Source organism: Zea mays, chromosome 4, assembly GCF_902167145.1.
Source record: "Zea mays cultivar B73 chromosome 4, Zm-B73-REFERENCE-NAM-5.0, whole genome shotgun sequence".
NCBI lineage: Eukaryota > Viridiplantae > Streptophyta > Magnoliopsida > Poales > Poaceae > Zea > Zea mays.
Window position 1 is genome coordinate 116,601,584 of NC_050099.1, and position 72,089 is coordinate 116,673,672.

At 44.6% G+C, this 72,089-nt stretch overlaps 1 protein-coding gene and 2 pseudogenes across 1 annotated transcript; 1 reads left to right on the forward strand and 2 right to left on the reverse strand.

Annotated features, from left to right (window-relative positions):
- The first annotated feature begins 38,731 nt into the window (after positions 1-38,731).
- Positions 38,732-40,792, forward strand: LOC103653608 (U-box domain-containing protein 27). The gene has a single exon (XM_008680462.4). The coding sequence runs from the start codon at positions 39,191-39,193 to the stop codon at positions 40,478-40,480; it is 1,290 nt and encodes a 429-aa protein (XP_008678684.1). The 5' UTR covers positions 38,732-39,190; the 3' UTR covers positions 40,481-40,792.
- A 1,097-nt stretch (positions 40,793-41,889) lies between these two features.
- LOC109945786 (uncharacterized) lies at positions 41,890-42,842 on the reverse strand (annotated as a pseudogene).
- Positions 42,843-59,013: 16,171 nt separating this feature from the next.
- Positions 59,014-59,791, reverse strand: LOC103655462 (uncharacterized; annotated as a pseudogene).
- Positions 59,792-72,089: the final 12,298 nt, after the last annotated feature.

The following is a 72,089-nucleotide window of genomic DNA, read 5'->3' on the forward strand; positions in this document are numbered from 1 at the left end:
ATCGTCGTCGTCCACAAGAGAGTGAGATGGGGCTGGAGTTGTTGGTGGGGGATGAGCCTCTAGTATGTCCATGCGTGTAACAATTTCATCAACTCGTTGATCAAGGTGCTCATAGGATGTCGTCGCAGAGTCCTGGTATTTTTTAAAATCTTCAGTCATCGCGAGCATCATCTCCTTCAATTCCATCTGAGAGACACACTCATCGTCGTTAAGCTTAGGCCCCTTGTCCTTGTCCATTTGATTCTTTGGTCCTGTCATTGTTAGCACAAAATAGAGACAAAAAGGCAACAAACAATGTGAACCCTACAACTATCTCTCAGGGTGGTGGTGGAGGTGGTGGAATACAAATTATGAAGCGTCTTACCCCGCTCTTACAACGTTCTTACGAGCACTGCAGGTGGCAAACGGTGACCAGTGTGACTATCTAACGAGCGTGGGTGTGATTGCAAAGGAGTATCTGTTCTGCTCGAGAGAAAATTGGAGCTATGGGACCGCTGACTAAATATATATATATATGTGGCACACAAGTCAGTAACAGATACCAATGCTGAATAAGTGTTCCAAGTACTCGTCCTAGTTGCTGGCCTAGAAAATGTAATAGAACAGTTGGACCAAAGCACAAGAAAGGAGGTACAAGTATCTAGTGGGAATGGCAGTTCTGTAAATAGGGCAGATTTTTCAGCACTAGTAGAAATCAAAGCGCGTTTCAAAAGGAGTACCATCAAAAGAGCTCGAAATATTCTGAATATTTTTACCACTGATCCAAAAATACAAAGGATAGAAGCACACAAAATTTCACTTGATACAGAGTTGTATTGTGGCCTAGAGAAATTCACAAAGAATCTCTAAAATTCCTGAAAACACTTAAACAATTTTTTAAATTATTTCTCGATTTTTTTTTAAATTTTTTTGACTGAACCAAAAAGGTCGTAGGACAGTTTGGGTCACCCCAGAATGGAGTCAGGAATCTGCTGTAAAAATTTGAGCTCAAACAGAGCACCGAGCGAAAAGTTATGCCCGTTTTATGGAAGGTACCTCAAGTTATGGTTTTCAAAGGCACAAATCGGCAGGAACCGAAGCGGCGGCTATGGTGCACACGGTCAGTTTTAGAGATAGGATTTGTTTTCTGGATATGGTCGGTTTAGATATAGGATCTGTTTTGTGGATATGGTTGGTTTTATAGATAGAATCTATTTTGTGGATAGGGTCGGTTGTAGAGATAGGATCTATTTTGTGGATAGGATCGATTGTAGAGATAGGATCTGTTTTGTGGATAGGGTCGGTTGTAGAGATAGGATCTGTTTTGTAGATAGAGTCGGTTTTGTAGGATGGAAGCGGATGGACACAATCAAACTGAACCAAAACAAATCTAATCCAACAACCAAACTCAACAAGAACACGAACTCAGAACTGCGGACTCTAAAACTGAATTGTGCAAAGGCTAAGGCGATGGTTTTAGGTCGGAATAAACTGATCATAATTTTTTTTGGCTTTTCGTGGACTATGGGACGAAACAAAACTAATCTAAAGGTAGAATTATACCTCCCGGGCAACCTGGAAATCTGATACCAATTGATAGTAGACGCGGTCTGATCTTCCGTGAGATACGATAACTTGATTGAGTGGAGATCTCGACGTTGATGATCCAAGGCTCCAAGCGAACGGTTCCTCGCAATCACTACACCACGGCTCCGTTGGTTATCACCCGTGACACACGAATGACCTCACCACGAAGGCTTATCCCTGCAAGCGCAATCAAGAACACAAGCAAGAACAGGAAAGAAACGCAACCAAAATTGTATTGATTACGGGATGGGGTCTCATAAACCGATGACGACAATACTGTTCGATGACAAAATTGATCTAAGCAAAACCCAAACCTAAATGTGGCGGCGGCTACTGAATAAATAGAGTATTAGGGCGTGCGTGACCCCTGGACTCGCCCCTAATGGGCTCCGACGCGATACATGGCCCAACAGACGGTGTCGCAGCACCAAAATAGAATCTGAATGCTGACTTGTTTCGACGATTCCCGTTGACTCCGGATGAATTTTAGGGTGGAACCAGTTGGGTTGGTTAGATAATCTCGTTATCTTTCCAACCATATCCAGTCCGTCGCAATCGAAGTCCGGATTTATCTTGGGCGTCCATTTTAGTGCAGACTGGTCTTGGAACCCGAGATGGAGTCGCAACTGACTCGAACTTGATCTTCTTCCTGTTGTGGACGCCCTTGCTGCTCCTCCTCAACACCTAGGCATTTCCCAAGTCCTTTTTGGTCCTCTCCAAGGTTCCTAATCCTCAAACATCCATGGCCCCAAGCGTAAGCTCTGAAACACAATTGACTAGGGTAGAATGTACCTAGAGATTTAGCTGTCGTGCACGAGATCGTGTTATCGGTCCATTCATTGTATGTATAGAAGTGATGTCCTCATCACATTCATACCCTCCTTGCCCTTGTTTCAGTGGCCTTGGGTGCTATGGATGCTTAACGGCCCACCCAATTGAACTAGACCACGTTAGATCGCCGGGAACACCTCGGGTTGTCCTCAGTTTGCGCTATCACCGTGGACAGAGAGATTTTGAGCTAGAACTTCGCAATTGTTAGAAGGATTAAGGTCACCCAAGGTGGAATTCGATGTTGATCAAGTATGAAGCTTAGCCTTTGCGTATTCCAGCTGGTACAGGCTCGGCGGAGACTTGCTCGTCGCCGTCCACCGTCGTGGACCCGGCACTGTGAAGAAATAGAAATGGAGGGGTCAAACTGCGAATGTCAAAGACACATGGGAATAGTGCGAGGATCCTTAATTAGTTATTCAAACAGTCAGGGTCCTCTGTGCAAAGCTGACACTGCGGGCGCGTTTCCCTGTTCATGGGTCGGCTCGGGCTGGTTTGAGCCCGTTACTATTCATTATTTCTCTATTTCTTTTTCTACCAGGCTTAGGGAATTTGTAGAAAATTCTAGAAAATGATAAAAATATGAGACCAATTTTACTAGACTCCTAAATTCCTCTAATATTTAATAAAAATAGTTCCAAGATTTTTAGCCCCAACCATGAATTATTTAGTATTTAAAAAGGACTAAACCTAGACTTTTAGAATTTTAGAAATTATTTGATAACTCCAAAAATCATCCAACTTTTTGGGTAGGCTTAAGTTGATCATTAGAACCCTTGGGTGAGGTTTGACATGTATTGGACATTGTTTGATCCCAAAACCTTGAAACCCTAGTTTCTTAGAATAAAATTGCCTAACCTTACTAGGGTGTTGACCTAGAAAACTCTAGTAACTTAGATGTACCGTGAAGGAAAGTTGTATTCAAGATACAACTTTATATATCTCTATTATAATTGCATATTCACAGCATCACATGAGCATTCATGTATATGTATGGTTATGTATAGAAAACAAAGAAGAAGTAAGTGTCGAAGAAGAAGAGACTGCACCACCAACTAAAACCCCACCTGCCCGGAATTGTTTTTATTTTGATATCTGTGGAACAGATCCTGACTCCCCTACAACACAAGGCAAGCCCCGGTGCATTTACCTTTTTCCATGTGATTTTAAACTATTTATCACTTGAATGATGCATTAGGTTATAGGAGTTGGGTGCTAAACCAATTGATGCATTTCCTTCCTTGGAACTGTTTACCATTCCTTAATTACATGTTTTATTAAAAAGTTTTCTGATGCTTAGTCTTGCTTTACAAAATAAAAAGGTTTGTTTTAAACCAAAGATGATGCTTCAGATGGAATGGGATATTTTCAAAAATAAAACATGATGGTGGATCCATCATGGCCATGATGGGTTCAACATCGGATAAGGTGTACCTCTGCCAGGTACCAAACTTTGGGATTTAAAATGATAAAGCTGAGACCGGGCGGGTGACTTGCACGAGAAGAGAGTCTCGGTGTAGTGTCTCCGTCTGAGTCGATTAAGGACCGTGTCGATGTAGGTCTGATGATCAAGGACCCTTTAACTGGTCACATGCCTCGTCATGGGTAGAGCTTTGCCTCGGGCAAACTAATACTAGGAAGGCCAACACGCAATGGGAGTGGAGAGATGGCGAGAGTAGCGTGTACCCTCCGAGGCAAGAGGCTGGACGGTGGTGTATCTGTGCTCTCGGTTGGCGTGAACCCAGTTTGGTCTTAAGAAACTCGGTGGCGAGTTGACATATGCAAGGGTTAAGTGCTACATATGTCGTGTGATTGGAGATCCCCAGCTAGGTATTAATCGATTCGGATCGTCGTTACTTCTTGGATATGAAGACTTGGTCACTAACTTACACATAGCAATCCAGTAAAGTAAAAGGGTGATAAAAGATGGTTAGTGCAGATCAAGTGCTTGAACTAGGTTAGAAAGAACTCTAGCTACAGGTAATGACTTAACTTGATAATAAAACTGGATTTTTAAGGATCCTCTGTTAGTAAGCATTTCTGCAAACAGAGTCTTTGAATCTTGAATAGCCTTACCTTGACTCCCTCAAGCCAGCATATCCTTGAGAGTCTTTTCTTTTGTCGGGTAAGACTTGCGAAAGTACACTCCGTACTCAGGGTTTTCGAACCCATGTTGTTGTAGGTGAGGAAACAACAAACTTTTGTTGTTTTTGTTCAAAGGTGGTAACCAAGGATGAGCCCTAGCAGTGAAGTCAGTCGCGGGAGGATGTTGGCCTCCCACTTTTAAAACAATAATCTTTTGTGCGGGAGGGTGTTTTGCCTCCCGAGTCTGTAATAATAATAATACTTTATGCACTCATAATACCCTGGTATTGTAATAATAATAATACTCTCTCTATATATTGGATGAATGTAAATTAAGTTATTGTAATTTGCTTCCGCTTATTCTTTACTCCGATGTGATGTAATATCTTCGTGACGGGTGAAGCGCTCTTGGGAGAAACGATGAAGATATAGTACCAAACTTGTCGAGTGATTATGTGCATCTACAGGGTTGTCTAAGGTCCTTAGGACAATGACAACTGTAGGTGGGCCTAATACCTTGGGAGGTTCCGTCACAAACATCTTTCCTTGGCCACGAAATGTGAATTAAGACTATGAAGAAATATATATATTGATCTCGAACTTATAGTAGACATGGTCCTAACAATAATCAATTACAAGACAAGTTTATAATCTAGGGAGCTATTATTCTGCCTTGTCCATCATGACGTACCTAGGGCAATAATTTACGTGGGTGCTTCGCTCAATGTTCCTTATCTTGGTTGGATGGTCTATGAAAAGAGACATGTCGTTGAATTGGTTAAAATTCTCCATATCAGATACACCATCAACTCCTATAGCTTGTTGTTTTCTAGGAAAAACTACATGCTTCGATTTGTTGTTGCTTTTCTTCTCATTGTTAGAAATGATCTGTTTAGCATAGAAGACCTGTACAGCACGATTAGCAAGGATCCATGGGTCATCTTTGTAACCTACCTTACTTAGATCAAGAACTCTCACACCAAATGTCTATCGTGACATGTTAGTCTTCAACCCATTGACATCTTAAAACTGAGATATTAAATGTAGCATAGTCTAGTTCCCATATGTCCTCAATAAAGCCAAAATATGTAATAGTCTCACCAGTTTCATCGTCTATGGCCTCGCATCGAACACCGCTGTTTTGTGATATGCTCCTTTTGTCCTTGGACTTGGTACAAAATGTAAATCCACTAATGTCATAGGTTTGCCATGTCGTGACCTGGCGTGATGGTCCAGATGCCACCCCCTTGATGGTTTGTTCTTCTATTGTATCTCCGTGTGGAATGTCCTTCACAATTAGCCATGTGTTGAACCGCTGCTTATGTTGCTTCATTACCCAATCATCTGTTTGACCAGGATTTTGCTCGTGAAGCTCATTGATGTGTTATTGGATAAATGGCTCCATTATCGCTAGCTGATGTAGGATGTTGTGATGTGCCTCAAGTACTGTATTGTAATCCGGTGGGATGAAGGATTTCTGTCCCATCCTACCACTTCCATACAGTCTACCCTCGTGTCGTGACGGAGGAAAACCTATTCCAACCTGGTCTTTTAGGATACTATTGCAAAATGGACCTCCGGACTCAATGGCCTCTTCGGTACAGTACCCCTCTATCATGGATGCCTCGGGACGAGCACGACTTGATACATAGTCATTCAATATTGACATGAAACGCTCATACGTCCACATTTCATGCAAGTACATAGGACCCAATGCCTCTATTTGTGCTACCAAGTGCACCACAAGGTGCACCATAATATCAAAGAACAATGGAGGGAAACACATCTCAAACTATGATATTGTCTCCACTGTGAATTCCTAAAGAGATGCCAACTCATCACGGTCAATTACCTTTTGTGAAATTCTATTAAAAAAGTAGCACAACCGTGTGATTGTTATCTTTAAAAACAAAGGATTTATAGCCGTGATGGCAATAGGTAGGAATGTAGTCAACATGACATGACAATCATGTGAGTTGTAGTTGGTGACCGTCAGGTCTTTCATTGACACAATACTCCATATGCTAGAGCAGAATCTGGATGGGACTCTCAAATTCTTGAGCCAAACACACATAACATGTTTCTCATCTACGTTAAGATTGTAGCTTGCTGCCGGGAGATGGTACTTCCCATTTTCTTGAAGAACAAGATGTAGTTCCTTTTTTATGCCTAAATTTACCAAGTCCATGCGTGAATTGAGCCCTTCTTTTGTTTTGCCCTTTATGTCTAGCAAGGTGCCAATTATGCTTTGAAACACGTTCTTCTGAACGTCCATGTTGGGGACTTGTTCTCAAATGCTATGAGTTAAGAACAAGGCAACATACAAATATTAAATGTTATTGCCCTTCGTCCTTCGAAACATTATTTCCCTTAGGATATAATGATCTTTAGACGAAGGTCATGAAGGACATACCTTCATTATCGCGGTATATGTTAATAAATGGAGAAACATATGAAATATAAGAGATAACATGAACAATTATATAACATTATCAACTCATTCCCACTTTATTATCATGGAAAAATAGAAATGATAAGGAATTACAAAAGTACCTTCGGCTTGACAGAAGGTAAAAGTACAAGAGTGATGCACGAGCAAATACAGGTCAGCATGAACAGTACGGGGGTACTGTTCACCTATTTATAGGCACAGGACACAACCTATGAGAAATTACAGTCATGCCCTTTACATTTACTATTGGCTTATGGAAAAATCTATGAGGACTGGATAGCCTTTTCCCCTTTAAGTCGGTTCCTTTTCCCGCGATTAAGCTGAAGCTCCCTTGTGCATAGCTTCGAAGCAACGGCAACCTTCGTCACGATTATGCCCTTCTTATCGTATATGTCTTTAATCCTGAATCCGAAGGTACCTGTCTATAAACCATGCTTGGAAGACATTGTTATATTACGTTTTTGAGGACCTTCAGAGGACGAAGGCCCCCAACAGTAGCCCCTCGCAGTATTAATTTGTTTAAGATTAACGAATTCAGACTACGACATGGACGAAGGCCTTAAGCCGAAGGTCTGAAAAAACACCTTCCCTTTGCTAGATTAGCAACAGTCAATGACAGACAGGACCCTCCAATTCAGGGCGTGCCGAGCGTATAAATAAGGACTTGCACCAACCATATTTGATACGCTGCTTGTGCCATTTGCTTTGTTTTCTCAATTTTATAGCTCTTGCTCACCAACGCTTGCTAGTTTCTCAAGCTTTCTAAGCTTCGGTTTGAAGGACACGTTTTCATCATTTCCAAAGAAAAGATGTCTCAAGACAAGAAGGTTGTTGCTGAGATGAAGCTAACCGAAGAGGAGAAGCTCTTTGAACAGAAGAAGGCTGTGAATCCTTATATAGCTGGGTTTTTAGAATCAATGGCAAAATCAAATACAGAGAAGATTACGAAAGAGATATTGGAGGGCATGTCTGAAGATACTGGTGATAGTGACAACTATGATGCAGAAAGTGGGGGTGAAGATTCCGGAGATCGACCGTGGAGGCCAAGCCATACAATTTTCGGAAAGTCGACCATCAAGCAAAGTCACCTTGAGAGCATGGGGGGAGGTACTTTTGAGATATATCTATTGTGAGGGCTGGTGAAGATAATAACACTCCTGCGCCTGAGGAGAATGAAGTTGTGATCTTCCGAAGCTTCTTTAAAGCTGGGCTTCGGTTCCCACTGAGCAGGTTTGTAGTTGAAGTGTTGAAAACCTTCCAAATTTTCCTTCATCAACTGACCCCCAAAGCCATATTGAGGATGGGAGTCTTCGTCTGGGCAGCAAGGAGCCAAGGTATAGACCCAAGCGCAAAATGCTTCTGCAGCATGCACGAACTTATGTATGAAACAAAGGCCATAGGAAAAGAACAATATCACAACAACTTCGGTTGTTATGAATTTATCACCCGTCCCAACTCAAGCTACCCAGTGCCAACATTTCGGAAAAGATGGCCAGGAAATTGGATGGAGGAATGGTTTTATGTGAAGAACGACTTGGTAGCAAGGGAGGATGTTAAGGAGGTTATTATGCGTCCCATTTGGTCCCGCTTCGGCCTCTGAAGGCCGAAGGTTGAGATTGACGAAGCCGCCGAAGCATGCCAGAAGGCATTTGGTACTGTCTGCTTTTTCATTGGTACAAGCGATTTAATCCAAGAGCATATAGCCTTCAGAGTATGGCCACTTGTAGAGAACTGGGACATGCCGAAGGAAACTGTTGCCGAATCCAGCGAAGGTGAGCTGGTTCGGCTGAAGTACACCTTCAGATATGGGGATAAATTCGACGAACCAAACGATGACTGGTTAAAATGCATCAAAGTGACAAGTGATGAACTTCTTGGATCATATTCCAAGGCAAAAGATAATGCATTGTCCACAGCCTTCGGAGGTCGAGGAAAAAAGAGATTGAACAGAGTTTTGACGCTATTGGCTTCATATATCCCGACTAGCGTTACTCGCTATGGGGGCAAGGGAAGAAAAGGAAAGCCACTGCTGTGGCCGCCTTGGCCGAACCTATGCCGAAGGCTACAAGCAAAAAGATGAAGGTCCTTACCCACCGGCCACGCTATATTGAACCGGCCGTGGTGCCTGAGTTTGGCGGGGAGACTTCTTCAGCCACTGAACCAAAAGAGCCCAATCCTCCTACGCAGAAGGCTGAAGAGCCGGCTATAATGCCGAAGGTACCCTCAGCTGAGCTAGCTGAGTCAAAGACTGATAAAAATAAGGCTGAAGAGCCAATAATTGAGGGAACAAAAATGTTAGAAATTTTAAGCCCTTCGTCAGAAGTAACAGTGGCGAAGGCACAAAAAAGTTCTGCCGCAACTCCTAAGAGGAGAAGGATGGCAAATGTACAAGATGTGCTAGAAACAGTAAAGACTTTGAACTCGACTCCTTCAAAGAAATTTGTCGAAGCCTCGAAGGCGCAAACTGAAGTTGAAACAGAGCAGGCCGAAATTGAAGCTGCAGTAATCCAAGCCGGTACCAAAGCTGGGCCTTTGGAGCTCGCTGAGATAAAGCCTGCGGAAATTGAAGAAAAGGCAACGGAGGAAAAAACCACAGAGCAAATTTCGCCTGAAAAGGTTGCTACTCCTACTCCCGAAGCTTTGAAAGAGAGCATTGATTACATCATCCGCCATGCTTCGGGAAAGGTACTTTCTAAGAAAGAAGAACGAGAAGCTCAGCATTATGCCCAAAAACTGAAATACCCGAAGGGGGCATTAGTGTTTAATGGCAACGGGGAAGAAGACTTTTTGTACTGTCTCCCGGATAACAAAGAGATATCCGTCAGCCGGGAGATAGGAAGAAGCTTCGGATTTTCGAAGCTAGAAGATGGCCTCTCAGTATTGTCAAAGCATGAATTGGCTGACAGTTTAGCATATAATAGCATAAAGGAATGAAAATCAATTTTGTATTTGAAAACGAAATACTTCATTTGTTTATACTTAATTCTGTACTCCTCTTGCAGGGCTTGATCCTTAGCAATGCCCTCAGAGCACAGAAAAACATCGAAGATGAAGGGTGTACAATGGCTCTGAACAACCTTCGTTCAGAAGTGATTGAACTAAGGAACAAAGGCCTTGAAAAAGAGAAAATATTAATTTCATTGGTAAACAAAATAAAAGAAGACAAATCTAGTTCCAAAGCTCAAGCTGAGGCCCAAAAGAGTGAAATTGAAGACCTTCGGAGACAATTAGCTGAGGCCAAAGAAAAATGCGCTGTTGCTGAAGCTAATCGAGATGCCAGCGAATATTGGAACAATTATTTAGAAAAGACAGTTGCAGAGATTCGCGCGTCCAAGGAAAGATGTTTTGAAAAATCTGTGGGGTGCGTGAAAAAGATGAAGACTAGCTTCGCCAATGTGGGCGCCTATTCAAACGAAGACAACTTCATACGAGGCGACCCCGAGGGTGTTATCGAGTGGATCAGCGGAGAAGCCGAAGCTTTTGAGGAAATTTTAAGTGATCGTGGGGATGTCTGTGCATTCTCTGGTGCAAGAGGAGTTTCAGCTATCTTGGAGAAGGCGGGCTGCAATCATGTTAAAACCTTGGCTCAGGCCGAAGCTGCCTTCTCCGCGGATGACACAAATGATCCCTCGGCCGAAGCAAGTTTATTGGGCAGCAAATTTTTTACTGATATTTGGGAAAATGGCGGCCGAGAAATGGCTCATGAAATAATGAAGAAGAGCGAAAAAGATATTCATGACTCTCGAGAAGCAGTGAAAAAAGCTGAAAAAGCTGCAGAACTCGAGAGACGGATAGGTATCGTTTAATGGCTTTTAGCTTCGTTGTTTGTTTTCGTGGCTTCGAACAGATTGTTTTTTTCTATCGCAGCTGAATTGCCTCCTCCACCGAAGCCGTTCGACCCCTGGCCGATCCGGAGACAAAGAAAGCAATAGAAATTATCAACATAGCCGAATCTATCGTTGACGAAGTCGTCAACAAATTGCTTAACGAAGCTGCGGAGAAGGTTCTGAAGGAAGAGTAGTAGTTATTGTAAAAACGTTCTTAGATGATTAATGTAACGTTTATTGAACTAAGACTGTAACATTTGATGTGTATAGTTTTGAATTTAACATGTAAACTATTTTGCAATGCACTTCTTTGCGATGCATGAAACTTTTATATACATACCGTTTTTGAGCCTTCGGCGAAAAAACACCTTCCCTTCTTTTCATGCTTCATAAAGAAGAATTTTTATGCCTCGTAAGAATATCCACACTTCGTGAAGAATATCCAAATTTCGTAAAAACACCAATGCTTCGTAAACAATAGATCCCTTCTTCCACATCAGAACTGATGAAGCTGTAATTCTCAGCTTACTTTGTGCCTTAGCACCTTTTCATTTTTGTAAAGCATTCTCCGAAGATCGGCTTCGTTTCCCATTCATTGTCATTGATGTGATACGATGTATGATGTGATGCTATGTGATATGATGCGATGATATCATGCAGAGAATGATGCTAATGCCGAAGACACATACCCACGCTGAAACACAATCTCTGCGTCCCCTTAGGAACGATCAAAATCTCTTTGCCGTTTATTTTTCGGCTTCACCGCTTATTTTTTTGGTGTAAGTTCTGCATCCCCTTAGGAACGTCTTTTGAACTTCTTCACCTTCTATTTCGGTGGTATTCGCGTTGACTTTTTGCGCTTCGCCTTATATTTCGGCGGTATTTGGCTCTGCATTCCCTTTGGAACGACTTTTGAGCAGAAAACTTACACTGCGCTCCCTTAGGAACGACTTTTTGTAGCTTCGGCAAACTTACGCTGCGCTCCTTAGGAACGACTTTTTGTAGCTTTGGTGAAACTTGCAATGCGATTTTTAGCTCTGCATTCCCTTGAACGTCTTTTGAGCTTCAGCGATTTTTGAGCTTCATGAGCCTGTGGAGAAGATATATTTCACTCTGACAGTTACGAAGCTATTACAAGAAACTAAAACTAGGTTTACATTGATTGTTCCTTATTAAAAACAAAATGACAATGAACATAAAAATGTTTCAGAGGTAGGATATCTCTCAATAGATGTGTTTTGATTCTAGCACAGTACTGTTGACTGTGCGAGCTTCGGATTCCTCCCTGAATTCCCATTGCTGTTGAGAGTGCTGACGCCCTTCTGGCTGCTGGCTTCGGGAATAGGTCAGTTGTAGTGGTGGCGGAGGCGAGAGTTGTGGCCAGGAGGCCTGTGAATGGCTAGCCGAAGCGACAGAAGCTATAGGATGATTGTTCACATACTCTGGTATGTAAGGAGAGTGACACGAAGCAGTGTGTAGGACCTACTTCGGCTGGTTCTGTCGAGCTTCGGCTTCTGCTATTTCCTTTTGCTTCTAAATGGTGACATGGCACATTCTTGCAATGGCCCTTGTCCTCACCACAGAATATGCAATAAATCTTTCTAGGCTGATCCCCAAACCTTCCTCCGAAGCCCCTAGCGCCTCTGCCCCTTGGAGCTGGTGGCCTGAAGGAGCTTTGTTGTTGCCCCGAAGACTGTGAGGTATATTGTGACCTCTGAGACTGACTTCCTTTGGCATCACTTTGAGTGGAGTTGTGGATTGACCTGACGTGCCTCGGATCGACTCTTCCTCTGAAGCCCCTGGTCATTTCAGAGAATCTGTAAGCTTCCTCCCTTCTTTGGCGGAAGTCGTTGTCAGCTCGGATGTACTCATCCATCTTCTGAAGCAGCTTCTCCAGAGTTTGCGGGGGCTTCCTTATGAAGTACTGAGCCATAGGTCCTAGCCAAAGGCCCTTAATCATGGCCTCAATGACAATCTCATTGGGCACTATAGGCGCTTGTGCCCTTAGTCACAAGAACCTTCGTACATAGGCCTGAAGGTATTCTTCGTGGACTTGCGTACATTGGAACAGAGCCTGAGCTGTGACCAGCTTCGTTTGAAAGCCTTGGAAGCTGGTAACCAACATGTCCTTAAGCTTCTGCCATGACGTAATAATTCCTGGCTAAAGAGAAGAATACCATGCCAAGGGAGAAGCATCATCAAAAGTAAAGGCATCATGATTAAAATCATCATACCATGCATCCTCGTTGAATAGGCCTTCTTGACGAAGCTCCCTGTGTTGGGGCCTTCGATCTTGTTCATCTTGGACAAGATGACGCACTTCTTCAGTGGCTTCATCGATCTTCCTTTGAAGATCAGCCAACCGCGCCATCTTCTCCTTCTTCCTTTGTACTTGCTGATGGATTATCTCCATATCTCTGATCTCTTGGTCCAACTCCTCTTCCTGGAGTGTTGGACTGGTAGCTTTCCTCTTCTGGCTTCGAGCCTCTCGAAGACAAAGAGTTTCTTGGTTTGGGTCCAGCGGCTGCAGTGCAGCGGTTCCTGGTGCTGAAGCTTTCTTCGGCGGCATGACGAAGGTCAGTGCTTGCCGAAGGTGGTCGAAAAGGGTTCACCGGAGGTGGGCGCCAATGTTGGGGACTTGTTCTCAAATGCTATGATTTAAGAACAAGGCAACACAGAAATATTAAATGTTATTGCCCTTCGTCCTTCGAAACATTATTTCCCATAGGATATAATGATCTTCAGACGAAGGTCATGAAGGACATACCTTCATTATCGCAGTATATGTTAATAAAAGGAGAAACATATGAAATATAAGAGATAACATGAACAATTATATAACATTATCAACTCATTCCCACTTTATTATCATGGAAAAATAGAAATGATAAGGAATTACCAAAGTACCTTCGGCTTGACAGAAGGTAAAAGTACAAGAGTGACGCACGAGCAAATACAGGTCAGTGTGAATAGTACGGGGGTATTGTTCACCTATTTATAGGCACAGGATACAGCCTATGAGAAATTACAGTCATGCCCTTTACATTTACTATTGGCTTATGGAAAAATCTAAGAGGACTGGATAGCCTTTTCCCCTTTAAGTCGGTTCCTTTTCCCGCGATTGAGCCAAAGCTCCCTTGTGCATAGCTTCGAAGCAACGACAACCTTCGTCACGATCATGCCCTTCTTATCGTATATGTCTTTAATCCTGAATCCGAAGGTACCTGTCTATAAACCATGCTTGGAAGACATTGTTAAATTACGTTTTTGAGGACCTTCGGAGGATGAAGGCCCCCAACAGTCCATACCATCGATCGCATGCCGCACATCTAACTCTTTCCAGTAAGGCAAGTACTTGAAGAAAATAGACTTCTTTTTGAATATAGCCCCCAAAGCTGGTTGGGCATCCTTCATTGTTTTCGTGTCTTTTGTCTTCTTCCCGAAAACAAAGTTGATATTCCTGACTATTTCAAAAACTCTATGACCTCTATTGTTACCCGATGGAGGAGTAGAATGTAGTTCACCATTATTGTCAAAGTACTTATCCATCTTTCGCATGCGGTACCTGTGTCCTTCCAATAAAAAGCGTTTGTGCCTCATGTACACTATCTTCTTAGATGCAGTAAGGGACACGTAAGCAATTCCATCAATACATACTGTGCAACCAACCTTTCCCTTAAACTGGCCTCATAATGTGAAGAGAGCAGGGTAATCGTTGATCGTAACAAAAATAATTGCTCTTAGTGTGAACGAATCTTTATGATACTCATCCAACATTTGAGCACTTGTTTCCCACAATATTTCCATATCCTCCATTAAGGGCTTCAAAATACATACATGTTAACTCCAGGTTGTGTAGGTCCAGAAATAAGAATGGTTAGCAAAATGTACTTCCGTTTCTGCATCAACCATGGAGGAAGGTTTTATATGGTGAGGATCATCGGCCATGTGCCATGCTTGCTGCTCCTCTCAGCAAATGGATTCATTCCATCAGTACTCAGTGCGAGCCTAACATTTCTTGGTTCATCGGCAAAGTCTCGTTGGTTGTCATTGAAATCTTGCCACCGCTTCCCATCGGCTGGATGTCAAAGCTTCCCATCGTTTTTGTGGTCATCAGAAGCATGACAGCTCATAAGTTTGGCATCCTCAAGGTTAGCGAACAAACACCTCAATTGATCGACGATGGGGAGGTACCACATCATCAAAGCAGGAATCTTTTTGAGCGCATAATAGTCTACTTCTTCTTTATCTTTTCTCGTGGATTTTGAAGTCTTCTTTGGGGATTTCTTTCGCTTCTTCCCTTCAGACACGGATGCAACACACTCTTCCTCTCGATAGTCTTTATTCGTCTTGTACCTACTTGCATTGCACTTTGGGCAGCTCTTCAAGTCTTTATAATCATTGCCTCGATAAAGGATACAATGATTTCTACACGCGTGGATCTTCTCCACATCCATAGCGAGCGGACTGATTAGTTTCTTTGCATAGTACGTGTTAGCAGGCACTTTGTTCTCCTTTGGAAGCATGTCTGCGATGATACTCAAGAACGCATCAAAGCCAGCATCAGACATACCATATCTAGCTTTTAACATCAGCAGTTTTAACACAGACCGGAGCGTCGTGAACTCTTTGGTACAACCCTTAGACTCATCATACAAAGGCTCTTCTGCTGCCTTCTTCAGGGACTCCATACCTTTCTTGAAGAACATCGATGGATCCGTATGACGATGCAACATTTCCTCTAACAACTTTGCATCTTCCTCATCCATAACATTTGGCAGAACATGAGTTCTATCATGTTCATTTCCTCCACATTAACCATGATCAGTAACATTTGTCACTACATGTTCACTCTGTAGAAGAGGTTGGTGTGTCCCGTGAACAAACTGAAATTTGTCGTCCTCAGGGTTTCCAGTCGTATAAGGCGCGCTACCCTCTCCATGCTTTGTCCAAACTGTGTAATCCTTCACAAATCCTCGGCATACCAGATGAGATATGATTTGGTTTGTTTCATCAAATACAACAACATTTTTGCAATCCATGCATGGACAATATATGTGCTTTGTCTTTGTTCTCCAAGCATGTTTCGTTGCGACATCAATAAACCTATGGACCTCAGAAATGTATGACGGATCTAGCCTTGATAAGTTATACATCTAGGATGTCCTCTCCATCACTACCTATAAAAAGTAATATAAAACACACAAGAACACAAATTGGCAAGAGAAAAAACTAACATTTCCTATCAACTAAGGAACGAAACCTACCACTTGTATTTTGTGAAATATATCTGGCATTCCAATAAAAGTTGGCAAGATAAACATAAGCCAAACTTAATTTCCTAGCAAATAAAAATCTTAATACCCAATTAACATATCTCTAACAAAAATTGGCACTTCAAACATAATTAATAAACCAACCTCATAACAACTAAACTTAATACCCAATTAACATATCTATAAAAATAATTTGCAATTCAAACATAATTATAAACCAATTACCTCATAACAACTAATAAATTAAAAATAACCTGTAATTACCAAACATTTCTCCCTCTATCCCAAACATGGTGAAACCCTAGATACGAAACGTGGCTACACTACATCTCTCACATGGTAAAAGCCTAGATCCAAAATTTGGGTAAAATGAGAAATAATATGAACAAAAATTGACAAAGAAACATAAAACCAACCTTTCTTAGCAACCTTCCTCAAAAAAATGAAGATCAAACCTCCCCCCTTGTATTTTATGTAATCTAGACCTCCAAAATTGCCTCCAAAGGAAGTTGGCTGCGAGATTCCTGACGGGGGAGAAAGGGGCATTTATAATACAAAGTTCACAGGCAGGTTGCTTAAGAAACCGCCAGTGAAAATATCACTGGCGGTTGTCTTAAGGAACCACCAGTAGAAATGTTCTTTCCACTGGCGGCTCTCTTAACTCAGCCACTAGTGGAAACCATTTCATGTTGATCAATTGTGTCTTTTCAACTGTCCTTGTAGAATTGAAACGACAATTATCCTCGCCGAACACGAAGCGGCGACTTTGAACGACTCTTTGCTCCTCGAAGTTCGCGTAAATGTCAATCCAGTTCTCGATTTTTATCTATTTAAATGCTCATCGTCCACATTTCCACTATTCATCGCCTACAAACTCAGAAAAAACTATCTTGCTTCAGCTTTTCACCCATGGTGACATCACCGAGTGATTCCTCTGCTTCTTTTGTCTCCCATTCCTCTAGCCGTGAACCAACCCTAGAGTGGGATCCTATACCGGCATATGAGAAACAGGCCCATTTGCACTGAGATGGATGGGACTTTGAGGTTGAATTAGAATATGACGGTGACCTCACTGATGGGGACGACCTCCAGTTCCTCGTTGACGGGGAACTAGACTCCGACACTAGCACGGACTGGTCTTGGACGTACGATGGAGAATCGTTGGATGTGGAGTCCTTCGACAACAATGATGACCCGATGTCTGGACATTGGATGGGCATCGGCTCCTCAGATGACGATGACGAGAATGACAACGGCAGCAGTGACTACGGCAGCAGTGACGAGGACAACGACGGCAGTGGCAACGATGACAGCGATGATGATGGCGGGGCCTGCCAATGCAATGAGATGCCTCCTGTAACACCCAAGGTGTTACCGTATGCTTAACGGCGAATATGGACGACCGTCCAAAATAGTTCGTGAAGCTCGGACTTTAGTGACCTTCAAAAATGCCGAGTCTGGTGCTGTTTAGATTGGTTATGAGCATGAATGCGACTTCGGAAAAATAGCTCGAGTTTGGTGTTGTATTCATTTCCATAATCTAAATAGTTAAAAGGTTTTTTATGAACTTTTGGATTACCTAATCTTGTTTGCTGGCGAATTTGGAAATGTTCGGATCACGCTCGTAAGTGAAAATGAAAATCAGAAAACTTCTGATTTTATGTAAAATTTGGAGCCCCGTGTTATCCAAACAGAACGATGCGCCAGCTGATTAAGTGAATCGTTCCTCTTAGCAAGTTATCTTTGGCGTCAAATCAACTAATCGATAGCTGGTAAGGATCGTAAAAATTAGACGGGACTAAATACAGTCTAAAAATACCGAAGTCAATATTATTTTGGTTCGGTCCATTTGTTTCTCGCCTCGATCTAAATCTTGCAAAGTGAATTAACGGTACAGATTCATCTGACTTCAGGGTATTCGCCAAATCAAATTGTGTCCAAATATTGTTATCGATCTGGTTGATTCGATCCATTACCCATCGCTAAAAATCTCAATTCCAAATATCTGCAATTTTCATTAAAAAAAGAGAAAATGGAAAAAAAAGTCCAAAAAAACCTCCAACCCCTATCCCCTGCCGCCGTTGGCTGGAGATTTTTTTTCTCTCTCCCACCGTTTACCGCTGTCTCTCCGATTTTCTTTATCAACCGCCGCCCAGCCTCTATCCACTCCGTTGCTTCTCTATTGGGCGGCGCGCCGTGCTTAACTTTCATCCGTGTGTCGTCTTCCAAGTAGCGTGCAGCCGCGCTCCTCTATCTCCCATCGCACGCGCCTGCCCCCTGGCCGGTGTTCGGCTCCCACCTCGTCTTTGGTGCTCACCTAGCCCAGCGGCCCCTCCTCTCTCTCCCTCAGCTTGCCTCCCTCGAGCTCGCCGCGGTGCCCCTCTCCCTGCTTGCGCGTGCAGCTGTGCCCTCTGCTCGGATTTCACTTGGTCGCGCCCCATGGTGATTGAGGTCACCGAGTCCTCTCCCTGCTCGCCCCCTGCTTTTCTCTCTACTCCTCCATCCAAGGCGCGGCACTCCCTTTGGTCGCGCGCGTCCTCGCTTGCCATGGCCGCCGCAGCCCAGCTCGGCCGCTCCTTCTGTTCCCTGGCGCGCTCGCCCATGTCGCACGCTCTCTCTCCAACGCTCACCCCTAGCTCGACCCTGCTCCCTTGGCTGTGCTCAGCTCCAGCTTCGTGCCTTGTCCCTGGCTGCGCGCGCGTGCTCGCTGGTCATTCATGCGCGCGCTCCACCTCGTCCATGGCGTCGCGGCCTTCCTGCTCGCGGTCTCTACGTGTGTCTTCCTCATCATCTCGACACCGGAACTCCATCCTGTCTGTATGTGTGTGGAAGAACGGAGTCGATGAAGAAGAAAGTGAAGCCCGTGTGGTTCTTGCGTTCGTTTAGTGTGGAATGGAGTTGTGGATATTGGGGAAGAAATTCCGAGAAATTAGTGGACGATGATGGTGATGTTCGTGCGACACTCGTTAGATGCTCGACAAAAAGCCCAAATCGGGAGTGGCTGCTTAGTCTTCTTCGTCGAATGGGAATCGTCGTGCTGACACACCGATGTCGTCGATCACCATCCTCGTCTATGCCAAATTCCAAGCCGTGAAAACACTCTTGTGCTGGCCACGCGTCACCATCTCGACAAAATGATTCCTATGGGTATCTGGTCAAGAATAGAAATTGTGTGCATCACTCGCCAGATGTGTGTGGTCAAGGGCGTCAAGAGAAAACCATCGTCGTTTTTCCGACTATCGTGTTGGATTGGTCAGGGTAAGCCAATTTGTTATTCGTGTTAGTGGATTTATAAATGGTCTGACTAGGTATATTAATCATGATGATTCTGCGGTGAGTCAGATTGCTATTTCTATTATTAGTTCGATGAAGTTAAGTATGTATAAATTGGTTGTCATTTGCGACGAATGGTCAAGTTAGTAATGTAAAGGGCAGTGTAAGTATTTCTATCGTCTAGCCAGTAAACGTTAGTGATGCTTATATATATCACGATTTATGTATGATTGATTTGTGTTGATATCGTGTTTAGCTGATATGAGGTGTATAATAGTTTAGAGTAGTAATTCTACGTCATTTAAAATGCTACTGTCGGTTATTTTAAGTTATAGGTATATAGGGTTTACTTGTGAAATTTGTAATGCCTTGTGATTAAATATTTAATCCTCTTTAGTATAGCAATAATTATTTATGTGCTATTCCTTGGTATTCATACATGTGCATAATGCATCTCATTAGGTGCGCTAGTTGATCGCGTGATGCGGAAGACGACCCGAGTCGACCCCAAGATAATGCAGAGATTGGACATCTCCGCAAGACGACGTCGTCAGTCGGACCAACCTGAAGATGGATAATCTGAATGAGTGCCAACACAAAAGGCTGGTCGCCAAGTGGACGTCGTCTAACAACACTAACCTAGTGTTATTCCAAGCAAGCCCCGGTGCATTTGCCACCTCCTTGTTGTTTTAAAATCTTTATCACCTTGTTTGATGCATTAGGTGATAGGAGTTGTGTGCTAAACAATTGATGCATTTCCTTCCTTGGAAAATTGAATACCCTTCCTTGATACCCTTTTATGAAAAGGATTTTTATGATGCTTAGCTTTGCTTTATAAAAACAAAATGATTTGTTTTAAAACAAAAGGTGATGCTTCACAGTGGATGGGAATTTTTACAAAGAAAAGACTTATGATGGTGGATCCATCACGGCCATGATGGGTTCAACATCGAAAAAGATGTACCTCTGCCAAGTACCAAACTTTGGGTTTTAAATAATAAAGCTGAGACTGGGCGAGTGACTTGCACGAGAAGGAAGTCTCGGTGTAGTGTCTCCGTCTAAGTCGCTTAAGGACTGTGCTGATGTGGGCCTGATGTCCGAGGACCCTTTAATTGGTCACATGCCTCGTCATGGGTAAGTTTTGCCTCAGGCAGACAAATACTAGAAAGGCCAACACGCAATGGGAGTGGAGAGATGGCGAGAGTAGCGTGTACCCTCCATGGCAAGAGGCTGGACGGTGGTGTATCTGTGCTCTCGGTTGGCGTGAACCCGGTCTGGTCTTGAGAAACCCGGTGGCGAGTTGACATATGCAAGGGTTAAGTGCTACATATGTCATGTGGTTGGAGATCCCCAGCTGGGTATTAATCGATTCGGATCGCCGTTACTTGGTCACTGACTTACACGTAGCAATCCAGTGAACTAAAGGGATGATAAAAAGATGGCTAGTGTAGGCCAATTGCTTGAATGTAACACCCTGATTTTGGGGGTATAAAATTTCTTTTTAATTATCACCCAAAATCATGTGTTACTCTTCTTTTTCTCACTCTAGGCTTTCTCTCTCTCTAGATTCTTTCTCCCTTTTTCCTTTTGATTAGAAATAGCTTAAACTAGTGGAGGTTAATTATTTATTTTTGTCAAAATCTTATGAGTCATGACATGTTGCATCATGTTGAGCTTAAAATATTCTTTGAAGTGTTGCACAAGTTTGAATTTATTTGAATTTGAAACCTAGTTTGAAATTAGATTTGAAAACTCTATAGAAAAATAAATGGAAAAGGAATTAGGAAATCCAGAGAAAAAGAAAAGGATAAAGCAGCCCAGCCGGCCCAAGTCGGCCCAGCCAGGCCGCGCGCCCGCGCCGCCTGACAGGCGGACCCCGCCTGTCAGCGGCAGATCCCCTCTCCCGCGCGCGCTCTCTCTCTCGCTCTCTGCCCGTTGGGCCCAACCTGTCGGCGCCGGTTTTCTTCACCCGCGCGCCCCCTCTCTCTCTGTCTCGTGGGCCTGGATCGCCAGTCGCCGAGCCGTTGCCCTGCGTGCCCCTTTCTTCTTTCTCTGTGCCATGGGCCTGCCCTATCAGTTCGGCCCCCTCCGCGCTCGCCATGGACCGGCGTGTGCGCACTTGCGCACGTCGCCGGATTTCTCGGCGACGACGCCCGCCCACGCGCCCAGCTCCCTTCTTAGAGCCCCGCCAGTGCCCCGTGCACACCCCTTGCCTCATTTCGGTCAGCTTCACCCTCTCTCGCGCTCTGCCCACGTCGCCAGCCGCCGCCAAAGACCCGCGCCTGCGTTCCCGGCCATCTAGCTCACTGGAGACCGGTCCAAGCCTCCCCGAGCTCCGCCCCAAGGTGAGACACCTGTCCCTGTGCCCAATTTCCCCTATTGCGCCCTATGTTCGGCCAATTTCACCTTTGCCGGTGCTCGGCCACGGCTGTCCGCCGTGCTCGCGCAGTGGCCGGCCGATTTAGCCCGGTCTAGTTCACCGGAGTAGGTCCCTGTGTCACCCCTGCCTCTGTTGAAGTTAGCCCAGGCCTTAGCGCGCCTTAAGTCCCCTCCCCGTGCCCGGAATGGCTCACCGAAGTTACTCCGGCCCGCCCGAGACCTTCTCACCACCGTTCTCCCCTCTCTGCCCGTGGATTCATGGCCTCTTCCCCGCCATTGAGTTTGTCGTGGCACCCTCTCCCTCTCTGCCCAACTCCGGCGACCCCGGAGCCACCCTAGCTCGCGCCAGCCTCAACTCCGGCGACCTCATCGCCGCGGAGAGGAGCGGCGCTGCCTGCAGCCGTCTGTTTTCCCCTGGTCTGATCTCCTCCGTCCGATTCAGATCAAACGGCTCAGATCACGGATAACGCTTCGTGCACGCACGCCCTGACACTCCCTGGCCCGCTTGTCAGCGCCCAAACCCTCTGGTGCTGGTCCCGCTCGGTCAGCGCGCTCTTCCCCTCTGTCGCTGACACTCCCTAGCTCGCCTGTTAGCGCTCGCCCGCTCGCGCGCGCGCCCTCGGCCGAAGATCTAATCTCAGCCGTTGGTTTTAGATCTGACGGTTAGATTTACCCGATACCCCTTCGTGTGGTTGTTTTGTTAAAGAGACCCTCGGTTTATTGGAAATCTACCCACCATCCCTGGTTTTCACGCGCAGGCCCCTGTAATCTTGCAGATGTAGCCCTGGACTTTTAAATATTCACAGAATTAGCCCTAATTTCATATTTTGAATTCCCAAACTTGTTTATTTCATAACTTTTGCATATGAACTCCAAATTTAGTGATTCAAATCGAAAAATGTTCATAGAATTATTCTCTGTTTAAATAAAATAGTTTCATTTACTGTCTGCACACTCTAATTTTTAGGATTGAATATGAACTAATGTAGATGTATGTTTTATTTATTTAATAAAATAAATAAAAGGAGAATCTTAGAGATTTAAACATGTGTAAGCTTGTGAGATTAATAATGTGTATTACATAAGTTCACCTCTGTTCTAAATTCTAGGTCACAATAAAATAAATTGATCTATGTTTATGTACTTGTAAGTAACACTTAGAGAAATAATAATCTATTTCCAAATAAAGTAAATGTATGTTATAGTTTATGATTATACTTTGAATTCATTATCCCTTATGTAGTATTGTGTCCTTTTAAGATGTGTTCCAATGTTTGTACATGTTTGGTGTGATGTTCACTTGTACTTTCCAAATGTATTGAATGCATGCTCGCTTTATTTAGACAACGAGCAGTCCGAGGTTCCTGAGTGTGTTGTTGGAGACCTCCCTGAGCAACAACCTGGTGAAGGCAAGTGTCCTCTGACCCATTATGTCCTATCTACTTATAATTCATTGTCCCGCATTACTTTATGAAACCTAAGGATTGACTAGTTTGTATTCACTTATCCTTGTTTACCTTTTTGGGTTATCATGGTTAGCATTTTGCTATTGCCTTAACTTAATCAATGAACATGATGTGAACATTTATGATACGATACTGTTATCCTAATTATGTGGATGATCTTGTGATACCTTAAGGGGCTCAGGCCTTTTATCTGAGTACCTCTCCGTAAGGACCTGTTCATGGAGTGACCACCCGGGATAACAGTACAACCATGAGGGTGGAATGGGACGCCCTTAGCTGATTAATTTGATGAATCTAGGGGTGTAGTTGGCTTTGCCAGAGGGCCATCAATGGGGGTCGGGGCGTAGTGCTCGCTCGGCCAAGGTTGGGGTGCAGAGGTTCTTTCGATTTGGTTTTGTTAGTCACCCACCTTGGGGAGGTGTACTACGTTTGTACAACTGACGAAACCTAACGAGCAGCTATGCACCAGGGGAGTCTTTGTAAAGGCTACGTAGTGTATCCCTGGCCATTCACCTTGGTAGTGAAGATTGGGTCTATACAACCCAGGCTGGAAAGGGATCACGACCTGTGGGTAAAGTGTACAACCTCTGCAGAGTGTTAAAAACTGGTATATCAGCCGAGCTCACGGTTAAGAGCAACCATGGGATCCTCTATGATTAGAAGAACTTTGGATACTTTTATGATGATGGTCAACAATGATGTTATAAATCTGATCTGGTATTTCCTCTTTTGAGGGAGTACTTTTGGGTAATAACTGGGTTTATTACTAAAACTTGGCTCTACCAATAATAATAAACACTTGACCAACTAAAAGCAACTGCTTAACTTCAACCCCACATATAGCTAGTCCACTTCAGTCAAACGGGACATTTCCTGAGTACGTTGATGTGTACTCACCCTTGCTTTACACACCACCCCCACCCCAGGTTGCCCTCATTGTACTCAGTGCTCAGGAGGTGATGCTGGCAACTCCGATGACTTCGAGGAGTTCCAGGAATATAACGAGTTCTAGTTCTTTCTTAGTGGCAAACCCCCAGTCAGCTGCCAGTGTAAGCTTAGCATCTATGTTTCATATTTCCGCACTTTGATGATTATGTTGAACAATGGTTATGTAATAGACTCTGTGGATGTCTTGGACATCTTGATGCAATTATGTACCTTTCCGTTATTTAATTCGAGCATTGTGTGATGATGTCCAATTATGTAATCGTTGTGTACGTGAGTTTCTGATCTTAGCACGTACATGGTTCGCATTCGGTTTGCCTTCCAAAACCGGGTGTGACATAAGTGGTACAAAAGCCTTGCTGACTGTAGGACCGCTAACCTAGACTAGAATGGTCACCTTAAGGACTATAGACCCTTACTCTTACCTTGACCTTAGAGTCTTTTTCAAAAGATGGTCATCTTGACCAACTCTATGTTATTTACTTATCTCAAAAGTTTTGTCTCACTTTTCTTTCTGTTTACTTTCTGGTCTAATAGTTCTACTCTTACTCTTGTGCTTACGATGTCTTCTGTAGATGGCTCGTCTTAGGTGCACTGCACGTAAGTCTGTGATTCCCTTTTTGCCTTCTCGCCTGGCGGAGCGTCCACTGCGTCGCACGGTGCCAGGTCAGTCCAGTCACCTGGAGAGACTCCATCGTCGCCTGCACGAGGAGCAGGAGCACCGACGCCAGGAGCAGGAGCAGGAGCAGTAGGACTCTTCCCCCTCGCCTCAGCGGGAGGTGGAGTCTGGGAGGCCGCCTTCCCCTGCACCTCAGCCAGAGATGCCCCCTACACCACCACAAGGCATCCCGGCTGCTGGAGGAGACTCTGACAGAGATGGAGATGATGACGACGACGCTGGCGGCAGTTCGAGCCACGGCACAGAGCTCTCGGAGGAGCTAGAGCCGGAGGGATGGATCGCTAAACCCACCACTCGTGACGCCGCTCATGGGTGTCACTTCCATGACGCTCTCGATACCCAGTTGCGTCAGGCTTTTGACCGACACACATGGTCTATCGAGTACCGTTGTGTAGTCTAACAGCATCATCGCGGGCTATACCCGAACCAGTGGGAGGCTACTTGCTTGGTGCGCCATCTGGATGATGATCTCTGGGTGCAGAAGCCTTCTTAGAGCACTATTCTATTACTGAGAGGGATACTGCCGAGGCATCCATGCAAGATGCAGCACGACAGGCACTTTCTCAGTATTGCTCGTTGTTCAGCGGGGTAGCTGATGGTCTCGACCTAAAGTACTACCCTCGTCGTTCGACCGGCAGTGCTGGAGGTGTGATTGCCTCGCCAGTTGGTGAGGGCAATCCCAGGCTGAATAACATGGTCAACTTGGCCGCCGTGCTCAACACAGAGTTGGACCACGCCCTTAACGAGTTGGGCAAGGTTCGGGCAGAGGTTGCAGAATTGCGTGCTGAGTGCGCAGCACGCCACTATCTAGATGGTGGTTCTCCCGCCCCTGTCATGATTCAGCACCCTTACCGTTCACCGCCCCATGGTCGCTTCAACTGTGGTACCCCAGACTGTAGACCCAGATAGATTTGGATCCCTAGATCGACAGAGTCGGAGTCTGTAATAATGCTTAGTTCAGTATCCTAGTCTAGTCAGTCTTAGTTAGAGTTAGTTTGCTTATTTTATGTTGGATGCTTGTTATGATGGACATGTACTGAAGTTGGATCTTTGTAATGATTTTCACCAAGGTGTGGGTATCCCCTGCAACTTGGTGTAGTTATTAATAAAGTCAGTTATTTAGTTGGGCAATCCATTCGTTTCCACTTTCCTCTTTATCTGAGAAGTTGTCAGTGAAGATGGTTAATTGTTCAGTTCTATGGAGATCTTCTATACATCTTTTCTTATGTTGAAAGACTGTAGAGTCAGATTTGATTTATGAGTGTGATTTCTACAGATGTCTGAGAACAGGCGCAGAGGTGCGAGGCGTGCTCAGCCAGAACAGCAGGCACCCCAAGAGGAAGCAGCCCCGTAGCAGCATTTGCCACTGCCACCACCGATGACCATCGAGCAGATGTTCTTGATGCAGACCCAAGCAGTCTAGGCAATTGGTCAGACATTAGCAGCCATGCAGCAGGTGCAGCAGCAGCCACCACCACCTCAGCCTCCAGTGCAAGTCCAGATGCCACAAGTGCCCAGAGACAAGCAGGCAGAGTTCATGAGGGCCCATCCCATAGTCTTTGCCCATTCTGCTGATCCCATGGACGCTGAAGATTGGCTGTGTACCGTGGAGCATGAGTTGCACACTGCCTAGTGCAACGATCGTGAGAAGGTGTTGTACGGTCCCCGACAGCTAAGGGGAGCAGCACAGTCTTGGTGGGAGTTCTACCTCGCCACCCATGCCAACCCTGAAGCTGTCACTTGGGAGGAGTTCAGGGACAACTTCCGTCGCTACCATGTGCCCAAGGGACTGATGATAGTGAGGAAGGAGGAGTTTCTCGCCCTGAAGCAAGGTCTCCTGTCCGTCAGCGAGTATAGGGACAAGTTTTTGCAGCTGTCGCGTTATGCCCCAGAGGATGTCAACATGGATGCCAAGAGACAGTACCGCTTCTTGAGAGGATTGGTCGATCCCCTCCACTATCAGCTGATGAACCACACCTTCCCTACCTTCCAGCATCTGATAGACAGAGCAACCATGACAGAAAGGAAGCGTCGAGAGATGGAGGACAAGAAACGCAAGATTGGTGGACCTCACGTTGGGAGTAGCAGCCATCCTTGCTACTCAGGCAACCCACCTCAGCCATTCAAGCAAGGTCACCAGCACCAGCATCAGCATCAAAACCAACAGCAGCAGTACCAGAGGCAGTTTCCTCAGCAGCAGCAGTACCATCAGAATAACCAGCAAGGAGGAAATCAATACCAGCATCAGAACAACGAGGCAGCCCGTCTTCCTGCCCTAGCAACCAACTAGAACAATCAAGCAGCGCCAGCTCAAGGAGGAAGTTGTGCATGTTTCCACGGTGGGTAACAAGGCCATTGGGCAAATCATTGCCCAAAGAAAGCAGCTCAGCAGCAGCCAGCTCCTAATGCCCCAGTCAGGTAGAATGCAATGCAGCCAGGAGGCAACAACCATGGGCAACCTCGTGCCCAGTATGGAAAGGTGAACCACTTGGAGGCCGACATAGTCCAGGAGACTCTAGGAGTGGCACTAGGTACGTTTTAAGTCGAGTACCATTCTGCAAATGTCTTCTTTGATACTAGAGCAATGCATTCTTTTGTGACTGTATCATGGGTAGAATCACATAATATACCAGTAGCACCCATGTATTCACCTATGAGAGTTAGTTCAGTTGGTGGATGAACCCAAACGGATAAATTTTTCCCTAGTGCAAAGGTTCAAATAAGGAGGATAGAGTTCCCCGCTGATTTAATAGTTATGGGTTACCAGGATACAACCATAGATGTCATCCTAGGGATGAATTGGTTAACCAAGTACCAAGCCAGTCTTAGCTGTGACAAGAGAATGGTGAAGTTAGTGTCCTTATCAGGAGAAGAAGTGTTAGTAGAGTTGGTCTTGTCTGGACCAAGGGAAGGGAGTTGTCACCAAGTCACCGCTCGTATAAAGGAGATTAAACCATCAGAGGCTATCAAGGTAGTGTCAGATTTCCCAGATGTGTTTCCCGAAGAGTTACCAGGTATGCCACCTGAAAGGAAGGTTGAATTTGCCATAGAGCTTATACAAGGCACCGCCCCTATTTCCAAGAGAGCCTATCGAGTGTCTGGCCCAGAGTTGGTGGAACTCAAGAAGCAAATTGATGAGTTGTTAGAGAAAGGTTATATCAGACTGAGTACCTCACCTTGGGCAGCCCCAGTGCTATTTGTGGAGAAGGATGGAACAAAGAGGATGTGCATTGACTACAGATCCTTGAATGAGGTTACTATCAAGAACAAGTACCCCCTGCCCGAAATTGAAGATTTATTCGATCAGTTGAGAGGAGCCAGTGTGTTCTCAAAGATAGAACTGAGGTCAGGCTAGCATCAGCTCAGAATCCAACCCTCAGATATACCGAAGACAGCATTCATCACCAAGTATGGACTGTATGAGTTCACGGTTATGTCATTCGGTTTGATGAATGCGCCAGCCTACTTCATGTACTTGATGAACAGTGTGTTCATGGATTACCTTGATAGGTTCGTAGTGGTGTTCATTGATGACATTCTTATATATTCCCAGCATGAGGAGCATTTGAGGAAGGTACTTCAGAGGCTACGAGATTGTCAGTTGTATGCCAAGCTTAGCAAGTGCGAGTTCTAGATCAGAGAAGTCCTATTCATGGGTCACATTATAAATCGAGATGGATTGGTTGTAGATCTGAAGAAGGTAACATCTATCTTGGACTAGAAAGCACCAAAAGATGTCCGAGGAATCAAGAGTTTCATCGGAATGGCCGGTTATTATCGACGTTTCATTGAGGGATTCTCCAAGATTGCTAGGCCAATGACAGCCTTGTTGGGAAAGAAGGTTGAGTTCAAGTGGACCCCAGCATGCCAGAAGTCCTTTGAGACATTGAAGGAGAAGTTGACAATGGCACCAGTACTGATTCTGCCAGATGTTCACAAGCCATTCTCAGTGTATTGTGATGCTTCGTATACCGGACTGGGATGTGTGTTAATGCAGGAAGGGAGAGTAGTGGCATACTCGTCTCGACAATTGAAGATTCATGAGAAGAATTATCCTACTCATGATCTAGAATTAGCAGCCGTGGTTCATGCATTGAAGACCTGGAGGCATTATTTTATGGGCAGAAGTGTGATATCTACACGGACCACAAGAGTCTCAAATACATATTCACTCAGTCAGAGCTAAACATGAGACAACGTAGATGGCTAGTTTTGATCAAAGATTATGAGCTGGAGATTCATTATCACCCAGGCAAAGCAAATGTGGTTGCAGATGCTCTGAGTAGAAAGAGTCAAGTCAATATGTTGGCCGCTTACCCGATGTCGTATGAGCTAGCGAAGGAGTTCGATAGATTGAGTCTCAGATTTCTGAACAACACTCAAGGAGTGACAATTGAGTTGGAACCTACTCTAGAGAAAGACATCAGGAAAGGTCAGAAGGATGATGAGAAAATCAACGAGATCCGGTAGCTGATCATAGATGGAAAAGGCAAGGATTTCCGTGGAGATGCAGAAGGAGTGGTATGGTTCAAGGACAGACTGTGTGTTCCCGACATCAAATCGATCTGGGAACTGATTCTCAAGGAAGCCCATGAGACAACATACTCTATACACCCTGGTAGTGAGAAGATGTACCAAGACCTGAAGAAAAGATTCTAGTGGTACGGTATGAAAAGGGAGATAGCAGAGTATGTGGTTGTGTGTGACAGTTGTCAGAGGATTAAAGCAGAACATGAGAGACCTGCAGGTTTGTTAAAACCGTTGCAGATTCCTCAGTGGAAATGGGATGAGATCGGAATGGATTTCATAGTTGGTTTGCCCCACACTCGTACTGGTTATGACTCCATCTAGGTAGTAGTGGACCGTTTAACAATGGCGGCCCATTTCATACCATTCAAGACCACCTACAACAGTGCGGTGTTGGCCAAACTATACATGGCTCATATTGTGTGCTTGCATGGTGTTCTGAAGAAGATAGTATCAGATAGAGGCACCCAGTTCACCTCTCATTTTTGGTAGCAGTTGCATGAAGCCTTGGGCACCCACTTGAAGTTCAGTTTAGCTTATCACCCACAGACAGATGGTCAAACAGAGAGAACAAATCAAATTTTGGAGGACATGTTGAGGGCTTGTGCTTTGCAAGACAAGATAGGTTGGGACAAGAGATTACCATATGCAGAATTCTCTTACAACAACAGCTACCAAGCCAGTCTGAAGATGTCACCGTTTGAAGCGCTTTATGGAAGGAATTGCAGAACTCCATTGCATTGGGATCAACCTGGTGAAAGACAGGTGTTCGGTCCTGATATTTTGCTTGAAGCCGAAGAGAACATCAGAATGGTCCGAGAGAATTTAAAGGCAGCACAGTCTAGACAGCGAAGCTATGCTGACACCAGAAGAAGGGAACTTAGTTTTGAAGTGGGAGACTATGTCTATTTGAAGGTGTCACCCATCAGAGGAACCAAAAGGTTTGGAGTCAAAGGAAAGTTAGCACCTCGATATATTGGACCATATCAGATTCAAGCAAGACGTGGAGAAGTGGCTTATCAACTCAGTTTACCGGAGAACCTGTCTGTTGTGCACGATGTGTTCCATGTGTCTCAGTTGAAGAAATGCCTGAGAGTGGTAGAGGAGCAGTTGCCAGCAGAGGATCTTGAAGTTCAAGAGGATCTAACTAATATTGAGAAGCCAACTCAAATTCTGGAGACAACAGATCAGGTCACTCGGAGAAGTACCATCCGGATGTGCAAAGTCAAATGGGGTCATCACTAAGAAGAAGAAGCAACCTGGGAAAGAGAAGATGATTTGAAAGCCAAGTACCCTGAGCTCTTTTCTAACCAGCCCTGAATCTCGAGGGCGAGATTCTTTTAAGGGGGATAGGTCTGTAACACCCTGATTTTGGGGGTATAAAATTTCTTTCTAATTATCACCCAAAATCATGTGTTACTCTTCTTTTTCTCACTCTAGGCTTTCTCTCTCTAGATTCTTTCTCCCTTTTTCCTTTTTGATTAGAAATAGCTTAAACTAGTGGAGGTTAATTATTTATTTTTGTCAAAACCTTATGAGTCATGACATGTTGCATCATGCTGAGCTTAAAATATTCTTTAAAGTGTTGCACAAGTTTGAATTTATTTGAATTTGAAACCTAGTTTGAAATTGGATTTAAAAACTCTATAGAAAAAGAAATGGAAAAAGAATTAGAAAATCCAGAGAAAAAGAAAAGGATAAAGCAGCCCAGCCGGCCCAAGTCGGTCCAGCCAGGCCGCGCGCCCGCGTGCCCGCGCTGCCTAATAGGCGGACCCCGCCTGTCAGCGGCAGATCCTCTCTCCCGCGCGCGCTCTCTCTCGCGCGCTCTACCCGCTGGGGCCAACCTGTCGGCACCGGTTTTCTTCACCCGCGCGCTCCCTCTCTCTCTGTCTCACGGGCCCAGATCGCCAGTCGCCGAGCCATTGCCCCGCGCGCCCCTTTCTTCTCTCTCTGCGCTGTGGGCCTGCCCTGTCAGTTTCGCCCCCTCCACGCTCGCCGTGGACCGGCGCGTGCGCACTCACGCACGTCGCCGGATTTCTCGGCCACGACGCCCGCCCACGTGCCCAGCTCCCTTCTTAGAGCCCCGCCAGTGCCCCGCGCACACCCCTCGACTCATTTCGCTCAGCTTCACCATCTCTCGCGCTCTGCCCACGCCGCCAGCCGCCGCCGGAAACCCGCGCCTGCGTTCCCGGCCATCCAGCTCGCCGGAGACCACTCCAAGCCTCCCCGAGCTCCGCCCTGAGGTGAGACACCCGTCCTCGTGCCCAATTTCCCCTATTACGCCCTGTGTTCGGCCAATTTCACCTTCGCCAGTGCTCGGCAGCGGCAGTCCGCCGTGCTCGCGCGGTAGCCGGCCGATTTAGCCCAGTCTAGTTCACCGGAGTAGGTCCCTGTGTCACCCCTGCCTCTGCTGAAGTTAGCCCAGGCCTTAGCACGCCTTAAGTCCCCTCCCTGTGGCCAGAATGGCTCACCGGAGTTACTCCGGCCCGCCCGAGACGTTCTCACTGCCATTCTCCCCTCTCTGCCTGTGGATTCATGACCTCTTCCCTGCCATTGAGTTCGTCGTGGCGCCCTCTCCCTCTCTGCCCAACTCCGGCGACCCCGGAGCCACTCTAGCTCGCGCCAGCCTCAACTCCGGCGACCTCACCGCCGTGGAGAGGAGCGACGCCGCCTGCAGCCGTCTGTTTTCCCCCTGGTCTGATCCCCTCCGTTCGATTTAGATCGAACGGCTCAGATCACGGATAACGCTTCGCGCATGCACGCCCTGACACTCCCTGACCCGCCTGTTAGCGCCCAAACCCTCTGGCGCTGGGCCCGCTCGGTCAGCGCGCTCTCCCCCTGTGTCGTTGACACTCCCTGGCCCGCCTGTCAACGCTCGCTCGCTCGCGTGCGCGCGCCCTCGGTCGCAGATCTATTCTCAGCCGTTGGTTTTAGATCTGACGGTTAGATTTACCCGATACCCCTTTGCGTGGCTGTTTTGTTAAAGAGACCCTTGGTTTATTGGAAATCAACCCGCCGTCCCTGGTTTTCGCGCGCAGGCCCCTGTAATCTTGCAAATTTAGCCCTGGACTTTAAAATATTCACAGAATTAGACCTAATTTCATATTTTGAATTCCCAAACTTGTTTATTTAATAACTTTTGCATATGAACTCCAAATTTAGTGATTCAAATTGCAAAATGTTCATAGAATTATTCTCTGTTTAAATAAAATAGTTTCACTTACTGTCTGCACACTCTAATTTTTAGGATTGAATATGAACTAATGTAGATGTATGTTTTATTTATTTAATAAAATAAATAAAAGAAGAACCTTAGAGATTTAAACATGTGTAAGCTTGTGAGATTAATAATGTGTATTACATAAGTTCACCTCTGTTTTAAATTTTAGGTCACAATAAAATAAATTGATCTATGTTTATGTACTTGTAAGTAACACTTAGGGAAATAATAATCTATTTCCAAATAAAGAAAATGTATGTTATAGTTTATGATTATACTTTGAATTCATTATCCCTTATGTAGTATTGTGTCCTTTTAAGATGTGTTCCAATGTTTGTACATGTTTGGTGTGATGTTCACTTGTACTTTCCAAATGTATTGAATGCATGCTCGCTTTATTTAGACAACGAGCAGTCCGAGGTTTCTGAGTGTGTTGTTGGAGACCTCCCTGAGCAACAACCTGGTGAAGGCAAGTGTCCTCTGACCCATTATGTTCTATCTACTTATAATTCACTATCTCGCATTACTTTATGAAACCTAAGGATTGACTAGTTTGTATTCACTTATCCTTGTTTACCTTTTTGGGTTATCATGGTTAGCATTTTGCTATTGCCTTAACTTAATCAATGAACATGATGTGAACATTTATGATATGATACTGTTATCCTGATTATGTGGATGGTCTTGTGATATCTTAGGGGGCTCAGGCCTTTTTCCTGAGTACCTCTCCGTAAGGACCAGTTCGTGGAGTGACCACCCGGGATAACAGTACAACCATGAGGGTGGAATGGGACACCCTTAGCTGATTAATTTGATGAATCTAGGGGTGTAGTTGGCTTTGCCGGAGGGCCATCAATGGGGGCAGGGGCATAGTGCTCGCTCTGCCAAGGTTGGGGTGTAGAGATTCTTTCGATTTGGTTTTGTTAGTCACCCACCTTGGGGAGGTGTACTGCGTTTGTACGACTGGCGAAATCTAACGAGCAGCTATGCACCAGGGGAGTCTTTGTAAAGGCTACGTAGTGTATCCCTGGCCATTCACCTTGGTAGTGAAGATCGGGTCTGTACAACCCAGGCCGGAAAGGGATCATGACTTGTGGGTAAAGTGTACAACCTCTGCAGAGTGTTAAAAACTGGTATATCAGCCGAGCTCACGGTTAAGAGCAACCTTGGGATCCTCTTTGATCAGATAAACTTTGGATACTTTTATGATGATGGTTAACAATGATGTTATAAATCTGATCTCTGGTATTTCCTCTTTTGAGGGAGTACTTTTAGGTAATAACTGGGTTTATTACTAAAACTTGGCTCTACCAATAATAATAAACACTTGACCAACTAAAAGCAACTGCTTAACTTCAACCCCACATACAACTTGTCCACTTTAGCCAAACGGGACATTTGCTGAGTACGTTGATGTTTACTCACCCTTGCTTTACACACCACCCCCACCCCAGGTTGCCCCCATTGTACTCAGTGCTCAGGAGGTGATGCTGGCAACACGGATGACTTTGAGGAGTTACAGGAATATGATGAGTTCTAGTTCTTTCTTAGTGGCAAACCCCCAGTCAGCTGCCTGTGTAGGCTTAGCATCTATGTTTCATATTTTCACACTTTGATGATTATGTTGAACAATGGTTATGTAATAGACTCTATAGATGTCTTGGACATCTTGATGTAATTAAGTACCTTTCCGTTATTTAATTTGAGCATTGTGTGATGATGTCCAATTATGTAATCGATGTGTATGTGAGTTTCTGATCCTGGCACGTACATGGTTCGCATTTGGGTTGCCTTCCAAAACCGGGTGTGACATTGAACTAGGATAGAAAGAACTTTAGATGCAGGTAACTTTACTTAATCTGATAATAAAACTATATTATTAAGGATCCACTACTAGTAAGCATTTCTGCAAAACAGAGTCTTTGAATCTTGTTAAACCATACCTTGATTCCCAAAAGCCAGCATATCCTTGAGAGTCTTTTTCCTTTAGACGGGTAAGACTTGCGAAAGTACACTTCGTACTTAGGGTTTTCGAACCCATGTTGTTGCAGGTACTAGTATTGTGCTGTTGTGGATGGTGTTAAGCGTCGGTGGGCATAGCCTTCTTATAAGTCTAACTAACTCTTCTATACTTCTTATTGAGGATGGTCACTTAAGCTAGCATATATTTCAAACTTATAAATAATTTTATAACATTTCAAAGTTTATTGCTTTGAATCACTTTGTAACCACTCCGATAAATATAATGTAAATTTGTTGTAACTTGTAACTTTTTGGTAATAATATTTCCGCTGCAAAAGTGTTGGTGTGTGATTTGTGTTTACTTAATCTTGCGATCCTGGTGGTAAGTGGTTTATCCGGGGTCCTTGGGACACTCGGACGGATCCTATTAAATTATCAGGTGCACATGCAAAGCCGTCTGAGGTCTTTGAGACAAGGGCAGGTGCATGTGGGCCCAATAACTTGGGAGGTTTTGCCACATCTAGTATCGGAGCAGGATTAAGTATAATACGGTCACATACGTATTTTCAAAAAAAAGTTTTGGTTTTGGAAAACCTATTTTCATCTAAACACATTGTTTGGTTTTGAAAAACATATTTGAAAAACTATAATGCTAGCGACATCCTCTGTTAAGCCCTAAATTAAGGACTATCAGGTGGCTTAGATAAAAACACTAACCCACAACTGGGAGATATTGCATACATGTGTATTGTTATTTTTGAGGCCATTCAATTTTGAATGGATCGACGCTCAGGTAAGGTGAGATGTGAGAGCATGATTGAACAAACGTCGATCTAGAGGAGAGTATAAAAAGCGCTTGATTATATACATGTTTTACATATGTATATATGAAGGCTGCGATGTGGAGTAATTACTTTTCCGGGAATTCGGTACCCCATGTGTGTGTATGGGTATACAGACATGGGAATACTGAAAAGTGTAATGTATTTGCAACAACGCACCTACGCTCAGGTAAGAAGGTGAGTTACCATAATGAGTTGCCCTATGGTTAAAGTGTGGCAACGGCGCCTATGCATGGCTCGGCGCTTAATGATGAGCTAGCCTCTATATAGAAATATATGGAGTATAAACTGTGATAAACTGTCATGTGTGGATTTTGCATCATGGGCAATTGGGCTGTGATGGAATTTTCTACAGGTACACTAACCTCGAAAACGTATGTGTAGCTGACGACTAGCAAAATACCGAGAGAGTCGTAAGTATGCCACCGATATAGAACGCTATTACCACATTATGTTGGCAAAATCAGTGAGGACGAATAAGATGGGCATGCATCCTGATTGTTGCATCATGTTTGTCACCTATACATCCAAAATGCTTCTCTCATCTTTATTCTAGTAATCGGTGATTGTAAATAATGTGGTGCCTTAGAGGTATGTGTTTAGATGGCTTCTAGCTTTTCTTGATATGACTATTAGTGTGAATTGTGTTTGCTCTTGTACTTGATGTGCCGATAGAAGGTTGGTGACATGTCTGCCTAAACCCAAAACTATTGATGGTGTGACTTGGCCTTCCACCCTACCACCGGGTTGGACGGTCGAGTCGAATGCTGCCTCGACAGAAGAGGACCAGGAGGAGTAGTGGGCTAGGCCTTGCCCTATTCCTCAGTATCGACGTTATCAATTATCCGCTGCATTTAATTAAGAACTTGTTATCTTTTATTAAACTTCGATTTATGTAATAACTCCAGTACTTTAATCTGTGGTTTCATGTTTATTGTATTCTCTCTAGGCCTCACCATCGTGTGAGCTAATGGTATTCGATCCTTAGTAAGTGGCTTTATCGGACTAGATCCGAGGGACTGACGTGTTATTCCGATTTAAGTGTGTTGCTGCCTTCTAGGCGTGACTCGGGCACTTAAGCTGGAATAATTCGGGCGGTTCTGCCACACTAGCTACAATGTATTAGGTATAGTGGACATGGATATGCAGTTCACTTTTGTTGGTGCTGGATTGCCTGGTTCTTGCCATGGCATGGCAGTGCTCAGGAGTTGTATGGAAGAAGCGAACTATCCACACCCACCAGCAGGTATGGTGGCATGCATGTTATGTTGGCGCCATTGCATACATTGTATTCATGCATTACGATCTAGTAAATCTTTTTCTGAGTTTATTTGTTTGTGTACAGGGAGGTATTATCTAGTGGATGCTGGTTACTCAATTCGCGAAGGTTACTTGCCACCATATCGGAATCAGAGACATCACTTAGAAGATTTTAATCAAATAGGAGTAGAGACTGTGCAGGAAAAGTTTAATTTCCACCACTCGAGTCTATGAAATGTAGTTGAACGGGCTTTTGGACTTCTCAAATCAAGATGGCATGTGCTACGAGGACTCCCATTTTACGAAAGAAGCATGCAAGTGAAGATTATAATTGCTTGTTGTGCTTTGCATAACTATTTGTTGGACTGAGGCCACATAGGAGGATCAGGGAGTAGTTCGCATGACCAAGCTGATTACGATGTGTCAGATTGGGTGAATGTAAATGCAAGTCAAGGAATGACATTAGTGAGAGATTGGATAGCTGCTGGAGTATCATTGATGTAGTGTATGTAATGAAGTAGTTATATGTAATGAAGTAGTAATATATAGTGTATCTCATATTGATGGGTATATAGATTTGTGTAATCATGCAATGTATTGGGGTAATGACGTTCGTAGTGATCACCTCTCTAGTATTGAGAAATCATGCAATGTATTGGGGTACTGATCACTCTCTGATACTAAGTAATCATGCAATGTATTGAGGATTTCGTTAAGTAAACCGCCAGTGTATATATATTTCCATTGGCGGTTCATTTAATACAACCGTCAGTGTAAATATCCGTTTTACGCTAATGGTTTAGTTAAGTGAACCGCCAGTTTATATGATATTTCCACTCGCGGTTCACTTAATATAACCGCGAGTGTAAATATATTCTTTCCACTGACGGTTCAGTTAAGTGAACTGACAGTGTATATGATATTTCCACTGGCGGTTCAGTTAATACAACCGCCAGTGTAAATATATTTACACTGCCGGTTTCTTAAGGTGGGTCCACCTATTTATTTTCACTGGCGTGCTATAACTGAAACCGACAGTATAAATTTCTGCGTGCCGCCACCTTAGAGCCCTTTTGTATTAGTGGCAGAGAAGTTCCCAATGTTCCGTGTGTCACGCGTAGGTCTTAGGAATCGTCAGTATTTGGCCTAAAAAAATACCTAGTAGTTTTTACTCACCATTGACAAAACCGTTCTCATCCGGTTCCAGAAATGGATGACATTTATTATATGGCCACTTTAAATGAACTGTTGCTGCAACAAATTTTGATCGGAGGTGCAGCTACCTCGTCGCCTTCCGGCGCCGTACCAGGTGCATCCGTGTCGTGGCTAGGTACGCGGAAAGGGAAGGCAAGGTCAGACCGTCGGTGCTGCGTGTGGCGAAGCCTCCAACCACTAAGCAGGGAGAATACCCGCCGCCCCGTGTCGTTCGTTCTCCAGCTCCAGCTGCAGGCTGCAGGCTGCCAGCTGGGGTGGCGGTTGCCTACGCGCGGTCGTCACGCCGAAGCTGTGGCCGCGTGACCCGGAAGGTGTGTGGCGCGCTGTTGCCTGTTGGCATGTGCCCAGCTCTCCCGACTGCTGTCTGCTCTAGAACAACAAGGGCAGAGGAATTCTCCCGCTTCTGGTCGTGCGTGTGTGCTGCGACCGGTGAATTGGCAGCTGGACTTGGCTGGACAATATACATGCCTGGTAGTATTCTGCTCTGGTTTTTCTTCAAACGATCGATGCTTCACTTTATTATTTGACTGTGTATCCATGAAAAAACTAATGCTTGCCGATTTTGACTAGAAGCCACAGCACGGGAATCACAAGATAATTGGCCTGTATTATAACCAGCTTTTCTAATATTCTAGTTGTGAAAAAAATCTGTCCGTAAAGAGAATCTGATTATTGTGAGAATTACATATGAAGAAAGATAAATATCCATAGATTTTAGAATCTAGCAAGTGATGGATTTCTACTATCGTAAGAATTCGACCAATTATATATTATATTAATTTTGAGTGGTTTTACCAAATCGATTTTTATAGAAGCTAGTGTTAATCTGAGTAGCTTTTGGTGGAGAAAAGATGAAATAAATAGGGCCAATATAGTACAACATCAACTGAATTATTGACCGGAAACAAAAACAGAAACCGGCTGCTTTGATAGTTTGATCTACATACATACACTGGAGATACAAATGCTAGAACATAAAGAAAAAAGAGAGCACCTCGCCAACGTCAAGCCAATTGGCAGCAAAAACAACTGGAAAGACGACCAAAAAGCACAGAGCAGCATGGAGCAAAAGCGACGCCGCGTCCGGTCTATACGTCATCTCAATTCGCCTCCTTTGACCCTCCATTGCCCTTTCCGGAATACAGTACAGGTACAGCAGTAAAAACCACGGTGTGGTGTGGAACCAACCAAAAGACCACCACTGCTTATAATACCAGTGGCTCCTTTTCCCTTCTCTCCATCCCTAGTCCCTACCCCCGCCTCCACTTCTCTGCGCTTCCCAGCGCCACTGCCCACTGCATTGCAGACGGACAGTCGGACAGGACCAACAGCTGCCCACAGCACCAAAGCCAGGAATTCACTTGGATTGATTCAAGGGAAGGCTTCAGATGAACGGGCGGCTGTCGGCCGAGTACCGGGGGCTGGAGGTGAAGGTGCCGAACCTCTTCCGGTGCCCCATCTCGCTGGACGTGATGCACTCCCCCGTGAGCCTCTGCACCGGCGTCACCTACGAGCGCGCCTCCATCCAGCGCTGGCTCGACTCCGGCAACACCACCTGCCCGGCCACCATGCTCACGCTCCCCTCCACCGACCTCGTCCCTAACCTCACCCTGCGCCGCCTCATCGCGCTCTGGGCGTCCACGGCCGCGCCCTCCTCCTCGTCGCCCGCCGCGTCCGCCGTCGGGCCCACGCCGGCCGCGGCCGCGGCCGAGCTCCTCCGCCGGATCGCTGACCCCGGCGCGGACCCCTGCCCCCCGCTCCGGAAGCTCGCGGCTTTCCTCTCCGACGACGACGTGGACGAGTTCGACAAGAACGCGCTGGCGAGGGCCGGCGGTGCCGCCGAGACCGTGGCGTTTGTGCTGCGGAGGGCGGACAGGGAGGCCGCGGAGGCCGCCGTGCGCGTGCTCGCGGCGATCGCGGCGTCCGACTGCATCGAGGAGGAGAGCAAGAGGCGCGTGGCCGCTGCGCTCGCCGCCGACGCGCCGTCCGCGGCCGCGTCCCTGGCGCGCGTGCTGCGGAGCGGGACCTCGCTGGAGGCGCGCGTCGACGCGGCGAGGCTGGTGGAGTCGCTGCTCCGCAATGCGGCACCGGGGGCGCGGGCCGCGGTGGCGGAGTCCGAGGACCTGGTCCGCGAACTGGTCCGCCTCGTGGGCCCCGCGGACGAGAAGAAGGGCAGCCTGGACGGGCAGGCCGTGGCGGCGGGAATGTCGTGCCTAGCGGCCGTCGCGGCGACGCGGCGTGCCCGCGCTGCGATGGTTCGGCTGGGCGCCGTGGCCGCCGCGGTGCGCGTCCTGGAAGCCGACGCCGGGCCCCCGGGCCAGGCGCTCCGCGTGCTGGAGGCCACAGTGGGGTGCGCCGAGGGCCGCGCCGCGGTGTGCGAGTCCGCCCTGTCGGTGGTGCCCGCGGTGGTGTCCAAGATGATGAAGGCTGGGGTGGGCGGCGCGGAGGCGGCGGTGTCGGTGCTCTGGGCGGTGTGCCACCGGTACCGGGACCGGCGCGCGGTGGAGGCGGCGGCGGCGTGCGAGGGCGGGCTCACCAAGCTGCTGCTGCTGATGCAGAGCGGGTGCTCGGCGGCTGCGCGGCAGATGGCGTCGGAGCTGCTCAAGATCTTCAGGGTGAACGGCAAGAGCTGCGTCGCGGGGTACGACTCCAAGACTAGCCACATCATGCCCTTCTGATTGTAGCAGCAGTCGGAGTCGGACGAACGGAACCGACTCACATTCTTCCTGTCTGTTTCACTCTTGCAGTTTGCATCTCTTTGGTTTTGATTCGGTGGAAGTACATTGAGCTGGGAAAAGAAAAGAGAAGTATGAGAATGGCTTCTCTTGGACCAAACACAAACATGTACATGGATAGAGATTTTTTTTGGTAGGAAAAAATTAATTGACGAGACAAATTCGGCTTGCAAGCTTTGTACGGTGCAATTGGCCAAATGCTGCAATTCGCATAACTTGTATTGCATGCGAATGAAGTGGGGAATGCTTTGGACATCCACACACGATGACGAACGAGCCACAATTGAAGGAATTGGCGAAGGCGTTGATGGACGCAGGCTCAGCTGGGACGAGACCATCAGGCACCGGGTAAACAACGAACGGCTTGTAACTCGGGATTACAAATAACACCAAAAAAAAAAACAGAGAACGACTTGCATCGGTATCCCACTCCCAATAATCAACGGTCATGTTAGAGCAACTCCAACAACAAACCCTAAAATAGAGTCCTAAATTTTGAAATAGGACCATATTTAGAATATTTAGGGGCTCAAAATAAATGTTTACTCTAATAGTCAGGCCTTAAATAATGTTATGTAGAAAATAAATCATGATATTAGGAAATAAATGGTTGGAGATTAAGTGGAAATGAGGATAGGGCTCCAGTTTATGGGTACTATATTTAGGACCCGAGAGACCGAGCCCTATAATCATTTGATGAAATTTTATAAAATAGGGCCGTTGTTGGAAAGATGTTTTATAGTTTTGAGCCCTATATTTAAAATAGAACCATGTTTAGAGCCTTTCTTGGAGATGCTCTTAGGTTGATTCATTAGGATTGGTCAAAGAACGGAATTGGACCTAGACCTAACTACCACGCTTTGGATGGAGGCATAATAATCTTATAGATATATAGTCCTCTCTAGCAAAGTGATAGTATGTTGCTATGCTTTTCATTTATATTTAAGTATAAAATATAAAACATAAAAGCATGTGTGTTTTGTTGGTTAGGTAGGTGTGAAACTGGTTTTAAAGCTAACACAACCATGATTCAAATTCCATACCCCCGTTTGGATCCTTGGAATTGAATTTGATTCTAATAATAGTAATTTAGGCACCTATAAATTAAACTAATTCGGTTTTATACAAAAACTAGTTATGTGCACGTGTGTTGTCACGGTATTTAAAAATTAATATAAAATATAATACATAACGATAAAACATTACATTATATACAAAATCCATATTACAAAATACCATTGTAATATTAATATTATATTGATGATATAAATATGTATTATTATTATAAATATATCGACTAAAATAAAATAAATTGATGTCGAACAAACATTATAATATCACACAAACTATTTTTAAAGAATTGATATTTGCCTAGAGACTAACTGTACTTGTTCTGGTTGTTTTGTGAACATATAGTCAGTGGGGGTCACTTGAAGTGTGGCCACTTCATCAATTTGCTTTGTAGAGTTTTTTGCTCTGTTGGCTTCACTTCACTGGAGGAGGCATTGAAGGCGAGGGAACTATCAGTTTTTTCCAATGGAGTAGCCACAAATTGTAGTGGAGATGCAAAAGGAATAATCTGCTTCTTTTCATCTGACAAATCTGGTACATTTGACTGAGCAGATGGTGTAGAGGTAAGATGTTCCACGCTTTCCATCTGAATAAAATTAAAAGTGCCACCAGCTCTTGGATTATCCTCCATGTTAGTACAATCTGGGAACTCGTGAGGAATTGGCTAAGAACCCCGAAACATATGGACCAATATCTGGGGTCAATTAGAGAAGGTGGACAAATTGCAGCTTTTGGGACTTCAAGCAAATCCAGTTTGTCAAGACCGGTATCTGACTCGTAGTCTTCATCAGGCAGCTTGGTAGGGCTTGCAACTACTGTTTCGTCATGTTTCTCCTTGGGAAGAGGTAGTGTGGATCCATTGAAGTAGGTCGGCCCATTCTAAGAAGGGAAAACATAGTAACGAGTAAGATTTGAATCATTTGAACTAACCATGTCAGTCACAAATCAATATATATACCAATAGATCTTCATGACGTTTGAGAAATTCTATCTCTGTCTCTGAAGGATCCCAATCAACTTCATGTTCCTCAGCTATCTCCTTCAGCAGTTTCAACTTTGCATCAACAGGAGGACGGACAGAGAATATTTCAATTATCTGCACAAGGTAAAATTAGTTCAAATTCAAAGTGTCATATAACCTAAGAATTGACCCCACAATCAGGCATCAACTCTGAAGTTGCGCAACAAATTCCTTCCCATATTTAGTTGCAAAGATCATTTTAACTTGTAACAGTTCATGTAGATCTGCACATCTTGGAGCAGCAAAACAGATACTTGATATTGCTTCTTTAAGATCAATAGGACACTCCCTGAAGCCAACAAAACAAGGAAACACAAATCAGTCAGATTCATCTACATCTCTTACATAGTCACAAATCAGTTAATCAATTTTATCAACTATAGCCCATTTGTATTCAAGAGCAGGAACCAGTATCCCTGCTTTATACTTCAAGATAATACGCCCTAATATAAATTACAGCTTGCCTATAAAGTTATCAGCTTTACTTATTTTAACCTGATATGTGATACCGATACAGAAACACTGCAATTAAGGATTTTCCCAAAAATCTTCATGCATACGAAAAGACATTCTTCCGTTAATTTTTTGAGTAGGACCACCTATTTTGCCATGTCTATCATTTAGAGTTTAAATTGTACTACATTAAAGCCCTTGAAAATCCTTTTGAGTGATCACTTGCCAAGTTGCCATCATATAAACTCTCACATAACAATTCTAATAATTAGATGTTAGTCTGCTACCTGCATTGGTGTCAGGTTCATGCATATTCTTTCATATGTGCCTTTTCTCTTGATGCACACACACGAGAGGCTTCTCCCTATCCACCTCGGTGACCAACATAATGTTTCATCTATACAAGGACAATCACATTACATCTCATAACCAGTGACATGAAACGTGTATTCCTCATAATATCTAATGCAAAACCAACTATACATATATCACGAACTTGAAACCATCTATGTATGTACTGGACTAAAAGTAAAAACAAAAAAATGTGAGCTGAGACAAGAGGAGGAATATCCCTATCGAATGACAATGGCGGAGGAGACAAGGAGACCCCTAATCAAGAAGAAGAGTACCAACGCCAAGTGCGCATACTTGCTAGCGAGGCCTCCCTCCATCAGCAGCAGGAGGAGCTTGATGCCCTTGTGCAAAAACTCGATCGTGTCTACAGCGATGTCGAGTAGAGGCGCCTCGAAACCGAGACGCCCCTGCCGAGGATGGTGTAACACCCTAGGTGTTTATCTCCCATTCGACATCACTTTCATATTTATCTATCTAGAATCTTCATAAAGTTTTCGTGAAGTTCAAAATGTATTTTTTCCGAAAAATAGCGAGTATGGTGATTATTTGAAATCCATCGATTGCACAAATATGAATTTGGAAATTTAGTTCAGTCCTCCGATTTCATCCCAAACAAAAAAAATAGAAGTCAACGACTAAAGGTTTTGGATGTAAAATAATTTAGTCTCCTCTCGTCAACCAAGACATCTCGTCTGAGGATTTATAATCATGGTTGGTTCTGATGAGGACATCACTATGAGTACGACTACACCAGCAGCACCTCAACATCAAGCGCCACTTTCTTCATTAGCTGGGCCAATCACTCGGGCCCGTGCCAGAGATCTTAACTTCGTCATTGTACTAAAGAATGAGGGCCCAGAAGAATAGACGACCAGCCCAACTGCGGCCCATAGTGGACGACCTAGGGTTGGCCGCCCCTAGGGGCTGCGCCCCCTCTCTATTTAAACAGGAGCTGCGCCTCCTTTGTTCTTCGAGTTTTGTTTTACGTTAGCTTTAGCTACTCTCGAACACGCGCAAATCTGCGCTGTCTTCGTGTATTCAGAACTCCACCCTCGAGTAATAGATTAGATTGCTCGCATCTTTTTCTTGTTCGTTCTTCGATTGCGCACAGGAAACGATCTTCGTGATCAGGCCGATCTCGCATCAGCAAGGTCGGTAACCAGAGGGAGTTGGTTCAGCGATTGTATTGGCGCCTCGGGCTTGCTCGTCGTAGTCGGATCGCAAGGGTCATCTTCCGCCAAATCGGAATTATCTCTACTCGTCGAAAGATCGGGCACCTCGGCTACATCAGTTGGTATCAGATTTCCAGGTTGATCGATGAGTTTATCGAGTGTTTTTTTCTCCTACAGTCCACAAAACCACATAAAAATTCAGGTTAGACCTTATACCAGCACCCTTTTGAGCCTCACACCTTCTTTCAATAATCTGCATTGTTGAATTTGTGTGCTTTCGCGTCATTTGTTGCTGGTCGTATTGTATTTTTTTTCTCACCATCCTTCTTCTTCCTTATTTTTCTCCTTCGGTTACATCAAACCCTAGCGCGCCGCAACCATCTTCCTTGTTTTTCTCCTTCGATTACATCAAACCCTAGCGCGTCGCAACCAACTTCCTTATTTCTCTCCTTTGGTTACATCAAACCGATTCAACGCCACAAACCGAGTCAACGCTACTTCCTTGTTTTTCTCCTTCGGTTACGTAAAAAAAAACAGAAACAAAAAAAAGAAAAGAAAAAAAAAGAAAAAGAAAGAGAAAGGATAGAACCAGAGAACAAAAAAAATAGGGAAAGGAAACAAAGCGGTTTGTCTCATCTCGGTCGGTTTAAACATAACTTGAGGTACCTTCCTTAAACCGTGCATAACTTTTCGCTCGGTTGTCCAAAAAATCTGAAATTTTTACAGGAGCTAGTTGACACCATTCTGAGGCCGGCCAAATTCACCTACGGTCTGTTTGGGGTTCGACATAATTGTCAAAAAAATTCAGGAAAATAAAGAAAAAAATTCGTCAAAGTTCTCGCACGCTTTTAAGAGAACTTCCTGATTTTCTATAGACCACATCTGATATCTGTTTTAGGTGAAACTTCGTGTAGCTCCTATCTTGTTGCTTCTTGTGCTGAGAAAAATATCAAAAAAATCATACAAAAAAGAAAAACAAAATCACCTGTGATTTCTACTAGTGCCTTTTTGGCATCACTAGTACAATATTTACGGTACTGCCATTTTGCTAGTTCCATCCGTCCTTTGCACCTGTGGCCAACAATATAGTTTCGTGTTTTGCACTATAATTCAACTTTGCATTATTGTTTGATCGTGCTAATCCTTGACTTGAGTGCAGCCTACCCAGAACTCCACATATTTCTACGACGAGCAGGTTTCTGTTTCTCCACGCAATCGCTCATCCAATCTTTCACCGGTTCCACCTATTGATTGCAGTTCACCATTGTGGCTTGGTAAGAACGTATAAGAACTTGATAACAGCATTCCATCGAGCGAGCAAGTTGTCACCACCATTCCCCTGTTGTCGTCGGTTTTTTTCTCCTTTTGGTGTTTTGGTGTTTGCGCTAACTATGGCAGGAGCACACGACATGGTGGATGCCCAGTTGCAGGAAGTAAGGGGACAAGTTGATGGACTTGCTGCTGACATTAGGACGATGCATGAACGGCTTGATTCAACGATCACTTCAACGACCGAGCGTTTCAACCAACTTGACCTTGCTCAAACGGTGACTCGCACCACACTCGACACCATCCTGGCACGCCTTGATGCATTGACCACAAAGATGGAGCAGGAATACGGCGGTGACACTGAGCAGGACGATGGAGATCGCCGTGGTCGTGCACGTCGTGTGGTTCGTCATCCCCCTAATGACTTATTTTCTAAGATTAAATTTAAAATTCCATCTTTTAATGGTAAATATGATCCTGTTGCATATCTTGAATGGGAATTAGAGGTAGAACAGAAATTTTCATGCCATGATATTCCTGCTAATAGCCAAGTGAAGGCTGCCATTAGTGAATTTACTGATTTTGCTTTAATTTGGTGGCGTGAGTATAAACAAAAACTTCCCATTAACAGTGTCATTACTTGGACCCAATTAAAAACTGCCATGCGCCACAGATTTGTTCCTACTTGGAGTTACAAAAGGGTATGCTTCGTTGTGGTTTGGTTGAGTCGGATGACGCTGCTATGGCGCGTTTTCGTGGTGGTTTGAACAGGGAAATTCAGGATATACTTGATTATAAGGATTATTTTGATATAACCACATTGTTTGAATATGCTTGCAAAGCTGAACGTGAAGTGCAGGGACGACGATCAAAGACATATACTAACTCTTTTGCAGGCCGAGGTCCAACACACAACTCAACTCCTTCCAGCCCTGCACCTTCTACGCCTAGCACTACATCGCGCACAAGGACGACCAAGCCAGTGGCGCCCCCTGCCAAAGGCGCCGCTTCTTCCACAGGACGTACATGGGATATTCAGTGCCATCGTTGCAGAGGGTTTGGGCACATGATTCAGGACTGCCCAAACAAGCGTACCTTGCTTATACGTGACAATGGTGAGTACTCTTCAGCCAGTGATTCTGAGGAAACTAGTCATGCTATGATTGCCACTAACCATGCAGAAAATGAGGAAGTCCACGTTGATCCCATCGACGCCGATAGGTATGAGAGTCTTGTTGTGCAGCGTGTTCTCAGCACACAGGTTGCCCAGGCCGAAAAAAATCAGCGACACACTCTATTCCATACCAAGGGCGTTGTGCATGAACGGTCGATTCGCATCATCATCGATAGTGGCAGCTGCAACAATTTGGCAAGTACAGCGTTGGTAGAGAAATTATCCTTGCCCACTCGCACACACCCACATCCGTATCACATTCAATGGCTTAATGATGGTGGTAAAATAAAGGTAACACGTTCGGTACGTGTCCCCTTTTCACTGGGTTCTTATTCTGATTATGCTGATTGCAATGTTATTCCTATGGAAGCATGCTCTTTGTTATTGGGTCAACCTTGGCAATATGATACTGATAGTTTACATCATGGTCGTTCAAATCATTATTCTTTCATGTTTAAAGGCCAGAAAATAATTATACATCCAATGACCCCTGACCAAATTTTGAAAGATGATCTTACTAGGGCTGCTAAAACTGCACAACAAGTCAAATCGACATCAGCCGCACCTATTAAATCTGAAATCAAGTTGCACTCTCCTGTTTTACTTGCTACACGTGCTGATTTTGATGATCTCCATGAAGCTCATATGCCCTGTTATGCACTTGTATGCTCGCGCATGCTTGTTCCGCTTGATGATGCACCGTCTTTGGATATACCCCCTGTTGTTGTTAACCTTTTGCAGGAGTATGCTGATGTTTTTCCTACGGACTTACCACCGGGTCTTCCTCCGCCCCGTGGCATTGAGCATCAGATCGATCTCATCCCCGGCGCTTCTCTTCCAAACCGCGCCCCGTACCGTACAAATCCAGATGAGACGAAGGAGATCCAGCGCCAGGTGCAGACACTGCTTGATAAAGGTTACATTCGTGAGTCTCTTAGCCCTTGCTCGGTTCCTGTTTTACTCGTTCCAAAGAAAGATGGGTCATGGCGTATGTGCGTAGATTGCCGTGCTATTAATAACATCACAGTTCGTTATCAATATCCTATTCCACGCCTTGATGATATGTTAGATGAGCTTAGTGGTGCCGTTATTTTCTCTAAGGTTGATTTGCGTAGCGGTTACCATCAGATTAGAATGAAACTCGGTGATGAATGGAAAACGGCTTTTAAAACGAAATTTGGTTTATATGAATGGTTGGTTATGCCATTTAGATTGACTAATGCTCCCAGCACCTTTATGAGTTTAATGAACGAAGTTTTACGGGCCTTCATAGGTTTGTTTGTTGTTGTTTATTTCGATGATATCCTTATTTACAGCAAGTCTATAGAGGAGCATTTAGAACATTTGCGTGCTGTTTTTGATGCTTTGTGTGCTGCTCGCTTGTTTGGTAACATGGAAAAGTGCACATTTTGCACGCAACTTGTCTCGTTTCTTGGTTATGTGGTTACTCCGCAGGGCATTGAGGTGGATAGCAGCAAGATTGCTGCCATTCGGGAGTGGCCTACACCGACGACGGTCACACAAATTCGGAGCTTTCTTGGACTTGCCGGTTTCTACCGCAGATTTGTTCGTGATTTTAGCTCCATTGCAGCGCCTCTACATGAGCTTACGAAGAAAGATGTGTCGTTTGCTTGGAGTGATTCGCAGGAGGTAGCGTTCAGCACTTTGAAAGATAAGTTAACCCAAGCTCCCCTCTTGCAATTGCCTGATTTTAATAAAGTTTTTGAGCTTGAATGCGGTGCTAGCGGTATTGGGCTCGGTGCTGTTTTGTTACAAGAAGGAAAACCAGTTGCTTATTTTAGTGAAAAATTAAGCGGTGCTAGTCTGAAATATTCTACTTATGATAAGGAGCTTTACGCTTTAGTGCGCACTTTGCATACTTGGCAGCACTATCTTTGGCATCGTGAGTTCATAGTCCATTCTGATCATGAGGCTTTAAAACATATTCGTACCTAAACAAATCTGAACCGTCGTCATGCTAAATGGGTCGAATTCATTGAGTCCTTTCCTTACATTATTAAACACAAGAACGGGAAGGACAATGTTATTGCTGATGCTTTGTCTCGTCGCTATACCATGCTGTCACAATTAGATTTTAAAATCTTTGGTTTGGACACTGTGAAGGATCAATATGTTGACGATGCTGATTTTAAAGATGCTTTCGGCCATTGTATTAATGGGATACCATGGGGCAAATTTCACATACAGGATGGGTTCCTGTTTCGCGCTAACAAGCTGTGTGTTCCAGCTAGCTCGGTTCGTCTTTTGTTGTTACAGGAAGCGCATGGAGGCGGTCTCATGGGGCATTTTGGCATCTACAAAATGCATGAGGTGTTGGCTGCCCACTTCTTTTGGCCTCGGATGCGCGCTGATGTTGAGCGCCTTGTTGCACGCTGCACTACTTGTTAGAAAGCTAAGTCACGGTTGAACAACCATGGTTTGTATATGCCTTTGCCTGTCCCTTCTTCTCCTTGGCTTGATATCTCTATGGACTTTGTTTTGGGCTTGCCTAGAACTAAGAAGGGGAGGGATAATATTTTTGTGGTTGTTGATAGATTCTCTAAAATGGCTCACTTTATACCTTGTCATAAAACTGATGATGCTAGCATTGTTGCTGAATTGTTCTTTAGAGAAATTATTCGTTTACATGGTATTCCAAAAACAATAGTCTCTGATCGCGATGCTAAGTTTCTAAGCCATTTTTGGAGATCTCTTTGGAATAAATTGGGAACTAAATTGTTGTTTAGCACTACTTGTCACCCTCAGACTGATGGACAAACTGAGGTAGTAAATAGAACTTTATCTACCATGCTTAGGGCTGTTTTAGACAAGAATTTGAGACGTTGGGAGGATTGCTTGCCTCATGTTGAATTTGCTTACAATCATGCCACGCATTCTTCTACAAAGATGTGCCCTTTCCAGATTGTTTATGGTTACATCCCTAGGGCACCTATTGATTTGATTTCACTTAATGCTGCGAACGCCCCACATGTAGATGCTGCTGCACATGTTGAACAAATGATTACCATACATGAACAAACGAAACAGAACATTGCTGCTACTAATGCAAAAAATCAGGTTGCTGGTAGTAAAGGAAGAAAACATGTTACTTTTGAGCCAGGTCATATGGTTTGGTTGCACTTGAGAAAGGATCGGTTTCCTACTTTGCGCCGTTCTAAATTAATGCCTCGTGCTGCTGGTCCTTTTAAGGTGCTAACAAAGATTAATGATAATGCTTATATCCTTGACCTGCCTGCGGAATTTGGTGTTTCCACTAGTTTTAATGTTGCAGATTTGAAACCATATATGGCCGAGGATGAGGAGTTGCCGTCGAGGACGACTTCACTTCAAGAAGGGGAGGATGATGAGGACATCACTATGAGTACGACTACACCAGCAGCACCTCAACATCAAGCGCCACTTCCTTCATTAGCTGGGCTAATCACTCGGGCCCGTGCCAGAGATCTTAACTTCGTCATTGTACTAAAGAATGAGGGCCTAGAAGAATAGACGACCAGCCCAACTGCGGCCCATAGTGGACGACCTAGGGTTGGCCGCCCCTAGGGGCTGCGCCCCCTCTCTATTTAAATAGGAGCTGCGCCTCCTTTGTTCTTCGAGTTTTGTTTTACGTTAGCTTTAGCTACTCTCGAACACGCGCAAATCTGCGCTGTCTTCGTGTATTCAGAACTCCACCCTCGAGTAATAGATTAGATTGCTCGCATCTTTTTCTTGTTCGTTCTTCGATTGCGCACAGGAAACGATCTTCGTGATCAGGCCGATCTCGCATCAGCAAGGTCGGTAACCAGAGGGAGTTGGTTCAGCGATTGCATTGGCGCCTCGGGCTTGCTCGTCGTAGTCGGATCGCAAGGGTCATTTTCCGCCAAATCGGAATTATCTCTACTCGCCGAAAGATCGGGCACCTCAGCTACATCAGGTTCCCATTAAATTATCCTTGATAGAGGGAACATGTGCCGAGTTGCAGAATACAGTTTAAAATATCGGTCCCGATGGTTTAGTCTGTTTATTTCTTACCTCTATATAAATCTTCAAATATAAATAATGGTACAAGTTCATCTGACTCCGGAGTATTCATCAAATCAAATCCTATCAAAATATTGATGTTGATCTCATTTTAGTTGAATCCTTTTATACATCTTTTAGACTCTTATGTAAGAACCTATAAAGTATCTACATTTTGATTTTGTTTAGAAAAGAAGTAGAGTAAGAGAAATTCCAATTTTCCTAGTTGATTTTCCCACCGCTTTCCCCTTCCATATCCGAAGTGAACGTCCAAGATCTTCTCCAAATATTTTCTATGTACACCTCCTGTGGCAGAACCTCTCAAGTTATTGGGCCCACATGCACCTATCCTCGTCTCAAAGACCTCAAACGGCTATGCATGTGCACCGGATAACTTAACTGGATCTGTCTGAGTGTCCCAAGGACCTCGGATAAACCACTTATAACCAGGATCGCAAGATTAAGTAAACACAAATCACATACCCACATTTGCAGCGGAATTTATTTATTACAAAAAGTTAGAAGTTACATTGATTACATTATACAAGATCGGAGTGATTATAAAGTAAATCCAAAGTATTTCACTTTGAATGATGTATAATTTTCATAAGTATAAATACATGCTAGCTTAAGTGACCATCCTCAATAAGAAGTATAGAAAAGCTACTTAGACCTATAAGAAGGTCGTGCCCACCGACGCCTAGCACCATCCACAGCAGCACAAATCTAGTACCTGCAACAACATGGGTTCGAAAACCCTGAGTACGAAGTATCCTTTCACAAGTCTTACCCGTCTAAGGAAAAAAGACTCTCAAGGATATGCTGGCCTTTGGGAATCAAGGAAAAAGCTTATCAAGATTCAATGACTCCTTTTGCAGAAAAGCTTACTATGAGTGGATCCTTAAAAATTCATTTTACTTATCAGGTTAAGTAGTTACCTGCATCTAGATTTATTTCTATTATAGATCAAACACTTGGCCTATACTAGCCACCTTTTTATAATCCTTTGAGTTCACTTGTCACTACATGTAGGTAAGTGACCAAGTCTTCATGTCCGAGAAGTAACGACGATCCGAATCGATTAATACCCAGCTGGGGATCTCCAACCACACGAAATATGTAGCACTTAACCCTTGCATATGTCAACTCACACCTGGGTCTCTCAAGACCAGAATGGGTTCACGCCAACCGAGAGCACACATACTCCACCGTCCAGCCTCTTGCCACAGAGGGTACATGCTACTCTCATCATCTCTCCACTCCCATTGCGTGGTAGTCTTTCTGGTATTGGTCCGACCGAGGCAAAGCTTACCCATGATGAGGCATGTGGCCAGTTAAAAGGTCCTTGATCATCAAACCTACATTGGCTTGGTCCTTAAACGACTCAGACGGATACACTACACCGAGACTCCCTTCTCATGCAAGTCACCCACCCAGTCTCGTCTTTATCATTTAAAACCCAAAGTTTGGTACCTGACAGAGGTACTCTTTTCAGATGTTGAACCAATCACGGCCGCGACGAAATCACCATCATAAGTCTTTTCTTTGTAAAAATCCCCATCCCGTGTGAAGCATCACCTTTTTTCAAAACAAAACATTTTGTTTTCTAAGCAAGGCTAAGCATCATAAAAATCATTTTCATAAAAGAGGTACCAAGGAATGGTAATCAATTTTCCAAGGAAGGAAATGCACTAATTGTTTAGCACACCACTCCTATTACCTAATGCATCATATAAGGTGATAAAGATTTTAAAACAACAAGGAAAGGGATAATGCATCGGGGCTTGTCTGGGATAACACTAAGTTATTGTTTGTTAGATGACGATCACTTGACGACCATCTTTATCCTGGCACTTGATTTGTCCATCTCTCATTAGGTTGATTCGCCGTCATTGTTTCTTAGAGTAGTTCATCCTTTCATCCTCTTGGGTCGACTTGGTTCTTTTCCTCCACACCACGTGATTAATTAACGTACCTAAATGAAATGCATAATGTGCATGTATGGACATAAGAAGGAATAGCAGGACTAAATGATGCTTCACGGAAGCGAACTAAACACTTAGTGATGATGCATCACAGCTCCTATGAGCACACACTAGATAACTATGACTCTACAATAGTCATAATCTTCGAGATAATCGGATTTAACTCAAACAGCAAGCAACAAGAATTAAACACGGGTCTTAAGTTTTAGAGCATAACATTGATAGATCACACATTTAGACTTGCTATCCTAGGATACTCAAACTTGGAATAAGGATATGAGTTATTTAATGAACCGTATTGGGTATCCATAAAAATTGCCTATGCGAGCATATTACTACTGCTATACAATACATACAATCAGATAACCGACCAAAATTTGAAACACATTATTACTACCCCACGCAAACAGGTGAATAGGTGATGGATTTACCCACTCAATAACCTTACTAAGTTAATCACATTTCATTTACAAAGACTAACTCAATTATACTAGACGTTCCTAGAAGATGATACTTATAGAAACAACGCATCGACATCACCATACAATAGGAGTTTATACAAGCAACATTAATAACACTTATCGGCAATGTGCTAGAAGTACTAAACATTTTTGCATCACTAATTTAACCATACTTGAGAAACACATTCTCCAAAACATTCTACGCATAATTATAATTTAACCCTAACTTCACCCCCAACACCGATCTAATGCTTCTATTTCGCACTTACAAATATAACCACTACATCACATGCAAAAGTGAACACAAAGCATCGACAAGGCTTAAACAATAATATCCACTGGAACCCCAAACAAACAAGCATCATGACTCCATGGCTTGAGTTTAATGATCTACCCAATTAAACTAACTAACAGGAATAGCAGAGTAGCTCACCGAAACTAAATTTGCCTTGAAACCACAAAATCGACGACACTTTTTGGTTCTAGCATTTCACCGAACACATGGCGAGTGCCGCATCGAATCGCGCTTCTTCTCCATCCACATCGAGAATTCTCCTCCAATCACACACATACACATAATCAACCACAAAGTAATTGCGTCGGGTAATAAATTGAGTAGAACATGAACCACGAGGTCTCACCAGCTACATACTGATTTGTTTCCTTGTACACCTAATCTTCTTGGATTTTGGCGTGAACACAAGTTGGAGACGTCATGTAGGAGCTAACATTGAGGCGAGGCAACGGATCGACGACAAGCACCAAGGAGGGATAGGCGACATTGTTGTAGACCCGGAGAGTAGACGAACGACGATGTCGACATGTCGGCACCATGATTTCAATTCGACGAAGGCGATGGCATGACGACTCGTTCAGGATTTTTTGTTGAGCACTTGGTGAATATCGCACAGGGCTTTGCCGTCTTCTACCATCGCAACCCCAAAACCACCCAACCAGCCCCGTGGTCAGAACTGCGGTGTCGGCCACTAGTTACCTCGGCAAAGGTACGCTACTTGACCACATGATGCAGTCGACAACAGCCGAGTGACCCCAAGTGATACAAAGGATTGACTACTCTAAGGAACTGTGTCGGCGAACCGATCTTGAGATGGATGGACTGATCGAGTACCAGGATGGGAGATAAGCAAGTATCATCTAACAACACTAACCTTGTCTTATATCCCAGGCAAGCCCCGGTGCATGCAACCACTTCCTTGTGTTTTCAAATGATTTTTATACACTTTAAGTCTAGTGAAATGTGCATTAAGTTTATAAGAGCTGCTTGGAAACCATTTGATGCATTGAGTACCTTGATATCCATTCCCTTTAAAGATACTTTTTTTGAAGTTATCAAGTATTATTTGCAAAATTGCTTAGCTGTGTTTAGACATAAATCTTGTAGTTAGAGTTTGTCCTTTGCAATAATGCCTAGCTCAGGGTTCTTCCTGAGAAAGGATGGCTTCTACCTACAAGAATATTTTCACCAGAATCATGGTGGGATCTTAGTGCAAAAATCCCTTTGATGTTCTATTCATCCTAAGGTACACAAATAAGTCCTAAGGATGGAAGTACTTAAATCGAGACTTGGGCTAGGAACAGGTGATGTTACGCCCAAGTTAAGTAAGGATTATATCGAGTGTAGGCTTAATGACCAAGGACTATTTAACTAGCCACATGCCCTGGTATGGGACAAGGTTAGACTAATCTTAGATTGACCAATACCAGAAAGGCTACCACGTAATGGGATGGATAGATGGCGAGAGTAGCGTGAACCCATTCTGGTCTTGAGATAGTAGGGGGCAGGTTGCCATATGCAAGGGTTAAGTGCTACATATGTCGTGTGGTTAGAGATCCCCAGCTGGGTAAATCGATTTGAATAGCCATTACATCCTCGGACAATGGAGACTTGATCACTGACCTGCATCGTAGGTCATGGATGGAATCATAATGAGTACAAATATTGTTGTATTGGTTGATGAGATGATGAAATTAGACTAGGTGTAAACAAGGTCAATTAATACTTAATCCGAGATTAAAATGTTCAAAGTAAGGATCCACTGTTAGATGCTTATTTTTGCAAATGAGTAAGCATGATTTTTGCTAAAGCCTTACCTTGATTTCCAAAAGCCAGCATATCCTTGAGAGTCTTTTCTTTAGTCGGGTAAGACTTGTGAAAGTACCTTCGTAAGCAGGGTTCTTTGAACCCATGTTGTTGCAGGTACTAGATTTGTGCTGCTATGGATGGTGCTAAGTGCCGGTGGACTCGACCTTCTTATATGTCTAAGTAGCTCTTCTATGCTTTATATTGAGGATTGTCACTAAGCTAGCATATATTTCAAACTTAAAAATGTTTATATATTCAAAATGTAATACTTTGAAATCAAATTTGTACTTACTCCAATATTGTAACTTGTAAACTCTTTATAATATGAATTTCACTGCAAAACTTCTGTATGTGATTTGTGTTTACTTAATTCTATGATCCTGGTTATAAGTAGTTTATCTAGGGTCCTTGGGACACTCAGATAGATCCTTTTAAGTTACTTGGTGTACATGCATAGCCATCTAAGGTCTTTGAAACGAGGATAGGTGCATGTGGCCCTGATAACATGGGAGGTTCTGCCACAGAAGGTATATGACCAACTCACTGAGAGTAGTGACCACGCACAATCTTCCTCAATCCCACACAAAACATGGCCGCAACGCCCATAATGCTTTGATCCATCCCGGAGCCGAGCGAGTCAGAGGCAAAGACAATGTACAAGAACCTCCACAACTTCATGGAAATGGCCGCTGTGCAGCAAGCCAAGATCGATCCGCAGTTCCCCCTTAGGATCAAGAGCTATGCACGCAAACGACCATGTCTTGGAGTAGGGAGCACAACCCTCCTGGTCCACAAGGACGTGTGTTCCATGAAGGACCGCCTCGTAGACATCTGCGATGCCCGACGCATCCTCAACAATAGGCGTCAGGAGTAGGAAGAAGTTGAGTTGCCAAACAAAAGAAGGCACGAAAGCAGCCCCAGCCCACCTGGGCTAGGACCGTGCACTTTCGGGCATGAAATCTGGAAGTCGCAGTCCTCCCCCAAATGTACGCGCGCTAGGAAATATCTCTTAATACGACGGATCCACTAACCCCTCGTGTATGGCTGGAAGACTACCACCCCGAATGTTGCATGGCGGAGATCAAGGATGATTGCCTAATCATCCAATTCCTCCCCATACACCTCATGGAGGGGGAAAGAGCCTGATTCGAGCATCTGCCAGCCGGAACCAACCATGACTGGCCCGACCTCGGTGAGGCCTTTGTCGAAAATTTCCAGGGTACCTACAAGTGATTAGGAAACTCCTGGGACCTAAAGAGGTGCACCCAGAAAAGTGGAGAGAACCTACGACACTACATTCAGAGGTTTTCTTAGGAGAGGAACAAACTCCCCGACGCCACTGATGCAAATTTAGTGAGCGCCTTCACATATGGCACCACTAATGAAGCGCTCGTCCACGAGCTTGGGCAGGGCAGACCAAGGACAACTGCAGACCTAATTTACATAGCGACAAAGTTCGCTCATGGGGAAGACGCAGTGGGGCTATTTTTCACAATGGAAAGGGCCCACATGACGTTGGTGAGCCCAACAGAGAGAAAAGGGAACGTCGGGATCACCCCGACAAGTGCCAGAGGAAACACCGCCCCTGGCATGATGAAGAGTGTTGGTGTTTTAACCCGAGGGTCCTAACCAACAAGTGAATTAGTGCTGCATGCCCAGATCCAGATGGGTGATACAAGAAGACACAAGTTTTATCCTAGTTTAGGCAAGAGAAGGCCCTACTTCCAGTAGAGGGTTGATGAGACTTATATTATCTTGCACCTAAGTGCTTGTAGTAGTGATTACAAGCTGGTCTAGAGAGGGAGAGGATCCTAAGTCCATGGCGGTGTGATTGAGGCGAGTGCTAATATCATTGTGGAGGCAAAAACTAGTGAAGTGTTCTCCTCCTGTTTGAAGCCCTGGACTCCTCCTTTTATAGCCTCCAGGAGGGATCCCAGGAGCGCCACAGTTTGTCATGTATGGGAGAGGAGGCGAGCCCGAGCCCCTATAGCTGGTATGGCCGACAGAATGGCCCTTATACTAGCGGTTGATTTGAACCAGGGGACGTCTAGCCCTTGTATCTCGCATCTTAACCGAGCAGAGAGCCGAGGCCTAGGCTAGGGGCTCAGGCACGTACCTGAGCTTGCCTGATGGAGGTGTTATCCGAGTCGTAGCTGTTGAAATAGTGATAAGTATGGTGAAAAGTGCATGGTAATTCTCCCTGTATGGTGTAAAGCAGACTTGACGTTCGTCCTGTAGCCATCCCGTTGTCACCAGTCTTCGTGGAGGAGTTGGTGGCTTCCTTTTGTCAATGTTATCTAGGCCGAGGCAGGCTCGGGAGAGATAGAGGTTCCTCCCAAGGCCTTGGTCAAACCTGCCTCGGGGCATGCAGTTGTGCAAGGAGGGGTTAGTATAGTCTGTTAGAGAGGTCCTTGCGGGATTCGTGGGCAGTTGTTGCCAGGGCAGTTGGCTGAGGCCAAGCTCGGGCGAGGCGGAGACTTCTCCCGAGGCAGAATCCGTCTTTGGGCGAGGCCGAGTTCTCTCCGAGGGTGAGGCTGTGCCCATGCGTGTGCATATCCCATCCAGAGTTGTTCGGGAATAATGACCGTAGTAGGGGAGCAGTGGCCATTATTCTCGTGCATGCGTCCTCGTAGTTGGTGAAAGTGGATAGGACCATGGTCCCATCGCTCCCTGTTTGACTGTGGCATCATGTGGGAGCGGATTAATTAGCTTCTCTTAAACATTTCTCAACTTAAAATGGATAACACACAAGTCACCTAAAACACCATATTTTAGGATACCTAACATGTCGAGCATCAATTTTATAACATAAGTGACTCAACCTCTATCACACTTGTCCGAATCTATTGGCTAACATTTCAGAAACACCATATCTATCCTTCATCTTCCTAATCATATTGCACGACATAAAATATTTCAATACGCATTCACCCCATAAATAACATCATCACGCAGGACTCCGACTTAACCGTAGAGGAAGCGACGACTACTTCGGCATGTCGCCACCTCTCTACATGTCAATTCAATATTAACTACATCGATCGAGTCTCATATCACGCAACACTTATAATTTACTATCTCAATACAACAATATCACGACATGTACTTGGGACACTTCGGTTCAACTTACGCAATCACTACTACATCGCAATTCGGCACACATGTTTGATAACACACCTTTCTAAATTAACCTATCTCATCTTCCAAACACCAATTATATATCACGTAAATTACATTTTCACCTAATTTAACCTACATCAACGATGAATACATAAAAAAATAATATAGACTAACTCATTAGCCGAGTGCGGAAGTCACCAAACATGCTTTAGGATTTATCAAATTTTTGCCGCACTAACACATTATTTTACGACGAAGCATTCTAGCAAACAATTTATACATCCACGACCAATCCCTACGACACACAAAATAACTATCGCAGCCACATATATATCCGATCTAACACAAAATAACACATCGGCTCACCATATCAAACCTCGGTCGTGGTTGCTGCACATGTGGCGTGAAGACGAACGCGCCGTCAATCACGGGAGACTGAAGCGAAGTCGAAGGAGCATGACGGGCACCGTGGCGTGGCAAGGTGAGGCACCCGCCACGAAGGGGCTGTTGTGGCTATCGGTTGGCGTGGCAGAGCCCACGGGTGGCTGACGACGCACGGCGACCTGACTCGGCATTGCGTCGAACAGGTGGCGCGCGCGGCGTGCTGCTACTACTTGGCGCTGCACAACAAGGGAGCGAGCGAGCAGCAGCGAAGCCAACCACCATGCACGGGAGGGGCTTGGCCAGAGCAGGAAAAAGAAAAATGAAGCTCGGGCATGGCTGCACTTGGGGAGGCGGCGTCGAGCCCCAAGGCAATATCTTGCGCAAGAACATAAATCAGGGAGGGTAGGCGCTGCTCGACCATAGGGAAGAAGAGGAGCCGGCTGGGTGGAAAGACGGACAGGGCGTTGCAGGGATATGGGAGCGGCTGCTCTCTGCTCTTGGGGAAAAAGGGCACCGCTGGCTTCTGCTGTCCGTAGAGCAGGGGGACGAAAGCCGGCTGGAGATGTGGCACAGGGAGCGCGGGATCCATCACCTGAGCAGGGCGTTGGCCATGGGCGACGGCGGCTCACCAGCTCGAGCTCGAACCAGAGAAGGGCCCTGCGCCATGGCTGGAGAAGAAGGGCTCGCGTCGGGTCCTGGCAGGTCGAGCTCGGCCAGGGGGAAAAAAAGGTGCCCGCGCCCATGGAGGAGAGGAGCTCGGTTGCTGGGCTGCTCGCCGGCCATGGAGAAGCCTGCTGGCGGCCATGGAGCAAAGAGCAGGGAAGGTCGCGGCCAAGAGGAGGTCAGGGGCGCCGATGTGCTCCCAGGGAGCTCCTGCTCCTGCGGCAAGAAGCAGAGGGAGGAGGAGCGGCCGCCATGGGAGGGAGCTTGCTGCCGGAGAAGAGGGGCGCCCTGCTGCAGCCGTGGAGAGGAAGGGAGAGCTGCTGTTGCCGTGGGAGGACTCCTGCGCGAGGTAGAAGAAGGCAGGGGAAATCGGCTGGAGAAGAGAGAAGGTGAGTGGTGGCTGAAAATTTTTAGGGGTGGGATTGCAAAATAGCCAAGGGCAAGGAAGGAGCACCCCTATTTATAGAAAAAAATGCTAGGGTTAGGGTTTTCTTAGTGGGCCTATTGGGCTGGGTTGGGCTGGCCCAAAATGCGAAATCGGGCTGCACTAAATATTTTCCGGAATAAATATGCTCCTGCGGAATTTGTCGCTACGGAAAAAAAATAGAGCGAAAAGAGTTCGGACGAACGGAAGGTTGAGCGATTAATTCGGTCAAGAGTCTAATTTGATTTCGCTCGAAAATAATTACCTACGCGTGATTCGAAAATAATTCGTCCTGAGATTTGATCGGCTTTGGATTTTTAGTCGGAGAAGGTGAATCGTGATATTTAAAAATTACCGTCGATACGGGGTTTTGAGTTCGGTTGGAACATGGGATATTTAGCCGAGTCGGAAAAAATTGATTAGAGAACAACATATTGAGCATTCCGCTTGAGAGTACGGAGTCGGATTAATTTTTTTGACATAGATCGAGCATCGAGAAATCGGAGTCAGGCACAGCTCGACTAGCAGCTGTCGAGCGTGTGATTAAATGAGCTTCAGACGAGTTCGCTAAATTGAGAATGATTACCGAGTTCGCATTCGTGCCGAGAAACAAAAGTTTTAACAGGCTCCAAATTTGGCCTTCTGTGAGACTGATTAACTTCGAATTTGGTGAGATGTGAAATGAGAAATTTGGATAATCAGACACATACACGAGTGAGAAAATAGAAATTTTCACTGAGCATCCGAGATTAGGATAAATCTCCCGACGTAACACGAAACTGACACCTGGGGTGTCACAAACACTACTTAGAAGATTAGGGTTTTGGGGTTTAGGTATCAAACATCGTACAAATCAAGTCAAACTTCACCCAAGGTTTTTAAATATCATTTTAAGCTTATCCAAAAAGTTTGGTGATTTTTGGAGTTACTAATTAATTTCTAAAATTCCAGGAGTATAGGTTTTAGCTATTTTAAATACTTCATAATTCCTGGTTTGAACTAAAAATCTTGAAACCATTTTTATTAAATACTATAGAAATTTAGGAGTTCAACAAAATTGGTCTCATATTTTTAGCATTTCTCTACAATTTTATATGAATTCTCTAATCCTGGCAAAAAAAGAAAAAGAGAAACAATGAATAGTGATGGGCTGAAACTGGCCCAAGGCCGCCTGTGAACAGGCAAACGCGCCCACTCGCGCGTTCGCGGTGGACAGTTTGCACAGAGAACCCTGGGTACTTGAGAAACCTATAAAGAGTCTGTAAGACTATTTCTTTGAGTCACTGACAAATGCAAATAGACCCTCCCCTTTTCTATTTCTTCACAAGGTGAAGTCCACGACCGTGGACGGCGGAGCAGGAACTCCGGCGAGCCTATACCGGTCGGATAACTCAACTAACGGTGCTCCAGTGCAGTTGACACCGAATTTGACCCCTAATAACCTTTTCCCCTTCAATTATAGAGTTCTAACTCTAAATCGCGCTGTCCATGGTGACGGCGCAAACCGAGGACAATCCATGGTGTTCCCGGTGACCTGGCCAAATCTAGCTTAATTGGCCGGGTGGCTAAGCATCTACAACACAAAGAGACGCTGAAACGAGAATAAGGAAGCCATGAACGGAACTGTAACGAGCTAGCCACGGTGAGCTTACTCGCACGGTGTTTTTGATTGATTTGGGGAAAATCCCAAATTGGAGTTCTCTGGTGAATGATTTGAGACACGAGTGGGTGCGCTGAGTGCTTGAATACCTAGCGGAGCTGAGGGCACGCTCAATTTATAGGATTCATGAGCGGTGGCGGCTAATTTGGGGAAAGACGCACGACGGCCGGAGAGGAGGAAGAGTTTCTGGTTGCTCAGTCATGGCGATTGCCGATGCAATAGCTCTTGAGGTGGTAAATCCAGATGCGCCATGATTACGACAGCATGGTAAAGGACTACGACGTGGCATATTTGGGGTCGTCGGCGTACCACGGCGACACCGGTGATCCGACCACATTGCGCGGCTGTAGGCGCGGTTGATAAGCTTCAACCCGCGATCAAATCCACTCCCTTGCTGATCTTTTCACCCTCCCTGTACTATCCTGCCCGAGTTCTACATGAATCACTGCGATCAGCGCGAATCCTTGCGTGGAGGTCGCCGACAGCGAGGTTCACTGAATCTGATCCTATCCAGTCACTGTACCATTGGAACCATTCATCAGAGTGCCTGACAGAGTAGATTAAAGGCCTTGGTTCTCCAATTTTTGTGTGACAACTTGATAACCTTCTGTAACAAAGTTGTTGTTCTATATATCAACTACAATTCGACTACAGAGACCTTGCTCATTTACTTACTCCCTCGAGCTAGAATCGAATCCAAAGTTCATCCCAAGCCACTGTCAGTAAAAGTTCAGTTTCAGAGTGGACTGACAGCCCGACTTAAAGTCCATTATACTCCAAATTTTACATGACACCAAGGCTTAATCACTTAAGCAAAGTTGTACTCCTATAGTAGCTCTACAAGTTTGATGTGTTGACCCAAGGCAAATTCCTCATGAACTGAAAGATACAGGGTTCCAAAGTTGGTTCTATGGACTGGTTTTCAGACTTAGGCATAGGGATGTATGGGGTGTCCTTTTTGCGAATAAGTCCAAACTTCATCATTTGGCTTGCAATTCCTCAAATGTGAAAAACACATAGTTTGTGATGTTGCACTACCTTGGTATTTGCACTTGGGTCCAAAAGTGTACAAATTTTACACTTAGCCCCCTAGGGTTCCAATTTAGGGTTTTCCATGGGTCTTTTTAGGGTTTTGACATATTTAGGGTTTTGGTGCTACCAAAGTTATCTTTTGAAGTTTTCACATGTTTGGGCTTCTCTTGTATCCTTAAGCCTAGATTTAGGGTTAAGTACTCTACACTAGAGTTAACCACACATCAAGTCATATCAGTCCAACATTTCTAAAATTTTTACCTAGTGAATGAACTCTAGGTGTGACAAACACATGATATGCCAATGCTCATGATGTTATGCTCAAGTTTTAGTGACAGTAACACCACGGGTGTTACATCCTTCCCCCCATAAAAGAATCTCGTCCCGAGATTTAAAGTAATAGGGCAAGTAGTGGAAAAGGAAACACATCATATTTTTTTCCTTATTTCTTGTACAAGGCAGGGGGTGGTATGGGGTCTACTCCTCTTTTACAACAATTGTACATATCTCACAATTTACATGAAGCTAAAAAGCCTGGCAAATTCTTTTCTAAAAAGTCTTGGGTTTCCCATGTACCTTCATCTTCAGTGTGTTGGTTCCATTTTATCTTATGTTGGGGGCCTTCGGCTTCCGAAGGTCCTCAAAAACAAGATTTAACAGTGTTTCTGGAGTATAATGTGTGAACAGGTATCTTTGGACTCGAGTCGATATCACAGTAGGAGAAGCCCAAATAATACGAAGGTTGATACAGCGCCGAAGATGTGAGCAGGAAAGCTTCGGCGTGGTAGCAGAAAAGGAAACCGACTTGTTGGGGGCCTTCGGCTTCCGAAGGTCCTCAAAAACAAGATTTAACAGTGTTTCTGGAGTATAATGTGTGAACAGGTATCTTCGGACTCGAGTCGATATCACAGTAGGAGAAGCCCAAATAATACGAAGGTTGATACAGCGCCGAAGATGTGAGCAGGAAAGCTTCGGCGTGGTAGCAGAAAAGGAAACCGACTTAAAGATGAAAAGGCTATTCAGACCTTGGTGGATTACTATAGAATTACTACCAAATGTAAAGGGCATGGATGTAATTTTATATGGGCTGTGTCCCGTGCCTATAAATAGGTGAACAGTACCCCCGTACTGTTCACGCTGACTTGGCATTTGCTTTTGCGTCACGCTTGTACTCTCGCCTTCTTTCAAGCCGAAGGTACATTTGTAATTTGATATTATTTCTATTCTTCTATAATATTAATACAGAAATGAATTGATAATAATACATAATGGTTTATGCTATCTTTTGTGTCTCATATGATTCCTTCTTCATTATTATATGTTGAATTTATGAAGGTATGACCTTCATAACCTTCGTCCGAAAAATCATTATGTCCTAAGGGAAATAATGCTTTGCAGGACGAAGGACTTTAACGTTTAACATTTCTTGTGTTGCCTTGTTCTTAATTCATAGCATTTGAGAACAAGTCCCCAACATTGGCGCCCACCTCCGGTGAACTCACTTCCACTCTTTGAGTTTTGAACACCTTCGGCGATCATAAACCTTCGCTATGGCGCCGAAGAAAGCTTCAGCAACTGGGGCTGCAGCTCTGCAACCGCTAGACCCCAATCAGGAGACTCTCTCCCTTCGGGAGGCCCGAAGCCAGAAGAGGAAGGCTGTCAGCCCGACACCGCCAGAGGATGAGCTAGACCAAGAAATCAGAGACATGGAGATGCTCCATCAACAGGTGTAGAGGAAGATGGAAAAGATGGCCAGGCTAGCTGAACTGCAAAGGCAGATAGACGAAGCCTCTGAAGAAGTTCGTCATCTTACTCAGGATGAGCAGAACCGAAGGCCTCAGAATAAAGACCTTCATCAGGAGGGTTTCCTCAACGAAGATGACTGGTATGAGAATTTTCACCATGGAAATTTTGCTTTTGATGATGCTTCTCCTCTGTCCGCTGAGCTGCAGGCTACACCTTGGCCTCCGTCCTATAAGCCGCCTCAGCTTCCCATATTCGATGGCCATTCAGACCCGTAGCAGTTTCTGATGAGCTACGAAGCAACAGTATCTTCGTATGGTGGCAATACTGCAGTCATGGCAAAATCTTTTGTTATGGCTGTCAGGAGTGTTGCTCAAACCTGGTATTCCTCCCTTCGGCCAGGAACGATCACTTCATGGCAAAAGCTGAAGGACATGTTGTTAACTAGCTTCCAAGGGTTTCAGACGAAGCCGGTCACTGCTCAAGCTCTATTCCAGTGCACCCAGGATCACGAAGAATACCTTCAGGCGTATGTCCGGAGGTTCTTGCATTTGAGGGCACAGGCACCAACAGTGCCCAATGAAATTGTCATTGAAGCCATGATCAAGGGACTTCGGCCAGGACCTTCAGCTCAGTACTTTGCTAGGAAGCCTCCTCAAACTTTGGAGAAGCTACTCCAGAAGATGGACGAGTATACTCGTGCCGACAATGATTTTCGTCAAAAAAGGGAGGAGGCTTTCAGGTTTTCTGAAATGACCAGGGGCTTCGGAGGAAGATTTTATCCGAGGCATGTTAGGTCAATTCACAACTCTACTCAAAATGATGATAAGGGAGGTCAGCAGCAAAGGCCATAGTGCTCCTCACAGGCTTTGAGGCAACAACAAAGCTCCTTCCGGCCGCCAACTCCAAGAGGCAGAGGCGCCAGGGGCTTCGGCGGAAGGTTTGGAGATCAACCAAGGAGAATATTTTGCTTGTTCTGTGGTGAAAACAAGGGCCATACCACCAGGATGTGCCATGTTACCATCCAGAAGCAAAAGGAGATAGCCGAAGCAGCAGCACAACAGGCTCAGCCAAAGCAAATCATGCACACTGCTTCGTACCATTCGCCTTACATCCCAGAATATGTTGGCAACCACCCTGCAGTTTATGTTGCTTCGGCGAGTCAACCTCAAGCTTCCTGGCAACAGCCTCCGCCTCCACCACCGCTGCAACAAGGCCAGCAGCCAGAAGGGGGCCAATATGCTCAACACCAAAGGGACTTCAGAGAACAGTCCGAAGCTCGCACAGTCAATAGCACTGTGCCAGAGTCGAAGCACATCTATTGACAAATATCCTACCTTGATAGTAGTCTTTTCCATTCAGTTTTATTTTCTGTGTAATAAAGGACATTTTTTAAATCTCATGTAATAGTTTCGTTGTTTGCCACAAGGAAAATATATTTTCTCCACAGGCTTAAGTTGTTGAAGCTTAAAGATTTGCGATAACAAGGAGGACCTTCGAATTATCAAAAATTCTTCGAAGCAACAAAAAGTCGTTCTAAGGAACGCAGAGTAAGTTTGCTGATGTTACAAAAAGCCGTTCCAAAGAGAGCGCAATGTAAGTTTTCTGCTCTAAAGTCGTTCCAAAGGGAATGCAGAGCTTACAGCGAAAAATAAACGTTGATACCGCCTACATAAAAGGCGAAGCGCGAAAAGTCAACGCGAATACCGCTGAAAGTAAAAGGCGAAGAAGCTCCTAAGGGAGGCTTATAGCGAAAAATAAACGCTGATTCCGCTGAAGTAAAAGGCGAAGAAGCTCCTAAGGGAGGCTTACAGCGAAAAGTCAACGCTGATTTAAAAAGATTATGTGTTTTATCACAGGGATGTGCGTGTATCTTCGGAATAAATACCATCTTACATAGCATAACATCATCACATCATTTCGCATGGCATAAGCATCATACATCATGCTGCATATGGCACAAGAAGGGGACACAATATCGATCTTCAGAAGAATGTTTTGAAAAAGGGGAAAATCATGCTAAGTCACAAGGAGATACACTATTGATCTTCGGAAGTGTAGCTTCGGAAAATATCTTCACGAAGCTCGGATATTCTTCATCAGAACACTACGGATATTGTTATAATTTTTCTTCACGAAGCATGAAAAGAAGGGAAGGTGTTTTTTCGTCAAAGACTCAAAAACGGTACGTATGTAAAATTTCATGCATCGTAAAGAATTGAACCATAAAAACAAGTATATTATATTCAGGATTACAAGATGTTACACATATTACATTTCAGAAGTTTTTACAATAGCACTTAATCTTCTCTAAGTACAACTTCCGCAGCTTCGTTCAGGAGCCGATTAACAACTTCATCCATGATAGCTTCAGCCATCTTTTTAATTTCGTCGTCTCCTTTCGGGTGAGGGCCCGGAGACGCTTTAGTAGGATCTGAAGGAGGACAGGATACGGCTACATTGCAATTACAAATTGCGAACGAAGTTTAAAACCAAAAATTACAACACAATAAAAACCATTAGTTAATACCTATTTGCCCTTCGGGCTCTGCGCTTTTCTCAGCAGCCTCTGCTACTTTTCTAGCATCGTGAATGCCCTTTTCGCTTTTTTGGATAATTTCTCGGGCCATTTCTCGACCACCATTATCCCAGACATCGGTGAAAATTTTTCCACCAACCATGCTAGCTTCGGCTGAAGGATCTCTTGCATCTTCGAAGGACATGGTAGCTTCGGATTGCACTAAAATCTTTACATGCTCACAGCACTTTTTCTCCAAAATGGTGGCTGTTGGGCCTGTGCTTCGTCGCCGAAGGTCTTCTAGGAAGAAGCGGCCTTCGGCTGAAGCTGTTTGTATAAGATGGCCGAAGGTCCCTCTTCATGAGGCTTCGGTATTACAAACCGACTTAAAGATAGAATGACCTTTTAGTCCATAAAGGTCTGAGTCAATGCTGTAAACTTTTATAAGGGGCATACTTGTAATCCCTCATAGGCTGCGCCCTGTGCCTATAAATAGTGAACAATATTCCTTTACTGTTCACGGATTTTAGTAACTGCAATCGCATATTCTGGAATTCAACCTTTTGTCAAGGCAGAGGTATTATTGTATTCAATGATTGGATATATTAAGAAAATATAATATAATTCGTCTATGACTTGTTTACCTCTTTTGTACCTATTATTTTATGTCATCTTGCAATATCTGTTGAAATTTTAGTACGAAGATCTAAGCTTCGTAATTTTACTCTCATCAACCTTCGTCCAAGACTCATTATCCTCAAGGGAATAATGTCTCATGGACGAAGGACGTTGACATTTAACATTTTATGTTGCCTTGTTCTTAATTCATAGCACTTGAGAACGAGTCACCAACATTGGCGCCCACCTCCGGTGAACTCACTTCCACTTCTCGAGCTGATGGCTTTGTTCAACGATCAAGCTGGAGCTGCTTTGGACCCGAAGCTGGTGCTCCCAATCACAGGTGGTTCGTCCTCAGAGCCAGCTAACAAGAAACAAAAGAAGGAAGCACAGAGAAGGGTACAGCATGTTGGGGTGCAAGGACCCTTCATCAAGTCAAGATGGTCTCACATTCCTATTACCTTCTCCCAAGAGGACCTTCAGCTCAAGGATTACCCACACAACGATGCCATGGTTATCTCTTGTGTTATCAAAGGATTTCTGGTCCACAATGTCTTGGTTGACACAGGCAGTGCAGCTGACATCATATTTGCTAAGGCCTTCAGACAGATGCAAGAGCCAGAAGATAAGATTCATGATGCTACACATCCTCTCTGTGGCTTCGGAGGAAGACAAATTGTAGCACTGGGCAAGATTACCATGTCAGTGACCTTCGGGTTCATCAACAACACTAGAACTGAGCAAGTTGTGTTTGACATTGTTGACATGGAATACCCTTACAATGCAATTATTGGTCGTGGCACCCTCAATGCTTTTGAAGCAATTCTTCACCCTGCCTATCTTTGCATGAAGATACCTTCGGATCAAGGACCCATCGCTATTCATGGAAGCCAGGAAGCTGCCAGAAGGGCCAAAGGAAACTGGACTGATTCAAAAGCAATCCATAACATAGATGGAGCTGAAGCTTGTGAACAATACAAATTCAGAAGGGAGAAAGCAGCTTCAGCAGATCAGCCGAAGCCCATGCTCTTATGTGAGGATATAGCAGAGCAGAAGGTGCTGTTGGGCTCTCAGTTATCCGAAGAACAAGAGAAAACCTTGATAAGGTTTTTGTTCAACAATAAAGATGTTTTTGCATGGTCAGCCAATGATCTCTGCGGAGTTAATAGGGATGTTATTGAGCATTCGCTCAATGTCGATCCATCCTTCAGACCCAGAAAGCAAAGGCTTCGGAAAATGTCAGACGATAAGGCCGAAGGTGCTCGCAACGAAGTCAAAAGACTCCTCAGTGCAGGAGTTATCAGAGAAGTAAAGTACCCAGAATGGCTAGCTAATACTGTTATGGTAAAAAAGGCCAATGGCAAGTGGCGAATGTGTATCGATTTTACAGATCTTAACAAGGCTTGTCCGAAGGATGAATTCCCATTGCCAAGGATAGACTCTTTAGTTGATGCAGCAGCTTCTTCAGAGCTCATGAGTCTGTTAGACTGTTATTCAGGCTATCATCAAATCTGGATGAAGAAGGAAGATGAGCCAAAGACTAGCTTCATAACTCCAAGTGGCACATATTGTTATCTTCGGATGCCTGAGGGGCTCAAAAACGCTGGAGGAAGTTTCAGCAGAATGACTGCGAAGGTTCTCCAGTCTCAGATAGGCAGAAATGTGCTAACTTATGTTGATGACATCATTGTAAAAAGCACGAAGCAGGAGAATCATATTGCTGACTTGCAGGAGACCTTTGCCAGTTTCAGACAAGCTGGCTTAAAGTTGAATCCAGAAAAATGCGTCTTCGGAGTAAAGAAGGGGAAATTTCTAGGATGCTTGGTTTCAACAAAGGGAATTGAAGCTAATCCAAGTAAGGTTGAAGCTATACTTCGGATGGAGCCACCAACTACAAAAAAGGGGGCTCAAAGATTGACAGGAAGGTTGGCATCTCTCAATAGATTCATATCCAGATCAGCAGAGAGAAACTTACCATTCTTCGAAGTGCTGAAGTCAGCCGAAGTCTTTCAATGGGGACCAATCCAGCAGAAGGCCTTCGAAGAGCTGAAGCAGTATTTAATAGATCTAACAGCAATAACTCCACCTATGCCAGGGGCTCCTTTATTATTATATGTGGCAGCTTCGCACTCAGCGGTAAGTGCAGCACTTGTCCAGGAGAAGCTTGATGGCCAAGCCAGGAAACAGGTCCCAATATATTTTGTATATGAAGTTCTTAGTATATCAAAGAAAAACTACACAGAATTAGAGAAGGTGTTATATGCTGTTTTGATGGCATCCAGGAAGCTTCGGCATTATTTTCAAGCTTACAACATAATTGTTCCTTCTTCACAACCTCTGAAGGATATTATGAGGAACCGAGAAGCTACTGGAAGAATTGGAAAATGGGCTGCAGAGCTCAATGAATTTTGTATTGAATATGTTCATAGATCTTCGATTCAGTCCCAGGCGTTAGCAGACTTCATTGCTGACTGGACGCCAGGGGCTCAGGAGGAAGAAGCAAATAAAGACACCGAAGCATGGACAGTGTTTTGCGATGGGTCCTGGGGAACCTTCGGAGCGGGAGCGGCTGCTGTGTTGGTTTCACCTTCCAAAGTTAAAACTTGTTATGCGGCAAAGCTTGATTTTAGTTGCACAAACAACATTGCCGAGTACGAAGCCCTGCTTCTGGGTCTTCGGAAGCTAAAAGCAATGGGAATCAGAAGGGCTGTTCTTAAAACTGATTCCCAAGTTGTTTCGGGTCATATCGACAAGAGTTGCAAGGCTAAAGATCCGAAGCTTGAAAAGTATCTGGATATGGTTTGAAGAGTTGAAGCTTCCTTCGAGGGATTTTCTATCAAAAATATCCCTCGAGGACAAAATGAGCATGCTGATTTGCTAGCTAAGTCAGCAGCACAGGGGCTGCCCTTACCTTCGGATGTGTTCTTCGAAACAATAAAAGCACCTTCGGTGGAACTTCTTGAAAGAGCAGTCCTCAATATATCTCCTGTTTATAGCGAAGATTGGAGGACTGAGATCATCTCTTATCTTCAGGGTAAATTCCTTTCAGATGACGAAGCTTATAACAGGAGGATAGAGGCAAGAGCTCGTCCATATGTCATGATAGAAGGAGAGTTGTACAAGCATGGAGTTTGTGCTCCGTTACTCAAGTGTTTATCCAGAACCGAAGGTATAGAGTTGATGAAAGAAATACATGCAGGCCTGTGTGGATCTCACATTGGATCTAGGCCGTTACTTGGAAAAATTTTCCGCCAAGGATTTTATTGGCCGAAGGCAGCTTCGGATGCAGCGGAATTAGTCCAAAAGTGCGAAGGTTGTCAGAAATGTGCACGAGATCAAAAACAACCTTCGTCCTTAACACAGCTCATACAACCCATTTGGCCATTGCAAAGGTGGGGCCTTGACTTGTTAGGTCCGTTACCACCGGCCCAAGGGAACCTAAGATATGTTGTAGTGGCGGTGGAATATTTTTCTAAATGGATTGAGGCAAAGCCTTTAGCTACAATAACTTCGGCCACCGTCCAAAAGTTTTTCTGGCAGAATATTGTTTGTCGTTTCGGGGTACCAAAGGCTATCACTGTGGATAATGGAACACAGTTTGACTCCGAAGCTTTTAAGGATTTCTGTGATCAAATTGGTACGAAGATCCATTTTGCATCAGTCAGACATCCGGAGTCAAATGGACTCGTTGAAAGAGCCAATGGCATTATAATGACAGGAATAATGAAGTCAATCTTCAATCAACCAAGGGGAAAGTGGCCAGATCAGTTAACCAAAGTGGTGTGGAGCCATAATACAACAACATCAAGGTCTACAGGCTTTACCCCATTCAAGTTATTATTCGGTGACGAAGCAATAACTCCAGAAGAAGCTAAAACCGGATCAATAAGGGTAGTAGCTTCGGCAGCATCATGTTCCGAAGCTGATTATTCTGTGGAAAAAGATGCTTTAGAAGGGGTCAGGTTGCAAGCCGTGGAAAACATAAACAAATATCAAGCCGAAACAATTAAATGGCGAGATAGAAAGGTTCGGCTAAAGAATATTGAGCCAGGACACTTGGTGCTTCGGAGAGTGGCCAACCCAGAAACAGTGGGCAAGTTACAGTTGAAATGGGATGGACCTTTTTTAGTAGCATCTTCGTCAAGACCTGGTTCATACAGATTGAAGGATATGGACGGCAACGACATTCCTAGATCTTGGAATGCGGATGAGCTTCGGCGATATTATGTATAATTCGATGTAATTTTTCATATTTTTTATTTTTCTTTCATGGCACCCTTTTCCTTTCCGAAGGGGGAGAAAGGTT

Coding starts and splice junctions, on each gene's coding strand:
- LOC103653608 (XM_008680462.4), top strand. CDS start 39,191: ATGAACGGGCGGCTGTCGGCCGAGTACCGGGGGCTGGAGGTGAAGGTG.